We start from the raw sequence: 72089 nt of genomic DNA, 5'->3' as shown, positions 1-72089 counted from the left end.
AACAATAAACCTGGCTGTTCAAACCCAAAATTTCCACAGACATTTGGAGAAGAAGAACCACCACACAGGAACATGGAGGAGCAGGGGTCTGTCTACAAGGTAGAGACCCTGGGGGGGGGGGGGGCGCTGGTTTGGTCCTCAGACACCTGAGACAGTTGTACTCTCCTCCCCATCTACTGTTTCCACCTCAGCAATTCCTGTCTCCTGAGAGCTCCTCAGCACGTTTCCTGTGCTGGAGAAAGAGGCCCGCCCTCACAGGGACCCAGGGACAGGCCTGAGTGCTCTGAGCTACTCTCAGCACCTCTTCCCAGGGACCACACACACCAGCCTCCCCCAAGTCCCCTCCTTTCTCTACAGAGTCCTCTCCGTCCAAATCTGCACTCTGGACCCAGGGTTAAAACCACGCTCACACTCACCCCAACTTGGACTCCCTCTCCCCCTGACACGGTGTCTGAGATCATGGACCTCATGGGCAGGAATGTGCATCAGCGCTGGTTCCTCCTATTTTTGGTGGCAGCTCCCACATGTGAGTATCCCCTGGACAGAGGTTCCAAGGTGAGCATGGGGCATCTGAGCCCATGACTCACTGTGGGTCTCTGTCCCCAGGTGTCTTGTTCCAGGCACAGCTGCAGGAGTCGCGACCAAGCCTGGTGACGCCCTCGCAGATTCTGTCCCTCACCTGCTCAGTGTGTCTGGATTCTTTATAACCAGCAATCATATACACGGGGTCCGCCAGTTCCCTGGAAATTGGCTGCAATGCACTGGTGGTAACGGGAGTACTGGAGTCATATATTATAACCCAAGTCTTCAGTCCCGGCTCAGCATCTCCAGGGACACTTCCAAAAACCAAATTTAAGTAAAACTGAGCAACTCAGTAACTAACTATACAGCCGTGTATTATTGTGCAAGAGACACAGTGAGGGCAAGTACCTGTAAGCTCAGACACAAACCAGCTGAGGGAGATGCGAGAGATGCAAGGGTGAGCTTGACCACCAGGGGGTGCTCTACTCCCAGGACTCCAGGGCTGGGTTCCAGGAACATGTATGGGGTGGTTGTATTGGACTCGTTTCTTTTATTTTAAAATTAAAATATATAAAGAAAATATGACAAATCCAATTTGGTATACATCAATATCGTTTTTCCTCCTCAATTATAAATTTTTAATCCACTTCTGGAAGATTCCCAAGTACAAAAATATTGTTTTACAAAGCATGTTGTATGCTGTGTTACTGAATACATATTCTTTTCTAGAAATAAGTTTTGATTCTATTTGATTTTTCTGTAATTGGCATACATATTGTGGCATTTGTCTTACTGTCCATTTGTGGTTTTTGAGTTACAGCACTTTTCACCAGCATCATTGTAAAGGACCATCTAAACCGACTGTGTCATTTGTAGTCGGCCTCTTCTTACTTCTGGTAAACACAAAGTGTAGTTTTTGAAAAAAATAAATATTTTATGGCACTGTGGCTTATGTTATGAATATTCATTTTCTGGTCATTATCAAATGTGAAATCAAAAGAAATACAGAAACTTAGAATTGCTTGTTGGCAGCATGGTACTTACGACCTAGACTAATATGTAGATAATTACAATTGATGAAGGCAGAATAATTGTAAAACAAACCTTATCCACACTTTCAGACCTTTATATGATAGGAGGAAGTTCATTGCAAGAACTGAAAGGTTGAGGGACACATTCATAGCAAGTTCTGTTGAAAATTTACATTGATAAAGGAACAGTGAAACCATCTAGAGCAGAAGGCAATTCCCCATGCATGGAGCTCGAATCCTGAGCACAGTCGTGACTGAAGGTGGGAGAGCTCCTGGGGGTTTACTGGGCTCTCCGCCCTCTTGTTAGTTCTGCTGAGTGAGGTTACTCTGATCCTGAAACTAAGAGAAACAGCAGATCTGGGCTCAGCCCAGAGTGTCCAGGGCTGACAGGAGAGAGAGAAGCTGAGCAGGGGCCCAGGAGGGGGCTGGGACTCGGGCCGGGAGGGGAGAGGGAGAGGCTGCGCCACTGCAGGGTGAACTCGCACCCATGTCTGCAGAGTACTCATGGAGCGCCCTGGAAAGCATGAGTCCTGCTGTGCTGATGGCCACAGTCTCATGTCCTTCGATGCCCTGTCATAGCCTCTCCTCCTCTTGAGGAGACCCGTGGGGAGGAAACCCAGAACCCACATCCACCAGGACCCACCCAGTGCTTCCTCCCAGCAGAGCCCAGAGGGGGAGGGACCAGCTGTGGACACCTGCCCCTCCCTGCACACAGTGTGTCCACTACTGCTCACCTCTAGACCTCTGGGAAATGCAGCCCCTCTGCTCTCACAGCAGGACTCGCTCAGGGACAAAGTCTGAGAGTCAAAGCTCAACCTGACAGAAGCTGAATTTCTCTGTAGCTTCTCGTGATGATAGCTACAGTCTTTGGGCTTCAGGAAATTTTTACACGGGGGACAGTCTGAGGGGGTGTCCACTGTTCCTAGCTCACGGTTCCTGTGTCCTGCCTGAGGATCAGCCATTCAGAGGAATGAGTACTATACTATGGAAAATGGACACACTCAGGGAGGGTTTGCTCTGACTCTGGAGGGGGTGGGGTCAGGGGCCATCTACTGGCCAGAGAATTCCTGGTGATACTTCTTCAATACCCCTCAGATACCACAAAGACTTTGACACTTTGTCAGAGGCACTTGATGAAGGATTTTGGCGTTATGGAGGGTGAAAATTATGAGCACAGCTGGACACTCAGTCATGGATAATTCAGGGTAACATGACAGAATGAGAAGACCTTAATAGAAACAGACCAATTTCCAGTCAATGTTGCGATGTCTGAACTTTTTGTGTGATTAAGAAAATTACAGATCGTTCAAAATGCTGTGCTGGTCTTCTTCCCCACCCAAGTCAGTTTGTCCGGCAGTATTTGAACGCAGGACTTGGCTTTCACTGTGCAAAACCCCAGACGTCCTCTAGGACACTGGGACAAAAGCATCCCTGACTCTTCCTCTCCGTCCACAACGCTGTGCTGGTCTTCTTTCCCACGCACCCTTTATCCTCTCCACACACCAGGTTCCTGTGGGGGGTGTGATCTTTTCTGAAGTGGGCGTGGCTTCTTTAGGGTTTGACCTAATTTCGGGTCAGCAGACGCTCACACGGTCACAGGTACTTTTGTCATACCAAGAAATCTAGTGTAACATCTCAGTTCCCATACCTGCACACCAACATGAAGAAACATCGCAAATCCCCATCACATGGGAACGAAGATGAAGAGTCCAGAAGCCTCAGTAGGTTCTACTCACCTAAAGGACCTCTATGAGAAAGAATTCAGATAGGAAGTCATGAAGATGTTCAATCAACTCAATGAAACAGTCAGACAGATATCCAGTAACATGACAGAAACAATCGACAAATTACAGGAAGAAATTAGACCAGAAATGTCACAAATAATCGATTCCATAGATGAAATAAAAAACTCAGTCTGTGACCACAACATTAGAATGACCACAGCTGAAGACAGAATCAGTGAGCTGGAAGATCAGCTGCACCAAGCCAACACAACAACAAATAATGGCAGGAGACCTCAAAATAGCTCTAGAGCGAATCAGAGTCCTAGGAGATGATTCCAAGAGGAACAACATTAGAATCATTGGACTACCAGAAGCTCCAGGAAACAATCCCAATGAAAAAAAGCCACAGTTAAACAATTCATTGCTGAAAAATTCCCAGAGCTCAACAATGCAACCATTCAGATTCAAGGAGCCCGAAGGATGCCAGCTAAAAGAGACCCTAAGAAAAAAACTCCAAGACATATTATAGTTAGAATCAAGGATGCCACAGATTGTGACACAATACTGTAAGCAGAAAGATCAAAGAAGAAAATCACATACAAAGGAGCACGCCTTAGATTCACAGCAGACCTATAAGAGGAAACCCTCCAAGCCCAAAGGCAATGGTGAGATCACAATCAATCACAATCACAACCATCCTGTTATTCACCAACTGCCTCGAGCAGGCCCCAGTAACGTCTCCTTCGTCCTAGCCCTGAGACTTTTAAAAAAAGTTCCATATTCAAGGCTCTTTCAGAGTTAGGAGAATGAGACCCTTCATTGTTACTGGTATTTGGCATATTGGGTACGCCACGGGGAGTTTGCCAGACTCTGCCGTGTGGGGAGGTTACATTCGGTAGCCTGCCAGTTTGTCCAAAGTAGCTATGAGATAATAAAATGTCGCGCGGCCAGTTGGTGGGTGTGACACCCGCCTACTGGAATTTGTAGGATCTGGCTGGAGGATACTCAGCCCCAATCTGAGTAGACTTGGAGATCTCAGCCCCGGGACCCGCGTGCCTTTGTTCCTCTGCCAGTACCTTCATGTGTGCGGAGAGTGGTCTCAGTATGGTGGTGGCTGGTTCTGGAGGTCTTTGGCTGCCAGAGCCCTGGTCGGGCACCTGCCCCCATGCCTGGCTGTCCTTGCAGGGGCCCCTTGGAGGGGAGCGGGTTGAGTTTTGCTCCCCGCCCTGACCAGGGCTCCGGCAGCCGAAGACCTCCAGAATGGTGAGATATAGTGAAAAAACTCACTGAAATGAATGCTTCACCAAAAATACTCTACCCGACTAAACTTTCACTCAAAATTGAAGGAACGGTACACTATTTTCTAGATAAACACTAGCTCAAGAACTTCATATACTCAAAACCAAACCTAAAAGAAGGGCTGAAGGGGCTGCTATAAGATAAGACAAACCCTACAAGCACAACAGACCTTTACAGAAAAATGACACAAAACCTCATAACAGTAATCTCTCTCAACATTACTGGTCTAAATTCACCAAGTAAGAGACATAGAGGGGCAGAGTGGATTCAGAAACAGAACCCAACATTCCGCTGCCTAGAAGAAACTCATCTCAACAGTCAGAGCAAACACAGACTCAAAATTAAAGGATGGAAAACAATCCTGCAAGCAAACAGCTCCCTCATAAAAGCTGGGGTGGCCATATTAGTATCCGACAATATCAATTTCGGGTTGAAAAAGATTAGAAGGGAGAGCGAAGACTATTTTCTATACATCAAGGGATATGTACAACAGGAAGAAATCACGCCCTTAAATGTATACGGATCTAATGAGGAACAGCTGAATATTTAAAACAACTACTAACAGATCTTAAAGAGGACATTGCTAGCAACACAATAATAGCCGGAGATTTCAACATTGCCTTTTCACCTCTGTATATAGATCAACAAGAACAAAACTCAGCAAGGAAACATTGGCTTTGAAAGAAGAAATAGAAGAGAGAGGGCTTATAGACCTATACAGGGCTTTACACTCTCAAAAGAAAGAGTACTCATTCTTCTCCAGTGCACATGGAACATTTTCCAAAAAGACCATGAGCTAGGACACAAAACATTCCTCAATAGAATCAGGAAGATATCAATAGTATCAGCAATCTTTTCAGACCACGATGCACTGAGAATAGAAGTGAATCACACACAGACACGAAGAAAAAAATCAAACACCTGGAAATTGAACAACTCAATGCAGAACAAGTGGGTCAGGAAGGAAGTAAAGGACGAAATCAAAAGATACCTGGAAACAAATGAGAATGAAGACACGAGCTACCAGAACCGATAGGATGCAGCTAAAGACGTGTTAAGGAGAAAATGTATAGCTCTGCAAGCATTTCTGCGGAAGGAAGAAAGGGCCCACATGAACAAGATGACTTTACAGCTCAAGATCTTAGAAAAGGATCAAGAAAAGGAGCCCAAAACAGGCAGAAGGAAAGAGATCATAAATCTTAGAGCAGAAATCAATGAGATGGAAACCAAAGAAACAATCCAAAAGATCAGTGAAATCAAGAGCTAGTTCTTCAAGAAAATAAATAAATAGATAATCCACTATCAACATTCACAAAGAAAGAGAGAGAACCCTAATACACCGAATGAGAAGGGGGATATCACAACAGAAACCAAAGAAATTCAAAAGATTATCAGAGACTACTTTGAAAGTCTGTATGCCACAAAACAAGGGAAACTAGAAGTAATGAATAAATTCCTGGATTGCTATAATCTCCCAAGGCTGAATTAAGAAGATGTAGAATACCTAAATAATCTATTACTATCAAAGAAATTTAAACAGTAATCAAAAGTCTTCCCAAAAACAAAGGCCCAGGTCCAGATGGATTCACTAGTGAATTTTTCCAAACATTTATAGGAAATTTTGCCAGTTCTTCTCAAGCTTTTCCAGGAAATTGAAAACACAGAAATTCTCCCAGTTTCTATGAAGCCCATATCTCTCTCATACCAAAAGGAAACAAAGACACCACAAGAAAAAAAAAACTATATACCGATATCCCTGATGAACATGGATGCAAAGAATTTCAACAAAATACAAGCAAATAGAATTCAACAACTCATCAAAAAGATCATACACCATTACCAAGTGAGATTCAACCCGGGGATGCAAGGATGGTTTAACATTCAGAAATCAATCAACATAATCCATCATATCAACAAAAAAAAAACATGATAACATCAATAGATGCAGAGAAAGCATTTGACAAGATCCAGCATCATTTATGATGAAAACCCTTGCCAAAATGGGTATAGAGAGGACTTTCCTCAATATAGTTAAAGCCATCTACCACAAGCCTACAGCAAGCATCATCCTCATTGGGGAAAAACTGAGAGCCTTCCCCCTAAGATCAGGGACGAGGCAAGGATGCCCACTCTCTCCCCAGCTTTTCAATATAGTACTGGAAGTACTTGCATTAGCGATCAGACAAGAAAAAGATATTAAGGGCATTCAGGTAGGAAAGGAAGAAATCAAGCTCTCATTATTTGCAGATGATATGATACTATACTTAGAGAACCCTAAAATCTCTACCAAGAAACTTCTAGAAACAATAGACTTATATAGTAAAGTTGCAGGCTATAAAATCAATACCCAAAAATCAGCCCTTTTGGAAAACAGTATGGACGATTCTCAAAAAATTAGAAATTGAGCCCTCATTTGACCCAGCAATATATTTCACCCTGGGAATATATCCCAGAGAGGCAAAAAAAAAGTATAGTCGAAGTGACGTCTGCATTTGTTTGTTCATTGCAGCACTGTTTACAATAGCTGCAATGTGGAAAAAACCTGAGTGCCCAAGAACAGATGACTGGTTAAAGAAACTTTGGTAAATATACACAATGGAGTACTATGTAGCTGTTAGAAAAGATGAAGTCATGAAATTTACATACAAGTGGTACTACATGGAAAGTATCATGCTAAGCGAAATGAGTCAGAAAGTGAGGGGCAGACATAGAAAGATTGCACTAATCTGGGGAACAAAAAGTAAGTAAATAGGATACTAACACCCAAGAATAGCCGAGATAAGTACTAGGAAGTTTACTCCATGACTTGAGCCCAGCCTCACACACTAGGGGAAAAGGCAGCTCAGATAGAGAAGGGAGCACCAAACAAAGGGTGTTGGGAGATCCTCCCAGGATGGGAGATGCGTGCTGAGAGTAGACTGTAGACCGAATATGGTTGCCACTCAATGCCTCCTTTGCAAACCACAGCACCCAAAAGGGAGATAGAACAGAAGGGAATGCCCTGCCACAGAGGCTGGGTGGGACAGGGGGGATGTTGGGTGAAAGGGATACTGGGATCACTGGTGGTGGAGAATGGGCACTGGTGGAGGGAGAGTATTCGATCTTTGTATAACTGAAACCCAAGCACAAAAATTTGTAAATCTACAACTGTACCTCATGATGTTTCACTAATAAAAATTAAAAAAAATAGAATAACTTCAAAAAGTATGTAAATTTCATGACTTTAGAATAAAGGTGATGTTTTTCATAAAAAATAAAATCAAAGAGAAGGAGACACTGAAAAACGATTTTTAAATATATGCTGGAGGTAGTTGAAATATAATCTATAATGATTGTCTGCTCCAGAACAAAGCCCAGCAGGCCCCAACTCTAAATCATCAATCCTAGAGTCACGGTTTGAACCCCCTTCTCTTTGTCTTGTGGCTCATTGGAAGTTGCCCTCATTCTGTCCTAGAAAGCAGTGGGGGTTGAGAGGAACACATCTGTCCTTTAGGTTTGTCCTGGCATCTCAGACATGATGAGAGTTTCAATAACATCTTAGATATGCTGGAGCGATAGCACAGCGGGTAGGGCGTTTGCCTTCATGCAGCCAACATGCCCGACCCGAGTTCGATTCCTTCACCCTTCTCTGAGAGCCCGGCAAGCTACCGAGAGTATCTTGCCTGCACGGCAAAACCTGGCAAGCTACCTGTGACATATTCAATATGCCAAACACAGTAACAAGTGTCACAGTGGAGACGTTACTGGGCCCGCTCGAGGAAATCAATGAACAACGGGGGGACAGTTACAGTGATAGATATGCATATTAGGGCAGCCATGCCCACCACCACAGCTGCCTCATGCCCACTCACCCACCAGCCCTGCTCCTCAGATTACACCTAAATCTTGCAGGAGGTCCAACAGCTGGAATTCACAGACACACTGACCCCGGCTGAGCACTAGAGGGTGCTCTAGAGGGAGCAGAGGCCCTGTCCCTTCCCTGCTGAAGGCCCAGTAGCCTCATCCACCCCCACTGACCCACCACACCTACTGCCCAAGGCCTAACTCCAGGGCTGCACAGAGAGTCTCCTCATACTCATCCCAGTCCTACACATCCTAAAGTTTCTGGATGGACCAACACTTCCTCATTTCACAGAACTGAAGTTCCAGTGGAAGCTCACCAAACTAGATGAGAAAGCAGCATAGAAGCTAACTAAACTCAACATATCAAAAGAAAGATACCAAAGGCTCAATCAGCAACCAATAGCTATAAATCCTCAAACAAAGCATTCGACAAAGGATCAAAATTCTCTCAATATCACAGGTCTTTCATATGTACATAAAATAGTTCACGTTTTTCCCCCCGTCTCTTACCAACTGTAGAATTAACCCTTTTGCCTTTATTTAAACACCATGCTCTGCAAAGTTGTTCCTAATGCAGATGTAATGAGCTTTTGATGTTCCCACACCAATCCCACCTCCAAGTGACCTTCCTTCCTCAATGTCCCCATTTCCCCAACTAGCCCCGCTAGCCCCGCTAGTGGTGAGACGGAGCTATTTCACAGATGTTGTTTTAGTGAAGTAGCATTGTAGCACTGTCATCCCATTCTTCATCAATTTGCTCAAGCGGGCACTAGTACAAACGTCTCCACTGTGAGATTTGTTGTTTCTGTTTTTGGCATATTGAATATGTCACGTGGAGCTTTCCAGGCTCGGTTGTGCGTAAGGGATACTCTCAGTAGCTTGCCAGGCTCTCCGAGAGGGATGGAGGAATGAAACCTGGGTCGGCTGGTGGAAGGCAAAGGCCCTACCCACTGTACATAGCTCAAGCCCCTTTTACTGAAGCAATTTTTGTAATCCTTTGGTCAATTTATTGTAACAAGTAACATAGAAGTAAGCACTGTGTGCCCGCTGAATGGGCGGGCTAGCGGGGCTGGTTGGGAAAATGGGGACATTGAGGAAGGAAGGTCACTTGGAGGTGGGATTGGTGTGGGAACATCTAAAGCTCATTACATCTGCGTTAGGAACAACTTTGCAGAGCACGGTGTTTAAATAAAGGCAAAAGGGTTAATTCTAGAGTTGGTAAGAGACGGGGGAAACATCAACTATTTTATGTACATATGAAAGACCTGTGATATTGAGAGAATTTTGATCCTTTCATCTTCTCTGATTATGAAGATGAATAAGTCAGGACCCTCCTATGACCTCTTTCAATGTGCCCCATAGACCAGTGCTCAATCCACCAGATAGGGTGTGTGAGTTCAGTACCCAATGGAACAAACGGAACCCGAGTTCGGAGCTATAAACTAATGACAGAGTAGGTAACCTCATGCAAATTCCTCTCTAGCTCTGTGGTCAAATGCTCTCTGGGTTGTGGAGCTCACAGCTTTCTCCTCACTCAGGTCTGAGTCTGTGGAAGGCAGAGCTGTGGTCGAGAAGATGTTTCTGTGGGGTCTTCTCCTCTGCCTGGTGACAGCCCCCATGGGTGAGTGTCCCAGATGTGACAGGGTCAAGAGGAGGGAGTTACTGCAGGGACTGACAATTACTGATTCTCTTTGTCCCCAGGTGTCCTGTCCCAGGTGCAGCTGCAGGAGTTGGGCCCAGGCCTGGTGACTCCCTCCCAGACCCTCTCCCTCACGTGCTCTGTCTCTGGATTCTCCATCACAACCTATGGTTACTGCTGGGACTGGTTACGTCAGCCCCCAGGGAAGGGCCTGCTCTGGTTGGGGCGTATATGTTGGGATGGAAGCACCAGCTACGGCAAGAGCCGCGTCTCCATCACCAGAGACACGAACAAGAACCAGTTCTCCCTGCAGCTGAGCTCAGAGGACACAGCTGTTTATTACTGTGCAAGAGACACAGTGACACACAGTGAGGGGAAGTCAGGGGGAGCCCAGACACAAACCTGCTGAGACAGGCTGGGCTGCACCCTGGGCTCTCTAGGGCCACCAGAGGGCGCTCAGGACTGAGAGGGGCACAGAGACCAGGAGGAGTCAGGCCCACCAAGGGAATCCTAACAGCACAGTAACTAACCCACACTGTACTCAGAGTGACTGCGGGGTTGCACAGGGGCTCCTGTCCTGCCATCACTCACTCTCAGGACAGGCACATTCTCAAATCTCCCGCAAATCTCTGTACCAGCTTCCTCCAGCGTCTCACACTTCCTGCACCCCCTGTTTCCTACCAACCATATGGGGGTAAAGGTATCTGACCCTCCCCGCAGTGACCTCGCACACTCCCCTTCTGTCTGCTCCCTGGAGAGTCTCACTCCGGTGCTCAGGGACGCCCAGAGATGCGTTCAGCTGAATCTCCCGTCAGGGGGTGCCTGGTCACTTGAAGAACCACCTGTGACCCCTGAGCCTCCTCTTCTTTCTCACTCTGCCGTGTCCCTCTGTGCAGGGCTAAGGGAGGGGCTTCAGGAGGACTCGGGAGGGTTCCAGCCCACACCCCTCAGCTCACTCCTGGGCACTCGCCTGCACGGCCTTCAGGAAGGGGCCCTGTCACTCACTAGTGTCTAAGGTCAGGAAGCTGCTGTGGGCGTAACAACTGAACTGGATAAAATTAAACACTGGATAAAATTAACCTTTTAGCTAGAATGCTCATCAAATGCCAACAAAAATATCATTTGAAAAACTTGCGTCAATGATGATTAATTATTCTCGTGCTGTGCCCTCTGCATGCTGGAACCAGGAAATCAGGCGAACGACTCCTTCTCATTCTGCCCTCAGGGTGTGTCCCCCAGACAGCGGGTAGATGAGTTGAGATGCCCAGAAGGAGGCAGGAATAACAGTTCCTTCCTTCTGCATCTGATTTTAGTCCATTTGGAAACTGAATGGCCTGGATGGTGTCACATTTATAGAAAAAAATTCATTTTCTTGCGAAAAATATGTTCAGATATTCAAAGACAGTGAATACAAAGACACCAGAAGAAGGAGTACTTCTGTTCACAGACTTGTCATTCACATTTTCACAAGATGTCAAATTTCTTGTCTGTATTCCAAAATACTGATACTTACCTGGACTTAGCACAGTGGTAGGGCGTTTGCCTTGCACGCAGCCAACATGGCCGACCCGAGTTCTATTCCTCCGCCCCTCTTGGAGAGCCCGGCAAGCTACCGAGAGTATCTCGCCCGCACGGCAGAGCCTGGCAAGCTCACCGTGACGTATTCGATATGCCAAACACAGTAACAACAAAGTCTCCAATGGAGACGTTACTGGGCCCGCTCGAGCAAATCGATGATCAACGGGAGGGCCTTTACCTTACCTTTTATGAATTATACTGGTCTATGAATCAAACATCCATTGTAAACTACTGACAGTGACATTGATTTTCACAAGTCATTTTCTTTCTCAGCATCTTACGACTTACCCTCTCCTGCCCTTTCTCTGTAACCCAGGCTTACTCTAAGGTCTCTGTGAGCTGCGATGTGATTCAGGCATGAGTGACCCCCACGTGGGGGCAGGAAGTGTGAAGAGTCACACTCCATGCACCTTTTCCATGAAGAAGGGGCTGCAACCACCTGAGGGCACCCGGGAACCACCTCTGAAAAGGCCTCAGCCCACCAGGGAACAAAGAGGGTCACCATGTGCTAGAAGCCCACAGGGGCCAATAATCTGTCACAACGCAGAGACACTCAGCCCCATCACCCCCTCCCACTCCCATCCATGCCCAGTTCCAATGTCTTTCCTAGGACCCTTCCTCGTCGCTCCCAGAGCAGCTCCACTCTCAGTGACACCCTCACATTCCAAAACCCCTTCCTGTGATCTGTCCTCCCTGTCCCCCACACTCATCCCACAACGCCCCCAGTACTCCAACGCCTGGCAGGGTGAATATTAATCGGTGCTTTCCTGGTTTGTCATTACTTTTATAGTTTTCTCTTTGATACTCATGTAAGATACAGAACAGCATTTCCTCATTATTCTCCCTCCTTCTAGAAAGATCGTGTGACCTATTTTAAAGGTTTAAATAGTCCAAGGTTTAAATACTTGGACTGAGAGTAATCCAAGACGCCTTTAGTCATGAGTAAAAACCCATAATATATTGCTAGAGTGGAAGGCTATTGAGAGTGAGTCTCCATCATCAAACTCTACACACACTTACACAAACAGGAGTCACTGCAGAGAGCAAGAGGGAGGGGTGAGAAATGGGGGGAGGAATATCGTGGGCCAAGGGGAAACACTGGGGTGAGGGGTTCATCCACTGTTTTGGGTGTGATGATCATTGCACATCCATATATGTGAGTACTCAGAAAACATTAATGATCTATAATCAGTATTCTGTTTAGGTCATGGCCTGTTCTGAATTTTATTGCTAATCAATTGCTTACAGGGTAAGAAGGAAAGACGGAGCCAAAATTGATGTGAAGAGTCACACTCCATGCACCTCCATGCACCCTGGTTTCCAACATACTCCAGGTGAACACACAATTAAGACATCCTGTTCTCATTACAGGGAAAAATTCTTGACAGCTATCTAGCCCATATTTTATTTATGTTGCTGGTTTGGGCTTATTTTTCATTTGGTTTTGGTTTTGGGGCCAGACCCGCTCATCCTCAGAGGTTCTTCCTGGTTCTGTATTTGAGAATTGCTCTTAAAGGTGCTCAGAGACCTTGTGGAATATAGGGGATCGAACCTGGGTCAGCCGTGTGCAATTCAAGTGCCCTACCACTGTACTATCTCTCAGTTACTGCTGATTTGGTTGTGTTATTTCTGCATTTCTTGGTATACTTCTGACTCTGTGCTCAGGGATCACTCCTGGTAGGGGCATGGGAAACCATGTGAAGGGCAGGGAATCAACCTGAATAACCACATGCAGGGGAGGAACCTTACCCCTCTACATGCTCTGCATCTCTAGTTACAGGAACAATCCCTGTGAACAGGGACCACCGTGCGATTCTGTGAGTTTGAACAGACAGACAGACTGAAATGAGAAAGGGTGTTGCTCAGGGGATTAACTCCCAAGTGGATTGAGAACTCCAAATGCCCAACACATTGAGAATTACTTCTTAGAATCAGGAATCGTCAGGAGATGGCATTCTTAGGTCGTTTTTCTAACTTGGTCTGTCTGAGTTAAGCTCTTACTTATACATTCAAGGGACTTAGGACCTTCAATCACTGAGATGTTTCTCTGGCAGACACAGGAGCCTGCCTCACTGGCATTATAGATATCAGAGCCTGTTACCTGGTCATTCTGCCTTTCTACTGATTCTATATTAACACTTGGTTCCCAAAACATTGATAACTGTGAGTGACTCAGTGGATTACTTTTGTCGAAGTAGTGGGAACAACTCTTAAAATGTATTTTGAGTATATTGCACAAATCATTTTAGCTTTTATGTGTCATATTATATTATGAAATAGAGTTAATAGTATAAATACTGCGGGATTTATATAAAATAAATATTAAAGAACATCAATTAATTAGTTTCCATGTAATAATGTATACTGAAAAATGCATTTTTTCTGAATATTATCCTGGTTGCAGGCACCCCCAGAACCTCTCACCTGCTCTGGAGTCCTCCCTTCTCTCTACCAGTTCAAAGATGATTTTTTATAGAGAAGTAGGACATGCAAATAAGGCTCTCTCCTCAGTGATAAAAATATCCCGGCCAGCCTCAGGTCAAGGAGAGGAGTCAGTTCAGAAGTTCCAGGGGCTCCATCCTGACTCAGACAGAACCAACATGGTGTGTGGGCTGAGCTGGCTTCTCCTGGTGGCTGTGTTAGGAGGTAACTCATGGGCAACAGAGACACGGAGCATGGAAGAGATGGGAGAGGCAGATCCTCTGTGTGAGGAGAGTTTCCTGACCAGGATGTCTTTGTGTTTGCAGGGGTCCAGTGTGAGGTGCAGCTGGTGGAGTCTGGGAGAAACTTGGTGCAGTCCGGGGTGACCCTGACACTCTCCTGTGCAGCCTCTGGATTCAATTTTGGCAACTATTGGATGTACTGGGTCCGCCAGGCTCCAGGGAATGGCCTAGAGTGGGTCTCAAGCATAAGTAGTACAGGTAAATATGTATACTATGCCGACTGTGTGAAGAGCTGGTTCACCATCTTCAGAGACAACATCAAGAACAGGCTCTTTCTGCAAATGAGCCACTTGAGAGAGGAGGACACGGCCCTGTACTACTGTGCGAGAAACACAGTGAGGGGAAGGCCGTGTGGGCCCAGACATAAACCACCTGCCGGAGGAAGCAGGGTGAGCTTCAGGGATGCAGGCCCCAAGGAGGCTCTGAGGACTCTCCCCTGAGGAGACATTGCTGATGACCAGAAGAATCATCTTTCTGTGGAGATCAGGATTGACCTGCCTCTCAGCTCTCAGATAGCCCCATGGGCACCTTGTCCTGTGGGTTATGGCCTTGAGTCCTCCATCCCCGCTGTGGACAGTAATGACATATCACACTCTCTCCTGATGAAAAGTTTCCAGTGACAGGATCATGACTTCTCTGGGGCCTGAGGGACACATTATTCTCTTGTAGAAATTAAAATGACCCTGTAGAATTATCACTGTCTTTTGTAAGAGTCACTTGACAGAAAGATAAATTCTGGTGTCCACTCAGCTGTGTGCTGACTCCTTCCTTCTGCTCTCAGACAGACTCTGTGCCAATTGACCTACTGCCAGGTAGACTCTACATGGTCACCTTATACTTGGGCGTTCTGTTCTCCTGGACTGACTGACCTCTCACCCTCCATCCACTCACTAAGTGGACATTCAGATATCCTCAATCCTTCTCCACTTCTCACCCATTGTAGAGGAGAGACCAAGTCCTGTGACACGGGCACAGCTGGCCTCTTCACAGTGAGACAAGATGCAAGGCTGGAGCGATAGCACAGCGGTAGGGCGTTCGCCTTACAAGCGGCCAACATGGCCGACCCGAGTTTGGTTCCTCCGCCCTCTGGGAGAGCCCGGCAAGCTACCGAGAGTATCTCACCCACACGGCAGAGCCTGGCAAGTCACCCGTGACATATTCAATATGCCAGACACAGTAACAACAAAGTCTCCAATGGAGACGTTACTGGGCCCGCTCAAGCAAATATTTCTTATTAGAATCACATTATCAGCCCAGGTACAACACGACTAAATTGGGATAAAATGGACGGTTATCTAATAATTATGAAAACCTGTTCTTATCCAAATCCAGATGTGTTTTCTTTGGTTTGGGGCCACATCTGGCATCCTCCATGTTTCCTTCCTGTCTGTGTGCTGGTCCCCCCTATAGTGCTTAGGGTATCAGCTAGAGGTAATGGATAAAGTCTTGAGACACTCATGAGCTATCATGTGCAAATTCCATTGTACCTGCCCAAATTGCTGTCAAGAACAAAATCACGAAAGTATTTCTGTCATGCCAGTAATGTCTAATAATGAGAAATGCAAAATAAATGATTTATGGTTTTATTCGTTTCCTTCGTCTTTTAGTAAATTACTAATTATGATCCAGGATGACTTACTTTACATGTGTAAGGAAGAAAAAACACATAAAATGAGAATGGGAGGATTGATAAAAGATATATATCTCCCTTAATGTACTGAATATAGAGTAAAGCATGTTAATAAAATCTTTAGCTAAAGTGAGATTCCATCAGTTTAAGAACGTTTTCATCTCCTTCCCTCTGCCCCAGTGGGACTCAGAGGTGACACCCACATCGACCACTGTCTACTTAAAGTCCAGCATGGCCATGATCCAGAACATACACATGAATCTCGGACCTGAGCAACTTAATGCACAGATGTCTTTTGACTTTGCCATAGGCAACTTTCACTGGGCCACTCCAGATGGGGGCAAGTGTCGTTCCTCCACCTGCGCCCTACGAATCCAGGCTTCTGCCATCTTCTAGAACTCAGCAAAAAGAACCAGGTACAGGGTGGCAGTGATGGGAAACCCTAGGTCTCACAGGACAGGGGAGAAGTCAGCCCTTCTCCTTCCCCCCACCCCGATGGGACTCTGAGATGATGCCCACATATGGCCACTGTGTACTTACGCTCCCACACGGCCATGACCCAGAGACACACAAATGAAGCTCAGACCCCAGTAATTTGCTGCAGCGATCTCTCCAGACCCTAATTATTAAAATTTTAAAATTCCTAGGGCAAACAAAGAAATACAAAACATTGTCTAGCATGACCTTTTCAGCATGTATGAGTGGTGGTGGTACTGGTCTGAAATATCGAAGATAACCAGAGTAGAGAAAGAGAGTACTGTGCAATTTGTCTGCAACATAGGCAGGGGGAGGTGTGGAATAGCGGTGGTGGGGTGGGGGAATAATACTGGGGATTTGGGTAGTGGAAAGCATGCACTGGTGAAGAGATGGGTGTCTGATGATTGTGTGATTGAAACTCAAACCTGAAAACTTTATTACTGTGCCTCATGGTGAATCAATAATAAAGGGGGAGGGGAACAATGTTACCAGTGGTTTTTAGTGAAGTGGTTTAGGAAATGTTCCCATCATTGTGCATCTCCTGTTCACTCCATTCCTTCCTGATCTCTGGGTTCCAGCCTCCCTGGAAACTGCTGGTTTGCGTGAGCATGGGGAGACAGCACAGGTGAGGGCAGGGCTGTGAGGATTCTGGGCCTGCAGCTGTGCTGGGACAGGACCCCCAGGACAGAGCGACAGAGAGTTGTGTGCTTTGTACACCAGAGAGTCGGTCAATCGTCTCTGTATTATACCCTGTTTCGAAGAGACAGCTATAGTACCGAATTGGAAAACGAACTTCAGCCATACTGGGCACTGCTGTGTCAAACAGTGAATGTAAACATATCTTGGACCCCAAACATCTAGTCAGAATGTGAGGCAGTTGTCTCTTTTACTGTTTTTTTTAAATAAAAAACATAAGAGTTTATCTAGTCTGCTCTTAAATACATGCTGGGATGCAGTTTTGAAGTATAAATCCGATAGGAGTCTTGGGGTCCTTGATGAGGTAAGAGGCCCTGCACCAAAGTTCAGTGATTGAAAGACAAGTAACACTTCTTGTCCATGTCACCTATTTGGCTCCAAGGACTCTCACTGAGCTCAGGAGAACTCAGGGACCACATTAGAGCTACTGTGGACATGACGGGAAGACTCACCCATCCGCAATCCTCACACTGCCTCACTTGCCTGTGCATTTGTATTTATTTCGGTCCAATTTGGTTAAATTCTTGGGGTACGTTTCTCACTTTTGACTCTTAATTCTGAATTATTTTTAAATCATAAACCATTTTAGATCATATTTTCTAGCTTCTTGGATTTATCTCAATTCCTGCACTGCATAGAAATAGGAGGTATAATATGTGATACAGCCTGTGTCTAGGCTCTATTCATCTGGGGGGTGGGGTAGGTCATATCTGGCAGTGATCAGGAATTGTGTACTTGTACCCTTGTTGCTGTGTGAGTTTGAGTACTAATACCAGGCTTCCTGCCCAATAGATTGTGTGCTGAGGGTCTCCATGAGCTGTTTCTATGCTTCTGACAGGGTCAGGCATCCTCAGCAATGACCCTAGTATAGGGTTCTGAGGTTAATGCTGGTCTATGGACACTGAGTTATAGACAGAACAGAGCAAGGTCAGGCGCTGTTACCAGGACAACCACACCAGTCAGGTCACCTGATAGAGGCTTTTCCTTGCCCATATATAAACCCGAAAACAGTGACAATGATTATTCTAACAACCACCTTGGCTCTACTTCAGTCGAGGGTATTTTGATCTAAGAAAAGTGTGTGAAGAAACTATGCAAAATTTGATTGACTTTCGGTTGAAACAAACTGTCAGAATTCACTATAATAATAAATCTGACTGTTTGAAACCAATATTTGGATAGACAGTGGGAGAATAGGAGCAAAAACACAGGCATACGGAGGGGCAGGGGCTTCTGTACAGGGTAGAGGCCCTGGGAGGGCTGGGTTTGGTCATCAGGGACCTGAGACATGGGGACTCTCATCCCCAGCTGCCGTTGCCCCCTGAGCAATTCCTGTTTCCTGACAGCTCCTCAGCGTGTTTCCTGTGCTGGAGGAAGAGGGCCGTCTCTGACAGGACCCCAGGGAGAGGCCTGATCCTCCTGACTACCTCCTCGGAGAATAAGGGTCTGAGACACAGAATGGGGCTCACAGGGTCGGGCTTCATTTGAGAGAAAGGCTCAGGATCTCTCTCTGTCCTTCAGCAACAGCCCAGAGGAAGATGGCTTCTCTCGAGAACACCTGATGTCCCTCATATTTTCTTCCAGGATTTTGTTTGAAGTGACCAGATGGTACAGGAAGAACCACATGGAAGTTTGGGCTGGTGTCATTGCAGGTTCCTGAACAACCCATGGCAGACTCCCAATGTTACACACTAAGTTTGAAATTCTGTCTCTGCAAGAAATCCTTTTCTCTAAGATAAGTTCCTTGTGTGGCCAGACCCCATTCTGGAGTTTCTGTGCAGACCTGCCCCTTTGTACTTCTTCATATATTTATATTCCTGAGCTGGAATCCTGCCATTGGACAGGGGACAGTGGAGGAGATGACCCTCTATGAAAGGGACAAAGGTCACATTTCTCCAATCACGTGGTGTTAAGAAATGTTCAGGGTCAGGTTCTGTGAAGTCCTGATATTGAGGTCATATCAGCCCAGCTCTGGGGAAAGTCATGACTCAAGCACAGACACCCTATCTGGGGTGTGCCCAGGAGGGCTAGCAGTAGCATGGACCAATAGACAGGGTCTAGATCAAGGCCTCAGGTGCTGCTCTCTCGTCTCCATGGTCATGCATCCCAGCTGAGTTTACCTGAGTCTGACCTCATCAATTGACCAATATTTCTGGGAAATATATGTCATTGAGTGAGACAGAAATTTTGTGCATGCATTGAAATCTGGGAATAACTAATCACAATTTATCAATTTCTTTCAATTGATATTGAGGATATGTATTCATGGACATATATTTATGCACAAATGTATACAGTAGAGGAGTGAAATATATATATATAATATATATATATATATATGTCTCCAGGAGAGCCTGGCAAACTATTCTTTGTGTATTAGATATGCCAAAACCAATAATTACATACAATGGGTCTCATTCCCCGACCCTGAAAGAGATACCAACACGGCAGCATTAAGAAGGATGAAGAAGGAGAGACTGATAAAATCTCAAGGCCGAACTAGGCTGTCAAAATGAAGAAAGACAAAAATGATTGTCTGTACTTTCAATGCATGGACGCTGGCTTCGGATGCATCCATCAAGAACCTAATGGTACAAGCGCAAAAGATCAAGTATGACATCAATGGTCTGACTGAGACAATAAGGCATCAATCACATCAAACCATTTTCAACACTGGGGAAGAACTGTTCCTCAGAAAATGCAACAAAAGAGGCATCGGAGTGTTGATGTCCTTGTTAACACAAACTTGGCCATGAGCATTGATTCATTCAAATTCCTAACAACCCGAATCGGAAGATTACACTTGAATAGATGTGGCTCACTGCCTGCAGTTTCTATCTTGTTGTCTATGCACCAACATCCAATTATGATAAAGGAGAAATTGAGAAGTTCTACATGGAGCTGGAGAAGTTCTATAAAGAAGACCACACCATCTACAAGATCATTGTTAGTGATTTTGATGCCAAGATAGGACTGAGAACTCCACATCAGGACCCACGGCCTAGAATGGAACAAACAGGGTGAGAGACCATCTGAGTTCATCATGTCGACCAAAACCATCCATGGTAACTCACGGTTCCAGAAGGCCGAATCTAAATTTGGACATGGAAGTCCCCCAGTGGATGGTTCCACAATTAAATTGACCACATCATATTCAATAGACGGTTTTCCTGACAAATATCGCTGTTGTCCCAAAATTCCAAGTGGGATCGGACCACCGACTCCTTCGTGCAAAATTCAACTTCACAGAGAGGGGAGAAAGGGCTGCAAAGTTTAAGAAGAGAACTCCCAGAACGACCACCAACTGGGAGCTCTTTAGCACTATTGTGGCAACATGGGAAGATGCTGGCATTGACAACATTGACGAGGAATAGATCGAGTGGTTCAGCACCTCCATGATTGTGCGAAGAACGCCAAGAGAGAGATAGCCACAAAAAAATACCTGTTTTTGAAAACTCTTGAACTTATTCACCAACATGGCTTGGCGCAAGCCTCAGGCAACCGCAAGTGAACGTCCAAGCTCACAAAGCAGTGCAGAGAATCGATAAAGGAAGACCTCAAAGAGAGAATAGCATCAGTTCTGGTAGATGTGGCAGAAGCCATGGAAAGCATTCGTAATGCCCGCCTGTCTTTCGTCAACTACAAGACCAAGATGACTGCCCTCTGACATCCTGATGGATCTATCACATCTTCCAGAAGGTCAGTGGAGAAGATTATCCATGACTTCTACTCAGATCTCTTTGATAGTCATGTACACCTGCCCACATACCAAATTCCGCAGGATGAAAATGTCATTCACAATATTCTCCCTTCCGAAATCCGATAGGCAATTTCGTTGATAAAGAAATGAACAACAACTGACCCAGACAATGTCAGACCTGAACATCTGAAGAACCTGTCAGCAGTACTCCTCAATACACTGTCTTGGCTCTTCACAGACTACCTGTCTGAATGCAAAGTTCTGTCCCAATGGAAAACCATCAGGACTGTATTACTGTACAAGAAGGGAGACATCCACAACATTGGTAACTATCGCCTAGTCTGCCTATTGTCTGTCATCTAGAAGCTGTTCATTTGAGTCATCCTGAACAGGATTGGCAGATCACTAGATGAAAGACTACCTTGCGAGCAAGTCGGGTACCACAAAGTATTCAGCACGATCGACCATATCCACACGATAACCAAGCTCATTGAGTTTTCTCGGGAGTTCAAGGTGTCGCTCTGTATACTGTTCATTGATTTAAAAAAAAGGCCTTTGATTCTTTTGAGATGGAAGCAGTCAGCGAAGCCATAGGCAATCAGGGAATTAAAACTCAATACATCAGTATCCTCCATGAGCTGTATTACGGATTTGCTACCAGGATCTCACCATCCTGCAAAGAAGTGATCATCCATGTCAAGAGAGGGGTTCAATGGGGTGATAGTATTTCACCGAAACTCTTCAGTGCCACCATCGAGAACATCACGTGATGACTAGAATGGAAAGGAATGGAAGTGAAGATAGACAGTCGGCAACTACACCAACTCTGCTTTGCTGATGACATTGTTCTAATAACACCAAACATTAGCCAAGCGGTACAAATGCTGGCCGACTTCGACCGTGAGTGTGGAAAGATCGGACTACAGCTGAATATCACGAAGACAATATTCATGACAAACAGCTTCACTCCTGAAGCTCCATTCTCTCTCAATGGAACGATCATCTCCGAATGCAACAGTTACGTGTACCTAGGTCGAGAATTCAACATGATGAATGACCTGGCACCTGAGTTGCACAGGAGGAAGAGAGTGGCTTGGAATGCCTTCAAGAGCGTCGAAGAAATAGCTAGGAGGACGAAGAACCTTGGCTCTGGGCACATCTCTTTGACTTCACTGTTCTTCCTGCATTAAAATATGCCTCAGAGACCTGGGCCTTAAGAAAACAGGATGAGAACTCTATTGGGGCCTCCCAAAGAGGAATCGAAAGAGCTATGCTTGGCGTATCATGTTTCACTCAAATGAGAGAAAGAATCCGGAAGTCGAATCTACATCGACAATCAAGAATAAACGAAGCAGTCTCGTTTGCCAAGGCATCAAAAATCAGATGGGCTGGACACGTAATGAGATTTGAAGATGACCTCTGGACTAGAGCTGTTACCAACTGAATTCCACCGGACCTCAAAAGATCACATGGCCGCCCATCTACCAGATGGTCAGACTTCTTCATCAAGATCCTGAATGATAGGTTTGAGGCTCTTCGTATTCCTGGAACGAACAGACGCCTTTGGGCTACACTAGCAGGCGACAGGGACAAATGGAGACGTTATTGGTGCCCGCTCCAGCAAATCAACGATTAATGGGAAGTCAAGTGATCAAGTGATCAAAGAACGCATGGCCGCCCACCTACGGGATGGTCACACGTTTTTGTCAAGACTCTGACTGTATGGTTTGAGGCTCTTCTTGTCCCTGGAGTGAGCCCACACCATTGGGCAACACTAGCACGCAATAAGGATAAATGGAGATTTTACTGGTGCCTGCTCGAGCAAACCAATGAATAAAGGGATGCCAAGTGATCAAGTGATCAAGAATGTTTTCATGTTGCATGAAGGTTGCAAAAATAGAATCACTTTTAACGTGAAAATTTATTTTCACTTTTTAGACAAATCTAATAGTGTTTTCCATAGATAAGTTATCACATCGATTTGGAGCGATAGCACAGCGGTAGGGCATTTGCCTTGCACGCAGCCAACATGGCCGACCCGAGTTCGATTCCTCCACCCCTCTCGGAGAGCCCGGCAAGCTACCGAGAGTATCTAGCCCACACGGCAGAACCTGGCAATCTCTCAGTGACATATCGATATGCCAAACACAGTAACAGTAACAAGTTATCACAAACATAGAAACAGTATTCCCTTTGAAAAAGTTCCAACAACGGTTGTTTCCATTATATTTGTTATAAGCCACTCTCACTGAAGAGAGATGATCTTCCTTATCCTTTGTATTAATATTTCACTGATACTAAATGTTGATCAGCACCTTTTTATATGCTTACAGCCCATAGGAACGTTGCTTTAGGAAAGTATCTGTTTATTTTCCACACCCGTTTATGGGGGATGATTTTTTCCAACGTTGAGCTTGGTGAGTGCTATGAATATATTAGATACTAGTTTGGATCTGATGTTTGTTGGGTACACATTTTCTCTGAAGCAGTAGGGTATCTGAATTTTAATGTCATTTATATTGTCCTTTTCATTTCATTTCATTTCATCATCCTGTTATTCATCGATTGCCTCGAGCAGGCCACAGTAACGTCTCTTTCATCCTAACCCTGAGATTATATTCAAGGCTCTTTAGGAGAATGAGACCCATCATTGTTACTGGTATTTGGCATATTGGGTACGCCACGGGGAGTTTGCCAGACTCTGCCCTGTGGGCAGGCTACATTCGAAAGCCTGCAAGTTTGTCCAAAGTAGGAATGAGATAATAAGATGTCATAAAAAGATGTCCTGATAAGACGGGGCAGGACGAAAGCTCAACCCGCTCCCCTCCAAGGGACCCCGGCGAGAAACAGCCAGGCACGGGGGCAGAAGACTGCACCATTCTCGTCCGGGAGCTGGATTTTATAATCTCTGAGTCTTGGCCGTTGATGGGATTACACGGCGCCAGGGGGCCAGATGGTGGGTGTGACCCCCGCCTACTGGAATTTGGAGTATCTGGGTGGAAGATGCTCGACTCCAATCTGAGTAGGCTGGGAGATCTCGGCCCCGGAACCCGCGTGGATTTGTCCCTCTGCCAGTACCTTCAGTACCTTGTCCTTAAAATCTTTTAATTGATTTAGTCCCATTTATTTATATTAATTTCTCTTATCTCTACAATATAGTGAAATGAGCCTTCTAAGATTGGTTTCATGGAGAGAACTTCTGAGGTTTTTCCTCTGTGTATGTTAAAGATTCTGCTGTCAAAGCTGGACCATAAGTCCACTTTCAATTAAATTCTGTATCTGGTGTTAGGTATGGATTCAATTCTGTCTTCTATGGGTTTTTTTTTTTGTATGTGGTTTTGTTTTCCCAGCACCATTTGTTGAAGAGATTTTCCTGGCTTCACTCCTTGGGATGGAATCCTTTCCTAAAGTTTCACCATAAAAGATCTAAAGATTTATTTGGGCTCTCAATTCTATACACTTGGACTTAGAGTTTATATTTCTGAAACTCATGGGTTTAATTTCTATAATTTCATGATATTGTTCCCTGGAGAATGTCACAGGCCTCAGTGAGGCCCTGTCAGCACCAGAACCCACAGTTATTTCTGCCACCCGACCTCTGGCCCTCTCAGGTCCACTGAGAAAACACCACAGGCTTTGTGGCTTCCAGAAATTCCTAGAGTCACAGCCTTAGCTGAGTAGAGTGAGGAACTTCACCCACTCCATGCCCAGACCACCGGGCACTTACACCCTTATCTCCCACATAGCACCAGAAACAATGAAAAAATTCAATTGTTTAATGAATATGGACTGAATCCAGGTAAGAACATCAAAACATCCGATGCTCTGTGGGTGTGCGGACAGCAACAATCCTCTCAGTGCTCTCTGACTTGAAGAAAACACTAATAGGGAGACTCAGGACTCTCAGGGAGAGAAGGAAGGAAACAATAACCACTGTCCCTCAATCGGAACTGAAGGAGAGAAAGAACGTACTCCACAGCTGAGTGAGGAAACTCAGACAGAACTGAGCGCTGCAGTTGTGTATTGTGTGTACATCTTGGCTACTGTACTGCAGTGAACACGACTGTGATCATCTCCACTAGCTAATGCTTTTGGGTTTCCAGGAGGCACATAAAGTACCCAATGCTTATCTTGTCTGATGGGGAAGTGCTGAGCCCTGGCGACTCTCTGAGAAGGCAGTGGGGAGTGAGTCCAGAGCTGATCTTGTTTCGTTTGTGCTTGTGGAAGGAGGAACCACATCCTAGCACTTCACTGTTTGCACAGAGGCTGAGTGAGGCCCTTCTCTGTGAAGACATGTGAGGTGTGTCCCAACTCTGGATCTGCAATGATTCACCCACACTGATCACAATTCCACCTGAGGATTCACCAACACCCTAGGCTGTTTGTTCACCCAACATTGAAGGTGACTTTGTGTTTGTGATTATGGTCAGCCGGTGACAAAAACGTTCTGTGTTGCCAACAAGCAGTTACTCTCTGCTGAGTTCAAACATTATGGTCTCTGAATTCTTGTTTCATTTTTCTTCATGTAACCTAATAATTTTGTAATCAACGTGGAGCCAAAGTTTTCACCCATTTCATACTTTTTGGGTTCTGAGTATCTAATTTTTAAATAACACAATCAATGTAAATGAAATGATTATAAGAATCAAAAGTTAACCAAAAACCTGGGGGAAAATATCTGCCCATGCCTCATCTGATGTAAGATTAATAAAATATATATAAAGCACTTATAGGAATTATCAAGAAAAAAATCAACCCCTTCAAAAATGGAAGTTTTAAACAGATAACATACTTATAGTAGACTTTGAGGCAGATAATTGAGTGAACAAATTCTCCACAGCTCTTATCAGAGAAATGCAAATTAAAACAATAATGAGATATAACTTCATACCAGGGAGAAGGGCATACATCACAAAGGACCCTAACATTCTGTGTTGGCATAGATATGGGGGAAATGCAATCCTTATTCTCTGCTGGTTGGAATTTATCAAAGGGATAGACCTCTTTGGAAAAATCTTGGATATTTTCCAATACATGTAGAATTGACCTTCCATAGGACCTAGAAATTACAGTGTTTGTATCGACCCAAAGGACCCAAAACACTAATTTGGAAATATATTTGCATGTCTATGTTTACTGCATCGCAATAGCCAAATATGAAACAAACACAGTGTTTGAGAAGAGACACCTGGATGAAATACTGTAAATCTACAAAACGGAATACTATATGGCCACCAGGGAAAATAAAATCATGAAATTCACTTATAAATGGGTGGACCTGGAGATTTCAGGCTGAGTGAAATGAGTCAGAAGGAAAGGGATAGATATAGAGTAATTGCACTCTTCCGTGGGATTTATACTTTTCTAAGAGATTAATATTCAGTTCCAGGAAACACAGGGGCCTTAATGACAAGTCAAGGGTTGGAAGCTTGCTTTAAGTGTGTGGGGGGTGAAGGACAGAGAAGGACCAGTATGACAGGAATATGTAGATATGGTCACTCTGGACAAGAACTGAGCATTGAAAGTAGGAAAAGAGATATACATGATAACCTTTCAGTGTGTGTATTGCAATCCATACCAGAGAGAGTGAGCGAGCAAGAAAGAGAGAGACAGAGAGAGAGAGAGAGAGAAAGAGAGAAACCATACAGGATCCTAGAGATCAATAAAGGAGAATGATGGCTCACATGATGGCTTTCAGAGTCTGTGTTTAGACTGTCCTTCCTGTCACAATCCTGTGCCATCTCTGTCTCTCTGTCTTTCTCTCCCTTTCTCTCTCCCCCCATCCCCACTCTCTCTCACCCTCCTTGCCTTTTTTAACACTGTAGCACTGTTCTCCCATTGTTCATAAATTTGCTGGAACAGACACCAGTAACATCTCCATTGTGAGACTTGTTGTTACTGTTTTTGGCATACCGATCATGCCACGAGGAGCTTGCCAGACTCTGCTGTGTGGGAAGGATACTCTCGATAGCTTGCTGGGCTCTCTGAGAGGGGCAAAGGAATCGAACCCAGGCCACATGCAAGGCAAACGCCCTACCTGCTGTGCTATCGCTACAGCTCATTTTGTAAGTAAATTTATTTAGATAATACATTTACTTATCTCTCTATCTTCCTTTTCCTAGTATCACAGAGAGACAGAAAGTGAATCTCACTTGTTCAGGTTTTCACTTGTTCATGTTTTCATGTGTGCTGGGTGGAAAGATGTTTTCAAGACTTCTAACATGTCTGACCATCAGGACTCAAGGATTTTTCCCATTTGGAGAAGACTATGTTCTCTCATGAACACGGCTCTCTCTTTCTCTCCCCTTGTATTCTTCTAAGTAAATTTCTTTAAATAATACTATTCTTTATCACTGAAAAAGTCAGAGTTCAAGTCATATGTTCCATAAAACTTTATTAATTTTATCCTAATCATTTTTTATTTACTTAAATTTGCTCTACAAATGCTGCTATAGAATAAACTTGTTGGGAGCTTTGTTAGACTCATGCTTGCTTTTTGGAAAAGTCTTCTTAGCTAAGCAAATTTAATATAAATTTTGTTTATCTTAAAGTCTCTACTTAAATATTTAACTCCTCATTTATATTGTGTTTTTTATCATTTTTATTTGAGTGAATTAAATATGTATTGTATCACTTTTACATAATCTCAGCAAAGAAAATTCAATGTCACCTTTTAATTTATATATATATATACACACACATATAGATACACGTATATGCTAGTGTAGCTCAGTGGAGTATTGGGGCTATTTGATGGTCAGGGGAATGAGGACCGTACACTAGCACGTGACATGGAGGAATGGAGGTGTTACTGGCACCTGCTCAAGCAAATCGATGAACAACAGGATGAGTGACACAGTAATATATATATATATATATATATATATATATATATATACACATATATATACTTGATTTGCCAATAATTTTCGAGGATACATCGACCTGAGCGATTCCGAGGTTCAAGCCAGGGGTAATCCCTCAGAACATCCTGTGTGGCTCAATACCAAACCAAAAGGTCCATAAAAGAATATGATTCGTGAATTAGGCTTCTGAAGTGAACAGCCAGGATTCAATCCTGTGTTAGAGACATGACCTGTGAGCCCAGAGTCTCTCCCTGCATGGAGGGACTGGGCTGCAGGGGTCGCCAAGTCCCTAGAGCACAGAGTTGCAGGCTAGAAGGTTTGGAAGAAATGGGTGCAGATATGCAGAAATCTCTCAGAAACGGGATTTCCTTCTTCAATAAAACTAAATTTTGCTTTCTCAAGAAAACCGAAATTAAAATCAGTATAGGACACAGACGGTGGAATTGTGCATATTTGTCTTGAGGATAGAACACTTAACATATTGATAAGGCAGTACAACCCGCATGCAGGTGGTGTTTCTGGACTTCTTAATATCTCCAGTGGAAACCACTGGAGCATTAGGATGATTTTGTAGTCTCATTGTAGTATCCCTTGGGCAGTTACAGGATCCCAGAAATATTCTCAAAGCTAAATTGTGTCCCGATGTGTCCAGGCCATACAGATATGGGTCCCTGAGGGGAAGGTCCTGAAAAGGGCTTGGCCCCCTGAGAGGGAGTTTTGTGGGCAGAGTCCTGGGACAGGGCAGGGTGTCATCTCCTCAAACAAGGATCAGAACATGGACCACTTGATTCCCCTTGAGGATGCACTTGATGACTTCCACCAGCCCCTACTCAGCTTGGGTCAAGCCTTCAGCTATGAATTTTCCCTCTTCATGAATATGCAAATTACACAAGGAACACTGAGTTAAATACAGATGTGTCTGTGTCCTGACAACCTCTCACTGCTAGCAGGCACACCCACACCTTCAGAAGCCCCTCAGTGCACGGTCCTCACCATGGACTGGACCTGGAGAATTCTCTTCCTGGTGGCAGTGGCTGCAGGTAAGCGTCCACATGCCTTGGGCTGAGGGAACGGGGCCAGTCATGTGGAGTCCACCCGCTCCTGTCTGCTGTCCACAGGTGTGAATTCCCAGGTGCAGCTGGTGCAGTCAGGGGCTGAGTTGGGAAAACCTGGGACATCAGTGAAGATCTCCTGCAAGGCATCCGGATACACCTTCACCAACTACTATATGCACTGGGTGCGGCAGGCCCCGGGACAAGGGCTCGAGTGGATGGGAAGGATATATCCTAGCAATGGTGGTACAATCTACGCACAGAAGTTCCAGGGCAGACTCACACTCACTGCAGACAAGTCCAAGGGCACAGCCTACATGGAACTGAGCAGGCTGAGCACTGAGGACACGGCCGTGTATTACTGTGCAAGATACACAGTGTGACAACCACATCCTGAGAGTGTCAGAAAACCGAGGTGGAGGCAGCTGTGCTGGGTGAGGAGATGACAGGAACGCGGATCCTCCTGACTTCCTCCTCAGAGAGTCAGGGTCTGAGACACAGAATGGGGCTCACAGGGCCAGGCTTCATATGAGGGAAAGGCTCAGGCTCTCTTTCTGTCCTTCAGCAACAGCTCAGAGGAAGATGGCTTCTGTCTAGAATACCTGGTGTCACTCGTATTTTCTTTTAGAATTTTGCAGTGGATAACCCCTGATGGCACAGGAAGAACCATATAAAAGTTTAGACTGGTGTCACTGCGCATTCATAAACTGTAGATCTACCAATGGCAGACTACTATTGTCACACATTTTATTTTAAATTCTGTGTCTAAGGGACTGGAGCAATAGCACAGTGGTTAAGGCGTTTGCCTTGCACACGGCCAAATCTGGTTTGATTTCCAGCCTCCCATATGGTCCCCAAAGCACCGCCAGGAGTGATTCCACAGTGCATGAGACAGGAGTAAGCCCCATGCAACCCTGGGTGTGAACTAAAAAGCAAACAAAAAATCTGTATCTAAGCAAAAAATATTATTTTTCTCTAAAATGAAATTTGACATTGGCGTGACCCTCATATGCAGTTTCTGTGAAGCCCTGCCTCTCTGTGCATGTTTGTATCTCCATTTTTCTGAGCTGAATCCAGCCTTGGATAAGGAACAGTGGAGGAGATGACCCTATATTAAAGGGACTATAGTCACATTTCTACTTTACGTGGTAATAAGGAAATGGTCAGTGTCTATGAAGTCCTGATCTTGGGACACCTAAGCCCACCTCAGGGGAAGGTCGTCACCCAAGCACAGACACACGGTCTGGGGTGTGCCCAGGAAGGCTGGCAGTAGCATGGACCATCAGACAGAATATAGAGAGAGACCTCAGGGGCTGTTCCCTCTACCCCTGGGTCACGCATCCCAGCTGAGCTTACCTGCGTCTGACATCACCAATTGACCACTATTCCTGGGAAATATATGATATTGAGTGAGACATTAATTTTGTGCATGCCTTGAAATCTGGGAATAAATAATCACAATTTATCACTTTCTCTCAATTGATATCGAGGACATAAATCCATGCACAAATGCACACTCTAGAGAAGCCTGAAACAGCATGACTACCTGACGGGCTATCAGTCATGCAGACCACAGTATTGCTGGGAATATAGGTGCTTCTGTAGTTGGACTATGGCCATTTCTTCTTATGCAGATCCAAAATTCATAGCTGCACATTGAAAAATGTTACAAAAATTATTAAAATGGTCAATTTACAAAAAGGGAACAAAACCTTCCAAATGACAGGGAAAATGTTAATATCTGATTGAGAGTTTTCATTCCCTCCTCTAGGAGAACATTGAACATACATGAAACCGGACAACCCTTCAATTTCTGAAGGCACAATAAGCACAATATGGGCGAAAGTTCCAACTGAGGTCAATGCAGAGCACAGAAGCAGGGACACGACCTGAAGGCCAGTCTGGATTGTCAATGTGGTAGAGCAGAAAGGCACAGACAGATTCCTGGGACAGGGAAGTCCAGAAATCAGACCTGGAGGATTGTTCTCAATGCAACATTTCTGCCTCTGCACAGAGCAGGCGCCTGGATGGGCCTCCTTGGTGATTGAACTGCTACGTACAGTTCTGGAGTGTCAGACTGTTCTACGGTCTCCCCACTGTGCTCTTTGTGAATTGACAATAGAATCAAGTCTCAACAGTATGAAAGGCCTTCTTTAGACCAATGAACGCTAGGCAGAGCAGCATCTTGAACTCCTGAGAGACCTCAATGAGCTTGAGGTTTTTTTTTTTTTAATAGTATGAGCTAATATCTAAGTCTCCTGCCCCTGCGCCTGGATGTTCCTTGCCGGGGTCCCTTGGAGGGGAGCGGGTTGAGCTTTCCTCCCCGCCCCGACCAGGGCTCCGGCAGCCGAAGACCTCCAGGACCAGCCACCACCATGCTGAGACCACTCTCCGCACACATGAAGGTACTGGCAGAGGGACAAAGCCACACGGGTTCCGGGGATGAGATCTCCAAGCCTACTCGGATTGGAGTCGAGCATCCTCCACCCAGATCCTCCAAATCCAGTAGGCAGGGGTCACACCCACCACCTGGCCCCCTGGCACCGTGTAATCCCATCAACGGCCAAGACTCAGAGACTACAAAATCCAGCTCCCGATACTGCGCGGCCGCATTTGCGGCCCCGCGACATCTTATCAGGACATCTTTTTTATGACATCTTATTATCTCATTCCTACTCTGGACAAACTTGCAGGCTATCGAATGTAGCCTGCCCACAGGGCAGAGTCTGGCAAACTCCCTGTGGCGTACCAAATATGCCAAATACCAGTAACAATGATGGGTCTCATTCTCCTAAAGAGCCTTGAATATAATCTCAGGGCTAGGATGAAAGAGACGTTACTGGCGCCTGCTTGAGGCAATTGACGATTAACACGATGATGAATGAATGAATGAATGATGAATATCTAAGTCTAGGAAAAAGAGAATCCATAAGAACTAACACACGGCTTGAAGCCAGCCAAAAGTGTGTGTTGGGCAAAGGGCAGTTAGGATAGAGAAGGGACCAACATGACAATAGTTGGAATTGATCACTTTAGGCACGAACTGAGTATTGAAAGTAGGTAAAAGAATATACCTATAACCTTTCAGTATCTGTCTTGCAAACCATAATTCCACAATGAGACATACCAGACACAGAGAGAGAGAGACAGAGAGAGAGAGGGATGGAGAGAGAGAGAGAGAGAATAGTGCCTGCCTGCCATAGAGGCAGCTGGGGTGAGGAAGGGCAAGAGAAAAACTTGGCACATTGGTGGTGGTTATTATACAAATGCTGACCGACTTTGACCGTGAGTGTGGAAAGGTAGGACTACAGCTGAATCTTACGAAGACAATGTTTATGAGAAACAGCCTTGTTCCTGACGCCCCATTCGCTCTCAATGGAACGACCATCTCCGAATGCAACAGCTATGTGTACCTAGGTCGAGAGGTCAACATGAGAAATGACCTGGCACCTGAGCTGCGCAGGAGGAAGAGAGCGGCTTGGAACGCCTTCAAGAACGTCGAAGAAATAGCTAAGAGGACGAAGAACCTCCGGCTCCGGGCACATCTCTTTGATTCCACTGTTCTTCCTGCATTAACATATGCCTCAGAGACCTGGGCCCTACGCAAACAAGATGAGAACGCCATTCAGGTCTCCCAAAGAAGAATAGAAAGAGCTATGCTTGGAATATCACGTTTCACTCAAATGAGAGAACGAATCCGGAGTTCTGACATCCATCAACGATCAAGGATCAGGGACGCTGTCTCATATGCCAAGGTGTCGAAAATCAGATGGGCTGGTCACGTAATGAGATTTAAAGACGACCGTTGGACTAGAGCTGTTACTGATTGGATTCCACGGGATATCAAGAGACCGCGTGGCCGCCCACCTACCAGATGGTCAGACTTCTTTGTCAAGATCATGAACGATCGGTTTGAGGCCCTCCATGTTCCCGGAGCGAAGAGATGCCATTGGGCTACACTAGCACGCGACAGGGACAAATGGAGACGTTACTGGCGCCCGCTCGAGCAAATCGACGACTAACGGGAAGTTAAGTGATTAAGTGAAGTGATTGGTGGTGGTAAATGTATGCTGGTGAAGGGTTGGGTGTTGGAACATTATATGTTTGAAACTTAGTCATGAACAACCTTGTAATTGTGTATCTCACTGTGGTTCAGTTCAAAATAAATAAGTTTAATTTTCTTAAAATGATGGATATCTAGTCATTATGTAAAAATAATATTATCCAAATATGGAAAATCTATATTGAAAGAGCTATGCTTGGAATATCACGTTTCACTCAAATGAGAGAAAGAATCCGGAATTCCGACCTCCATCGAAGATCAAGAATCAGGGACGCTGTCTCGTTTGCCAAGATGACAAAAATCAGATGGGCTGGTCATGTAATGAGATTTAGAGAAGACCACTGGACTAGAGCTGTTACCAACTGGATTCCACGGGATGGCAAAAGACCGCGTGGCCACCCACCTACCAGATAGTCAGACTTCTGCATCAAGATCACGAACGATCGGATTGAGGCTCTTCGTGTTCCTAGAATGAACAGAAGACATTGGGCTACACTAGCACGCAACAGGGACAAATGGAGACGTTATTTGTGCCCGCTCAAGCAAATCGACGATTAAAGGGGAAGTCAAGTGATCAAGTGATGAAAAATCTATATTTTTCTTTTACTTGGGGAGCACAGCTGAAGTACTATGTGTTTATTTCCTATATGTGTCCTGGTTCCACCTGTAGTGCTCAGGTATCAATTCGTGGTCCTGGAATATGATCTTGGGACATTTACATGGAGAGCATGTCACTGAATCTGTCCAATTGCTATTCACTTAAAATCACTTAACTTCCCGTTAGTCGTCGATTTGCTCGAGCGGGCGCCAGTAATGTCGCCATTTGTCCCTGTCGCGTGCTAGTGTAGCCCAATGGCATCTCTTCGCTCCAGGAACATGAAGGGCCTCAAACCGATCGTTCATGATCTTGACGAAGAAGTCTGACCATCTGGTAGGTGGGCGGCCACGCGGTCTTTTGACATCCCGTGGAATCCAATCAGTAACAGCTCTAGTCCAACGGTCGTCTTTAAATCTCATTACGTGACCAGTCCATCTGATTTTCGACACCTTGGCAAATGAGACAGCATCCCTGATCCTTGATCGTCGACGGATGTCAGAACTCCGGATTCGTTCTCTCATTTGAGTGAAACGTGATATTCCAAGCATAGCTCTTTCTATTCTTCTTTGGGAGACCTGAATAGCATAGGGCCCAGGTCTCTGAGGCATATGTTAATGCAGGAAGAACAGTGGAATCAAAGAGATGTGCCCGGAGCCGGAGGTTCTTCGTCCACTTAGCTATTTCTTCGACGTTCTTGAAGGTGTTCCAAGCCGCTCTCTTCCTCCTGCGCAGCTCGGGTGCCAGATCATTTGTCATGTTGACCTCTCGACCTAGGTACACATAGCTGTTGCATTCGGTGATGCTCGCTCCGTTGAGAGCGAATGGGGAAACAGGAAGGAGGCTGTTTCTCATAAACATTGTCTTCGTAAGATTCAGCTGTAGTCAGACATTTCCACGCTCATGGTCGAAGTCGGCCAGCATTTGTGCCGATTGGCTGATGTTTGGTGTTATTAAAACAATGTCATCAGCAAAGCGGAGGTGGTGTAGTTGCCGACCATCTAACTTCACTCCCATTCCTTCCCATTCCAGTTGTCGCATGATGTTCTCGAGGGTGGCATTGAAGAGTTTTGGTGAAATGGTATCACCCTGCCGAACCACTCTCTTGGCATCAATGATCACTTCTTGTAGAATGGTCAGATCCTGGTATTAAATCCCCACTACAGCTCACAGAGGATCTTGATGTATTGGGTTTGAATGCCCTGATTGGCTAGGGATTCAATGACCGCTTCCAACTCAACAGAATAGAAGGCCTTCTTTAAATCAATGAACATTAAACAGAGCAGCATCTTGAACTCCTGAGAAACCTCAATGACCTTGGTTATTGTGTGGATATGGTCAATGGTGCTGAATCCTTTGAGGATCCCAGCTTGCTCGCATGGTTGTCCTTAATCCAGTGTTCTGCCAATCCTATTTAGGATGACTTGAGTGAACAACTTGTAGATGACAGACAATAGGCAGATCGGGCGATAGTTGCCAATGTCATGGATGTCTCCCTTCTTGAACAGTAGTACGGTCCTGCTGGTTTTCCATTGGGACGGAACCTTGCATTCAGACAGGTAGCGAGTGAAGAGCCAAGCCAGTGTATTGATGAGTACTGACGGTAGGTTCTTCAAGTGTTCAGGTCTGACCTTGTCTGGACCGGGTGCTGTTTGTTTCTTTACCGACGAAATGGCGTGTCGGATTTCAGAAGGGAGAATGTTGGGAACGACCTATCCATCCTGTGCATTTGGTATGTCGGCAAGTGCACATAGCTATCGAAGAGATTTGAGTAGAAGTCATGGATAATCTTCTCCATTGCCGTTCTGGAGGATGTGATGGATCCATCAGGACGTCGGAGGGCACACATCTTGGTCTTGTAGTTGGGGAAGGACAGGCGGGCGTTACGAATACTTTTCCCAGCTTCTGCCGCATCTACCAGTACCTCTGCTCTTCTCTCTTTGAGGTCTTCCTTGATCGCATCTCTGCACTACTTTGCAAGCTCGGATGTTAGCTTACGGTTCCCTGAGGCATGCGCCAAACAACGCTGGTGAATAAGCTCAAGAGTTTTCGAAGACTGGCGTTTTTTTATGGCTATCTCTCTCTTGGCGTTCCTCACACATTCATGGAGGTGCTGAACCAGTTGATCATATTCCTCGTCAATGTTGTCAACAACGGCATCTTCCCATGTTGCGGCAATAGTGCCAAAGAGTTCCCAGTTGATGGTCGTTCTGGGAGTTCTCTTTTTGAACTTTGCAGCCCTTTCTCCCCACTCTGAGAAGTAGAATTTTGCATGAATGAGACGGTGGTCCGATCCCGCTTGGAATTTTGGGACAGCAGCGACATCGGTCAGGCAAAACCGTCGATTGAATATGATGTGGTCTAATTCGTTGTGGAATCGTCCACCGAGAGACTCCCATGTCCAACGCTTAGATTCTGCCTTCTGGAACTGTGAGGTACCATGGATGATCCTGGTCGACATGATGAACTCAGACAGTCTCTCACCCTGTTCGTTCCATTCTAGGCCATGGGTCCTGATGAGAAGTTCTTCAGCTGATCTTCTCGGTCCTATCTTGGCATTAAAATCACCCACAATGATCTTATAGAAGGTGTGGTCTTCTTTATAGAACTTCTCTAGCTCCATGTAGAACTTCTCAATTTCTCTTTCATCATAATGAGATGTTGGTGCGTAGACAACGATGATACAAACTGCAGGCAGTGAGTCACATCTATTCAAATGTAAACTTCCGATTTCGGTTGTTAGGCATTCGAATGAATCAATGCTCTTGGCCAAGTTTGTGTTGACAAGGACACCGACGCCTCTGACACCTCTTTTATCGCATGTTCCGAGGAACAATTATTCTCCAGTGTCGAAAACGGCATGGTGAGATTCGTGCCTTCTTGTCTCGATCAGACCAATGATGTCGTATTTGATCATTCGCGCTTGTACCATCAGATCCTCGATGGATGCATCTGACGCTAGCGTATGTGCATTGAAAGTACAGACGATCATTTTTGTCTTTCTTCGTTGTGGCAGCCTAGTTCGGCCTTTAGATTTTGTCGGCCTCTCCTTTCTCATCCTCTCAGTGCTGCCATGTCGGTGAAGCCTTCAGGGTCAGGTGAATGAGACCAGTTGTAGTTGCTGCTTTTGTCATATCGAATACACAACGGATAGCTTGCCAGGCTCTTCCATGCGGGCGGAATACTCTCGGTAGCTTGCCAGTCTTTCCGAGAGGGATAGAGGCTTTGGGGGCGACCTCTAATCACCCTTGTAGGTATTACCATATTTGAACCCTATCAATTATGGTATGACAATTCTGGAAGATGAGTATTTATTTTCTCATGATGTGTCTCACGGCAGAGGCTTTGCGGTAGTGTCCATTAGGGCTGGAGCGATAGCACAGCGGGTAGGGCATTTGCCTTTCATGCGGCCAACATGGCCGACCCGAGTTCGATTCCTCCACCCCTCTCGGAGAGCCCGGCAACTACGGAGAGTATTGGATATGCCAGACACAGTAACAACAAAGTCTCCAATGGAGACATTACTGGGCCCGCTCGAGCAAATCGATGATCAACGGGAGGGCCTTTACCTTTACCTTAGTGTCCACTACCCAGCCGTCGCCACACTCCAGGATGCTTTCCGGACCCGTGTGGCAGCTCCGGGCAAGACACACGCACGACTGAAGACCCACAGAATAAGATAAGCGGAAGTCTCTGAGACCTTGGACTCCAGCTTGGCGGACCCAGGAACAGAGTTTCTCTGCTTACTCCCACCAACCACAGGTGACAAAGGGATTCTAATCAGGAGCCCCACCCTACCCAGACCTGTCTGTTTCCATCAACCACCCAGGGATCAGATCGCACACAGAAGACCCGCCCTACACAGAAAAATACCCCACTGGCAGACTTCCACTATCGACACAACGAAATAGACCACATCATATTCAATCGACGGTTTTGCCTGACCGATGTCGCTACTGTCCCAAAATTCCAAACGGGATCAGACCACCATCTCCTTCATGCAAAATTCTACTTCACAGAGCAGGGAGAAAGGGCTACAAAGTTCAAAAAGAGAACTCCCAGAACGACCACCAACTGGGAATTCTTTGGCACTATTGCGGCAACATGGGAAGATGCCATTGTTGACAACACTGACGAGGAATACAATCGATTGGTTCAGCATCTCCATGATTGTGCGAGGAATGCCAAGAGAGAGATAGCAACAAAAAAACGCCTGTCTTCGAAAACTCTTGAGCTTATTCTCCAACGTGGTTTTGCGCATGCCTTGGGCAACCGCAAGCTATCGTCCGAGCTCGCAAAGCAGTGCAGAGATGCGATCAAGGAAGACCTCAAAGAGAGAAGAGCAGAAGTGCTGGTAGATGCGGCAGAAGCTGGGAAAAGTATTTATAACGCCTGCCTGTCCTTCTCCAACTACAAGACCAAGATGACTACCCTCCGATGTCCTGATGGATCTATCACATTCTCCATAATGGCAATGGAGAAGATTATCAATGACTTCTACTCAAATCTCTTCGATAGCCATGTCCACTTGCTGACATACCAAATTCCACAGGATGGATATGTCATTCCCAATGTTCTCCCTTCTGAAATCCGACACGCCATTTTGTCAGTAAAGAAACGAACAGCATCCCGCCCAGACAAGGTCAAACCTGAACACCTGAAGAACCTTCCATCAGTATTCATCAATACACTGTCTCGGATCTTCAAACGGTACCTGTCTGAATGCAAGGTTCCATCCCAATGGAAAACCAGCAGGACTGTACTACTGTTCAAGAAGGGAGACATCCATGACATTGGCAACTATTACCCGATCTGCCAATTGTCTGTCATCTACAAGTTGTTCACTCGAGTCTTCCTAAATAGTATTGGCAGAACACTAGATGAAGCACAACCATGCGAGCTAGCCGTGTTCCGCGAAGGATTCAGCACAATTGACCATATCCACACGATAACCAAGCTCATTGAGGTTTCTCGGGTGTTCTAGATAGCGCTTTGTTTGACGTTCCTTGATTTAAAGAAGACCTTTGATTCTGTTGAGACGGAAGCGGTCATTGAAACCATAGACAATCAGGGAATTCAAGCCCAATACATCAAGATCCTCTGTGAGCTGTATTGTGGATTCACTACCATGATCTCACCATTATACAAAGAAGTAATGATTGATGTCAAGAGAGGGGTTCAGCAGGGTGATACCATTTCACTGAAACTCTTCAGTGCCACCCTGAGAATATCATGCGGCGACTGGAATGGGAAGGAATGGGAGTGATGATAGATGGTCGGCAACTACACCACCTCCGCTTTGCTGATGACATTGTTTTAATAACAATAAACATCAGCCAAGTGGCACAAATGCTGGCCGACGTTGACCGTGAGCGTGAAAAAGTAGGACTACAGCTGAATCTTATGAAGACAATGTTTATGAGAAACAGTCTCGTTCCTGATGCCCCATTCGCTCTGAACGGAATGACCTTCTCCAAATTCAACAGCTATATGTACCTAGGTCGAGAAGACAACATGACAAATGACCTGGCACCCGAGCTGCGTAGGAGGAAGAGAGCAGCTTGAAACGCCTTTAAGAATGTCGAAGAAATAGCTAAGAGGAAGAAGAACCTCCGGCTCCGGCCACATCTCTTTGATTCCACTGTTCTTCCTGCATTAACATATGCCTCAGAGACCTCGGCCCTACGAAAACAGAATGAGAACGCTATTCAGGTCTCCCACAGAGGAATTGAAAGAGCTATGCTTGGAATATCACGTTTCACTCAAATGAGAGAAAGAATCCGGAGTTCCAATATCTGTCGACGATCAAGAATCAGGGATGCTGTATCATTTACTAAGGTGTCAAAAATCAGATTGGCTGGTCACGTAATGAGATTTAAAGACGACCGCTGGACTAGAGCTGTTACCGACTGGATTCCACGGGATGTCAAAAGAGGCATGGCCACCCACCTACCAGATGGTCAGACTTCTTCATCAAGATCATTGAACGATCAGTTTGAGACTCTTCATGTTCCTAGATCGAACAGATGCCATTGGGCTACACTAGTACGCGACAGGGACAAATGGAGACATTCCTGGTGCCCGCTCGAGCAAATTGACAACGAACGGGAAGTTTAGTGATTAAGTGAAGTGACTGAGTCTTGGACGTTGATGGGATTACACGGCGCCAGGGGGCCAGTTGGTGGGTGTGACCCCCGCCTACTGGAATTTGAATGATCTGGGTGAAGGATGCTCCACCAGTGAAGTAAAGACCCTGAATTCAATCCTGTGTTAAAGATAACAAGAGGTTGAAGCGCCTGAGAGCCCAGAGGCTGCAGGGTGGGGACCAGGCTGCAGAGGGCGCCAAATCCCAAGAGCACCGAGTTGCAGGCTAGAAGGTGTGATGGGAGAAATGGGAGCAGAGGGGCAGAAATCTTCTCAGAATGGATTTCTTCACTAAAACTAAATTTGCCTTTCTCAAGATAGCAGAAATTAAGATACGTATAAGACACAGAAGATAAAATTTTACACACCTATCATTTTGGAAGGCACATTTATCATATTGATGAGGCAGTAAAAATCCACATGCAGGTGGTGTTTCTGAACTTCTTAATATCTCCAATGGAAACCTCTGGAGCATTAGAATGGTTTTGTAGTCTCATTGTAGTATCTCTTGTGGAGTCACAGGATCCCAGAAATAACCTCAAAGCCCAGGTGTATCCAGATGTCTCCAAGCCATACAGATGTGGATGGTCCTGAAGGGAAGGTCCTGAAAGGGCTTGACCCTCCAGAGGGGGAGCTCTCTGTGTACAGAATCCTGGGACAGGGCAGGGTTTCATCTCCTCAAACAAGGGTCAGAACGTGGACCTCTTCACTCCTCTTGAGGATGGACCTGGTTGCTTCCAGCAGCATCTTCGAAGGTTGGACCAAGTGTTTAGCTATGAATTCTCCCTCCTCATTAATATGCAAATCATATGTGGGACACTGAGTTGAATACAGATGCGTCTATGTCCTGACAACCTCACATAGCAGGCACACCCACACTCAGAAGCCCCTGAGTGCACGTTCCCCGACCATGGACTGGACCTGGAGAATTCTCTTCCTGGTGGCAGTGACTGCAGGTAAGCGTCCCCGTGCCTTGGACTGCGGGAACGGGGCCAGTTATGTGGAGTCCACCCACTCCTGTCTGCTGTCCACAGGTGTGAACTCCCAGGTACAGCTGGTGCAGTCGGGGGCTGAGGTGGGAAAACCTGGGAGTGAAGATCTCCTGTGAGGCGTCCGGTTACACCTTCACCGACCACGGGATGCACTGGGTGCTGCAGGCCCCAGGACAAGGGCTCGAGTGGATGGGATGGCTAAACACTAAAAGTGGTGGTACAGGCTACGCACAGAAGTTCCAGGGCAGACTAACCTTCACTGTCGACAAGTCCAAGAACACAGCCTACATGGAATTGAGCAGGCTGAGCACTGAGGACACGGCTGTGTATTACTGTGCGAGAGACACAGTGTTACAACCACATCCTGAGTGTGTCAGAAACCTGAGGGGGATGCAGCTGTGCCGAGCGAGGAGATGACAGGGACGCTGATCCTCCTTCCTTCCTCCCCAGAGAGTCAGGATCTGAGACACAGAATGGGGTTCACAGGGTCAGGCTTCATCTGCGGGAAAGGCTCAGGATCTCTCTCTGTCCTTCGGCAATAGCCAACAGGAAGATGGCTTCTCTCTAGAACATTTGGTGTCACTCATATTTTCTTTAAGAATTTTTGAGTGGAGGGGCTGGAGCAATAGCACAGCAGGTACAGTGTTAGCCTTGCACGTAGCCAACCCGGGTTCGATTCCAAGCATCTAATACGGTCCCTCGAGCACCTCCAGGAGCAATTCCTGAATGCATGATCCAGGAGTAAGCCCTGTGCATCGCTTGGTGTGACCCAAAAAGCAAAAAAAAAATAAAAGAATTTTTCAGTGGAGTGCCTCAGATGGTACAGGACGAACCATGTGGAAGTTTGGGTTAGTGTCACTACACATTCGTGGGCTGTAGATCTACCCATGGCAGACTTATTGTCACACTTTCTTTTTAATTCTGTGGTTCAGCAAAAATTTCTTTTCCTCTAAAATGAAATTTGAGTGTTGGTCTTAGGATCCACTTCTGGAGTTTCTGTGGAGTTTCCCGGACGAGACCAGTGCAGTCTCCTGCCCCTGCATCTGGCTGTTCCTCGCTGGGGTCCCTTGGAGGGGAGCGGGTTGAGCTTTCCTCCCCGCCCCGACCAGGGCTCCAGCAGCCGATGACCTCCAGGACCAGCCACCACCATGCTGAGATCACTCTGCACACATGAAGGTACTGGCAGAGGGACAAAGCCACGCGGGTTCCGGGGCCGAGATCTCCAAGCCTACTCGGATTGGAGTCGAGCATCCTCCACCCAGATCCTCCAAATTCCAGTAGGTGGGGGTCACACCCACCACCTGGCCCCCTGGCGCCGTGTAATCCCATCAGCGGCCAAGACTCAGAGACTATAAAATCAAGCTCCCAGAACGTCTTATCAGGACATCTTTTTATGACATCTTATTATCTCATTCCTACTTTGGACAAACTTGCAGGCTATCGAATGTAGCCTGCCCACAGGGCAGAGTCTGGCAAACTCCCCGTGGCGTACCAAATATGCCAAATACCAGTAACAATTATGGGTCTCATTCTCCTAAAGAGCCTTGAATATAATCTCAGGGCTAGGATGAAAGAGACGTTACTGGGGCCTGCTCGAGGCAATCGACGAATAACAGGCCTTAGGATCCTCTTCTGGAGTTTCTGTGGAGCCCTGTCCCTCTGTGCATGTTTGTATTTTCATATTCCTGAGCTGGAATCCTGCCATGGACAAAGACAGTGGAGGAGATGACCCTACATGAAAAGGACCATTGTCACATTTCTCCTAACACGTGGTGGTAAGGAAAAGGTCAGGGTCAGGGACTGCGAAGTCCTGATGTTGGGGGCATCTCAGCCCAGCTCAGGGGAAGGTCATTACCCAAGCACAGACACAAGGTCTGGAATGTGCCCAGAAATGCTGGAAGTAGCATGGACCAGCAGACAGGATCTAGAGCAAGTCCTCAGGGTCTGCTCCCTCACCCCAGGACTCATTAATCCAAGCTGAGTTCACCTCTTGTCTTATCTCACCAATTGATCAATATTCCTGGGAAGTATATGCTATTGGGTGAGACATTAATTTTCTGCATAAATTAGGATTGTTTTGTAATCTCATTGACTGTACCACCACTGTTAGTGTTCAGCCACTTAGCTATTGAGTGAGACATTAATTTTCTGTAATCTGAGAATAAATAATCACAATTTATTACTTTATCTCAATTGACATTGATGACATATGTCCATGGATATATATACATGCCCAAAAACATAGACTAGATGAGCAGAAAACAGCAATATATACATACATGTACATATATGTGTGTGTGTCTTCTATTAGTGTCCACAGGGAAGCCTCAGACAGCATGACTATTTGATGGGCTATCAGTCATGAAGACCACAGTATTCCTGGGTATATACGTGCTTTCAGAGTTGGACTATGAGGTTTACTTTTTATGCAGAATCCAAGATTCATATCTGCACTTTCAAAAATGTTACCAAATTTATTAAAATGGTCAATTTACAAAAAGTGAACAAAACTCTTCCCAATGACAGGGAAAATGCTCATATCTGATATGAGAATATCTTCATTCCCTCCTCTAGGAGAACATTTAACATACATGTATCAGGACAACCCTTCAATTCCTGAAGGCACAATGAGCACAATATGGGCTAAAGTTCCAACCGAGGTCAATGCAGAGCACAGAAGCAGGGACCTGACATGAAGGCCAGCCTGGACTGTCAGTGTGAGTAGAGCAGAAAGGCACAGATTCCTAGGACAGGATAGTCCAGAAGTCAGACCTCGAGGATTGTTCTCAATGCAACCTTCCTGCCTCTGCACAGAGTAGACACCTAGAGGGACCTCTTGGGGACTGAACTGCTACCTACTGTTCTAGAGTGGTCAGACTGATCTCTGTCTCCCCACTGTCCTCTGTTTGCAGTGACACCTCCAAGTGACAACTGGGAATGCCACGTTTTCAAATCACCAATCACTCTCCTAGTGCTACACACTTCCAACTGAATTCAGAAGTCTGGATCATTGCCCTGAAGACATTTAACTCATAAATATCACATACATGAGAAACACCTGGAAAGAGTCCTGTCTACCCTCTGTGAACCTTACCATGCTTACTGAGTTGAAAATCACTCAACTTTCTGTAATCTAGGAAAAACTAGAGGATATCATGCTAAGTAAATCAGTCAGAGGAAAGGGAGAGATGCAGAATGATCTTTCTCATAATATAGAGCTTAAAGGATCCACGGCATGGTAGCAACAGTCGCTAAGAGCAGCTAGATAGATGAACTGACCCACACAGTTGAGTGTTTTGGGGTAAGGGGCTTTTACCCTGACTTTAATCTCTGAATCCTCACAAAAACACCCGGTTCCCTGAACTCCAAGACTTAAATCTGTTTCAATCTCCCAGGCCCCATACCAAGTGCTAGGGCCACAGAACAGTTGTCCCAGTTGCAAACAGACAGGATCTTGGGACAGAAATTGCTCCCTGGTGAGCAGAAGTGTCGGGAAGTCTCCTAGCCTGACCTAGGTCTAACTATCCACCCGTGTCCTGGTACAGACAGGATCCTCAGTTCGCTTTACTCAGTCCCTGGAGGAGACTTTCAGTTTCCTGTTCTGGGGAGGCCCAAGGCACACAGGCTCCTGTGTTTAACATTTTGGCAGGGGACGCTCAGCTCACATTTGAAATGATAGGAATAAAGAAAATGTTTTGGTTGACACTAGGGGCATGTTATTTGCCCGTTGTAGATACTCAGGAAAATACTCTCCTCTCAAAAGTGTTAAATTCAAAATTGGTATAGTCCGATCCATAACCTGTCTTCCCTGATGAGGTCTCAGCATGAAGTAAGGAGCAGCTCCGTGGGTTTGGGAAAATGTCCCCCTTGCAGAGACCATTGATCAAATGCTTAAACTCCAGCTCCCTGCATGTACTTATCTCGTAATTACAGGGATTTTGGGAACAAGGAGATGGTCCATCTGTCTTGTACAGTAGATGCTTAAAAGTTTATGAGTGCAGCATAGCCAGGACATCGACACCCACACGTGCTCTAGACCTTAGTCATATGAAAGAGATTATTGGGAGAACAATGGGTCTATAGAGGCTGAGAGAAGATGCCTGTGTGCACTAAGGAGCAGGTGGCAGAGAGAAGTAGGGGATTGTTAAAACTGGAAGAAGCTGCTAGAGCACTGGCCTTGATGCTCTAAGGCAGAGGCAAGGTTGAAGTATTGCTGACGCCAAAGTTTTCTGTTTCCCAGCATGGTACTGGAACAAAGGCAGAGCTGCAGACCAATGGAACAGGGTTGAATATACTGACATCTCCCCAAAAACATATGATCATCTAGTCTTTGACAAGGGAGCAAGAAATGTGAAGTGGAGCAAGGAAAGCCTCTTTAACAAATTGTGCTGGCAAAACTGGACAGCTACATGGAAAAAATGGGCTCAGATCTCTGCCTAACACCATGTACAAAAGTAAGATCAAAATGGATGAAAGACCTCACCATCAGACTGGAATCCATAAGGTACATTGAAGACAAAGTTGGCAAAACCCTCCATGACATTGAAGCTAATGGTATCTTCAAAGATGGCACGCCACTGGCCAAGCAAGTGAAAACAGAGATAGACAAATGGGACTATCTTAAACTAAGAAGCTTCTGCACCTCAAAAGAAACAGTGACCAAAATAAAAAGACAATCTACAGAATGGGAAAGGATATTCGCCCAATACACATCTGACAAGGGGTTGATATCAAGGATATACAAAGTACAGGTTGAACTCCACAAGAAGAAAACATCCAACCTCATAAAAAAATCGGGCGACAAAATGAACAGAAGCTTTCTCAAAGAAGAAATCTGAATGGCTAAAAGGCACATGAGAAAATGCTCTACATCATTAATCATCAGGGAGATGCAGATCAAACCACAATGAGATATCATCTCACACCACAGATACTGGCCCACATCCAAAAGAACAAAAGCAACTGGTGCTGGCACGGATGTGGCGAGAAAGGGACCCTCCTTCACTGATGGTGGGAATGCCAACTGCTTCAGCCCTTTTGGAAAACAGTATAGACTATTCTCAAAAAATTAGAAATTGAGTTCCCATTTGACCCAGCAATACCACTCCTGTGAATATATCCCAGAGAGGCAAAAAAGTATAGTCGAAGTGACATCTGCAATTGTTTGTTCATTACAGCACACTTTACAATAGACAGAATCTGGAAAATACCTAAGTGCCCGAGAACAGATGACTGGTTAAAGAAACTTTGGTACATATATGCAATGAACTACTATGCAGCTGTTAGAAAAGATGAAGTCATGAAATTTACATACAAGTGGTATTACATGGAAAGTATCATGCTAAGCAAAATGAGAAAGAGAGGGACAAACATAAAAAATTGCATTCATCTGGGGAACATAAAGTAAAAAATTAGAAGATTAACACCCAAGAATAGACAAGATAAGTACCAGGAGTTTTATTCCATGGCTCGGAGGCCAGCCGCACATGCTAGCAGATAAGGCAGCTCACATAGAGAAGGGAGCACCAAATAAAGGGTGTTGGGAGAATCCTCCCAGGATGGGAGATGCATGCTGAAAGTAGACTATAGACCGAACATGATTGCCACTCAATGCCTCTTTTGCAAACCACAGCACCCAAAAGGAGAGAGAGAACAAAAGGGAATGCCCTGCCCCAGAGGCGTGGTGGGATGAGGGAGATGGGGCATGGTAGGAATACTGGGATCATTGGTGGTGGAGAATGGGCACTGATGGAGGTATAGGTACTCGATCATTGTATAACTGAAACCCAAGCACAAAAGTTTGTAAATCTACAACTGTACCTCATGGTGTTTCACTAATAAAAAATTTTAAAAAAATAATAAATGAATGAAAAGAATTGTATTTCTGTTCACAGATATTTAGCAATCAAATTTTCACAAGATATCAAATACCCATACTATACTCAAGGATATTGATCGTTAGTGGGACTTGGAAATTCTACTGGCCTATGAATCAAAGACGCCAAGTAATCTACTGACAGTGACATTAATTTTTTTTAAATGTAGGAGTACTGCTATTTATTTAGCCACTGATTAGCTGATTGAATTGGGCATGAACTCCACAGCGACAATAATTTTAGCAAGTTAAATTGTTTGTTCTTAGCATTTCTGTCTTTGTACTGTGACCCTTCGTTCTCCCGTTGCACGACTTCCCCTCTCCAGTCCTTTCTCTGTAACCCAGACTTACTCTAAGTTCTCTGTGAGCAGTGATGTGATTCAGGCATGAGTGATCCCCACGTGGGGGCAGGAAGGATTTCCTTCTCCTTGGGCTGTCTCTGAACACGTCCCTGGGGAAACTTGTGTGAATCAGGCTGGGCTCATTTCCCAGTGCTTACACTTCCTGTCCCGTCTAGGTGCTCAGGATGCTCTTCCTCTGTTCACACTGGGAATTGGGGAACTCTGAAGGACTCCCCAGACCACAGAAAGAGACGTCAGGGGCACTGCCCACCACCAGAGGACACTCGGGAGCCACCTGGGAAAAGGCCTCAGCTCCACCAGGGGCAAAGAGGGTCACCATGTGCTAGAAGCTCACAAGGGCCAATATTATGTCACAACGCAGAGACACTCAGCCCCCATCACCCCACCCACTCCCATTCATGACCCCCCACTCCCATTCATGCCCATTTCCAGCGTTTTTCCAGGGACCCTTCCCCGTGGCTCGCAGAGCAGCTCCACTCTCAGAGACACCCTCACACTCCCACACTCGTCTCTGTGATCTGTCCTTCCTGTCCCCAACACTCACCCCACTAGGCCCCCAGGACTCCAACGCCTTGAATAGTGAGTATTAATCGGTGCTTTTCTGTTTGTTATTATTTTTATAGCTTTCTCTTTGATATTCATGTAAGATGTAGAACAGCTTTTCCTAATTTTTCTCCCTCCTTCTAGAAATCTCCTGTGATCTATTTTAAAAGTCCAGGACTGAGAATAATCCAAGAAGACTTGAGTCATGAAGAGAAACCCATGATATATCCCTAGAGTGAAAGGCTATTGTGAGTCTCCTTCATAACACCCTACATACACTTACACAAATAGGAAGCACTGCAGAGACCATGAGGGAGGGCTGAGGTGTGGAAAGAGGAATACCATGGACCAATGGGAAACACTGGGGTAAGGGGTTCTTCTACTGTTTTGGGTGTGATTGTCACTACACAGGTGTTCATATATGTCAGTTCTCATGAAACATTAACGATCTATAATCACTTAATCACCTAATCACTTAACTTCCCGTTAGTCGTCGATTTGCTCGAGCGGGCACCAGGAACGTCTCCATTTGTCCCTGTCGCATGCTAGTGTAGTCCAATGACATCTGTTCGCTCCAGGAATATGAAGGGCCTCAAACCGATTGTTCATGATCTTGAGGAAGAAGTCTGACCAACTGGTAGGTGGGCGGCCACGCGGTCTTTTGACATCCCGTGGAATCCAGTGGGTAACAGCTCTAGTTCAGCGGTGGTCTTTAAATCTCATTACGAGACCAGCCCATCTGATTTTTGACACCTTGGCAAATGAGACAGCGTCCCTGATTCTTGATCGTCGATGGATGTCAGAACACCAGATTCTTTCTCTCATTTGAGTGAAACGTGATATTCCAAGCATAGCTCTTTCTATTCTTCTTTCGGAGACCTGGATACCGTTCTCATCTTGTTTGCGTAGGGCCCAGGTCTCTGAGGCATATGTTAATGCAGGAAGAACAGTGGAATCAAAGAGATGTGCCCCGAGCCGGAGGTTCTTCGTCCTCTTAGCTATTTCTTCGAAGTTCTTGAAGGCATTCCAAGCCACTCTCTTCCTCCTGTGCAGCTCGGGTGCCAGGTCATTTGTCATGTTGACCTCTCGACCTAGGTACACATAACTGTTGCATTCGGAGATGGTCATTCCGTTGAGAGCGAATGGGGCGTCAGGAACAAGGCTGTTTCTCATAAACATTGTCTTCGTAAGATTCAGCTGTAGTCCGATCTTTCTTTCCACACTCACGGTCAAAGTCGGCCAGCATTTGTGCCGCTTGGCTGATGTTTGGTGTTATTAAAACAATGTCATCAGCAAAGCGGAGGTGGTGTAGTTGCCAACCATCTATCTTCACTCCCATTTCTTCCCATTCCAGTTGTCGTATGATGTTCTCGAGGGTGGCACTGAAGAGTTTCGGTGAAATGGTATCACCCTGCCGCACCCCTCTCTTGACATCAACGATCACTTCTTTATAGAATGGTGAGATCCTGGTAGTGAATCCGCAATACAGCTCACGGAGGATCCTGATGTATTGGGCTTGAATGCGCTGATTGGCTAGGGCTTCAATGACCGCTTTCGTCTCAACAGAATCAAAGGCCTTCTTTAAATCAATGAACATTAAACAGAGCGGCATCTTGAACTCCCGAGAAACCTCAATGAGCTTGGTTATCGTGTGGATATGGTCGATGGTGCTGAATCCTTTGCGGAACCCGGCTTGCTCGCATGGTTTTCCTTCATCTAGTGTTCTGCCAATCCTATTTAGGATGACTCGAGTGAACAACTTGTAGATGACAGACAATAGGCAGATCGGGCAATAGTTGCCAATGTCATGGATGTCTCCCTTCTTGAATAGTAGTACGGTCCTGCTGGTTTTCCATTGGGATGGAACCTTGCATTCAGACAGGTAGCGAGTGAAGAGCCGAGCCAGTGTATTGATGAGTACTGACGGCAGGTTCTTCAGGTGTTCAGGTCTGACCTTGTCTGGGCCGGGTGCTGTTTGTTTCTTTACCGACGAAATGGCGTGTCGGATTTCAGAAGGATGAACGTTGGGAACGACATATCCATCCTGTGGAATTTGGTATGTCGGCAAGAGGACATGGCTATCGAAGAGATTTGAGTAGAAGTCATGGATAATCTTCTCCATTGCCGTTCTGGAGGATATGATGGATCCATCAGGATGTCGGAGGGCAGTCATCTTGGTCTTGTAGTTGGCGAAGGACAGGCGGGCGTTATGAATACTTTTCCCGGCTTCTGCCGCATCTACCAGTACTTCTGCTCTTCTCTCTTTGAGGTCTTCCTTGATCGCATCTCTGCACTGCTTTGCGAGCGCGGATGTTAGCTTGCTGTTGCCTGAGGCATGCGCCAAACCACGCTGGCGAATTAGCTCAAGAGTTTTCGAAGATAGGCGATATTTTGTGGCTATCTCTCTCTTGGCATTCCTCTCACATTCATGGAGATGCTGAACCAGTCGATCGTATTCCTCGTCGATGTTGTCAACAATGGCATCTTCCCATGTTGCCGCAATAGTACCAAAGAGTCCCCAGTTGGTGGTCATTCTGGGAGTTCTCTTTTTGAACTTTGTATTCTATTATAGATCATTAATAGGTCATGGCCTTTTGTGAATTTTATTGCTAATCAAATTCTTACATGGTAAGAATAGACAGAGTCAGAATTGATGTGAAGAGTCACACTCCACGTACCTCCATGCATCCAGGTCTCCAACATACTTCAGAAAATAGAATAAAGACAACTTTTTCTCAATAGAAAAAAACAAGTTCTTAACAGCTATCTAACCCGTATTTTGTTTATGTTGCTTGTTTTGACTTTGTGTTCATTTGTTTTGGCCAGACCCTGTGATGCTCAGGGATTTTTTTTCTGGATCTGTACTCAGGAAATACTCTTGACGGTACTTGGGGTATCACATAGAATATAGGGGATCGAACCTGGGTTGGCCATGTGCAACGCAAGTGCCCTACTACTGTACTATGCCTTGTCCCTTGTTGGTTTGGTTGTGTTTTTTGTGCCATTTATGGTATACTCCTGGCTCTGTGCTCAAGGATCACTCCTGGTGAAGGCATGGAAAATCATGTGAAGGGCAGGGAATCAACCTGATGAACCACATGCACGGGAGAAATCTTCCCCCTCTACTGTCTCAGTATCTCTAGTTACTGGGGACGATCCTGGAGAACAGGGACCAAGGTGGGATGCTCTGAGTATTAACAGACACACTGAAGAGAGAAATGATGTTGCTCAGGTACTAACATCCTAGTTGAGAGCTCCAAATGCCCAACACATTGAGAGTCATTACTTAGAACCAGGAATCGTCAGGAGACAACATTCTTAGGTTAATTTTCTAACTTAGTTTTTCTGAGTTTAGCTCTTACACATCCCAGGGCCTTAGGTGTCACTGTATCACTCTCATCCCATTGATCTTCAAATTACTCCAGTGGGCACCAGTAATGTCTCTATTCCTACCAGCCCTGAGATTTTATCAGCCTCTAGTTACTTGTTCTTTCCCAACGATTGGAGGCTCTTTCATGGTCAGGGGAATAAGGGGAATTAAGTAATTGGGCCTTAGGTAATCGGGACAAATACCTTTAAACCAAGAGACGTTTCTCTGGGACAAAGAAAGAGTCTGAGCAGAAACAGGAGCCTGCCTCACTGGTGTTACAGATATCAGGGCCCTTTTATCTGGGCATACTGCCTTTCTCCTGATTCTATCTTAACACTTCTGGTGCCCAAAACGTTGATAACTGTTAGTGACTATGTGGATTCCTTTTGTCTAAATAGTGCAACAACACTTAAACTCTATTTTGAGTACAATTTAAAAACCATTTAAGCTTTTGTGTGTGTATACTATACTATGTAACTTAGCACAGTGGGTAGGGCGTTTGCCTTGCATTAGGCTGACCCGGATTTGATTCCTCCATCCCTAGGAGAGCCCGGCAAGCTACCAATAGTATCCCTCCTGTACAGCAGAGCCTGGAAATCTCCCCCCGCATATTCGATATGCCAAAAGCAGTATCAAATCTCACAATAAAGATGTTATTGGGCCTGCTTGAGCAAATCGATGAACAACGGGAGAGCAGTACTATACTATACCATGATATAGAAGTAATACTGTACAATTACAGGATTTATGTAAAAATAAACAAATACATCAATTCAATTGTTTGTCATGTAATAATTGCATACTGGAATATGCAGAGTTTCTGAATATTTTCCTGGTCAAAAACAAACAAACCCAGAACCCCACACCTGCTCTGGAGTCCTCCCTTCTCTGTACAAACTGAAAGAGAGCTTTTTATAGAGAACGAGGACATGCAAATAAGACTCATTCCACAGTGATGAAAACAGCCCAGCACAGTCTCAGATCTAGGACAGGAGTCAGTTCAGGGGTTCCCAGGGGCTCCATACTGACTCACACAGAACCAACAAAGGTATTTGTCCCGATTACCTAAGGCCCAATTACTTAATTCCCCTCATTCCCCTAACCATGAAAGAGCCTCCAATCGTTGGGAAAGGACAAGTAACTAGAGGTTGATAAAATCTCAGGGCTTGTGGGCTCAGCTGGCTTCTCCTGGTGGCTGTGTTAGGAGGTAACTCATGGACGAGAGAGACATGGAACATGGGAGAGATGGGAGAGTCAAATCCTCTGTGTGAGGATAGTTTCCTGACCAGGATGTCTTTGTGTTTGCAGGGGTCCAGTGTGAGGTGCAGCTGGTGGAGTCTGGGGGAGACTTAGTGAAGTCCGGTTAGTATCTGACACTCTCCTGTGTAGCCTCTGGATTCACCTTTAGTGACTACTGGATGAGCTGGGTCCGCCAGGCTCCAGGGAAGGGCTTGGAATGGATTTCAGACATTAGTGGTAGTGGTGGTACTAAAAACTATGCCGACTCTGTGAAGGGTCGATTCACCATCTTCAGAGACAACAGCAAGGACACGCTCTCTCTGCAAATGAGCCGCCTGAGAAAGGAGGGCATGGCCCTATACGAGAGACACAGTGAGCCTGTGCGAGAGACACAGTGAGGGGAAGGCCGTGTGGGCCCAGAAACAAACCACCTGCAGGAGGAAGCAGGGTGAGCTTCAGGGGCGCAGGCCCCCAGGAGGCTCTTAGGACTCTCCCCTGAGGAAACGTTGCTCATGACCTGATGAATCATCTTTCTGTGGAGATCAAGACTGATCTGCCCCTCAGCTCTCAGATGACCCCATGGCCATCTTGTCCTGCAGGTTGTGGCTCTGTGTCCTCCGTGGAAAGGAGTTTGTCTCACTCTTTCTCATGTTGTAAGTTTTCACTAGTGAAACCATGACTTCCCTGGAGTCTGAGGGGTACATTATTCTCTTGTAGAAATTAAAATGACCCTGTAGGTATTATTATGGCCTCATGGTAAGGATAACTATGTCTCTCTCTGCCCCTCTGCCTTCATGGGGAGTTCTTTTCTCTGGCTTTCTGGAAGGCACCAGAACAGAACTGGGCCAGCATCTCTCAGTGACTGTCTGCCTTCCCAGGTCAGGCTCTTTTTTTCCATAAAAAGGAGAAAGTTTCCATGGTCTCTGCAAATATCTTCCTGCCTCGGTTTCCAGTTTCTGCCATCCTTGCTCTACAGGACTCTCCCCTGATGGATGGGCCTAGAGGAACAAGGTAATAATACTCAGAGTCACAGAGGGATAGAGGGGCAACGCCAGTGAGAGAGCAATAGTTAAAGACATCTTGGCTGAAAAGTCCCCAGAGATGGAGATCACAGGCACCCAGATCCAAGAAACCCAAAGGATACCAGCTAGAAGAGACCGTAATCAGAAGGACCAGCACCATAGAGATACAATTCTGAAAAGAACAAGAAAAAGAAGGAAATTATATTCAAAGGAATGTTTTTAGATTTACAGCAGACCTATCTATTGAATCTTCTGGGTCCTAGGAATATATTAGGGCACAGTTAAAAAATTTATCAAACTGAATCTTCACAAAAATTACTTTACCTAGTAACTCTCATTCACAATCAAAAGAAAGATACAATAATTCATGAATAAATAACAGTTCATAAATGTCATAGACTCAAAATCAATGTTGAAAGAAAACCTCAAGAAGCTTCTGTTAGGCAAACAAATGCAATCATCTTCTAAATAAAGATGGCACAAAACCCAAAGACAATAATCTTTCCCAATGTCAATGGTCTAATTAGAGTAAGTAAGTGACACAGGGTGGCAGAATGGATTTAAAACTTGAATCCAACATTTTGTCACCTAAAAGAAACACATTTGGATAGTCAGAGCGAAAAAGACTCAAAAGCAAAGGGTGAAGAACAATTATTTAAGAACATGTTTTAAAAGGCTGTGGTGGCCATACTAGTATCTGATGGCATGGATTGCAGGCTGAGAAAGGTTATAAGAGACAATAAAGGTCATTCCTTAACAATCAAGTGATATGTACATCAGGAAAAATTTATACTCTTAAACATATATGTACCCAATGTCAGCCAGCAAAATATATAAAACTGCTGATGCATTTAAACGAGGACATTGGAAGCAACACAATAGTAGTTGGAAATTTCAATGATGCTTTGTCACTCCTTGATAGATCAACCAGACTGAAACTAAGCAAGGAAATATTGGCTTTAAAGGAACAAATGGAAGAGAAGGGATTAGTAAATATATACAGTGCTTTTCATCCCCCAAATTCCAAATACATATTCTTTTCCAGTGCACAAGGGACATTTTCTGGATAGACCACATGCTGGGACACAAAACATTGCTCTATAAAATTAAGAGGATAGAAATTGTATCAACAATCTTTTCAGACCATGATGCACTGAAAATAAAAATAAATCACACACAGAAGAGGAGAATCAAACCAACCACCTGGAAATTGTGCAGCTCATTGCTAAATGACCAGTGGGATAGAGTGGGATAGAGAGGAAATCAAAGTGGAAATCTAAATATCTCTGGAAACAAATTAGAATGAGATACCAAAACTTGTAGGACACAACAAAAAAATATTAAGAGATAAGAGTATAGCTCTGCAAGCATGCATCAGGAAAGAAGAAAGGACCCACATAAATAATTTAATCCCATGACTTATGATCCTGGAAAATGACCAACAAAAGAAGCCCAAACCAGGCAGGAGGAAGGACACAATAAATGTTAGAGAATAAATCAAAGAGATGGAATCCAAGAAAGAATCCAAAAGATCAATGAAAATAAGAATTGTTTCTTTAAAAAAAAGATCAATAAATCACTAGCAAGTCTCTCAAAGAGATGGAATGGTAATAAACTGAATCAGAAATGAAAGAGGGAACATCAGAACAGAAATAACAGAAACTCAAAGGATAATCAGACATTACTTTGAGAATCTTTATGCCATGAAACAAGTGAACCTATAAGAGATGGATACACTCTTGGATAGCCTACCAATGTTGAACCAAGAGGATTTGGAAAGCATGAACAGATTTGCCATCATTGAGGAAATTGAAGTGGTAATTATAAGTATTTCCCAAAACAAAACCCAGGCCTGAATGCATTAACTAGTAAATTCTTTCAAGTGCTTTTCCAGAATTTCCAAGAAATTGAATAACATAAAAACTCCCATACAGAATCTACATGGCAACTATCAACCCTACATAAAAAGCAGACAGAAATCACACACACACACACACACACACACACACACACACACATGCACAAATTATAGACTGATATCCCTGATGAACACAGACGCAAAGATTCTAAACAAAATTCTATCAAAGGGAATCCAAACACTCCCCGAAGAGATCATATACTATTATCAAGTAGGATTCACCCAGAATGCAAAGAAGGTTTAATATTCACAAGGCAATCAATGTAATGTAACATATCAATAAAATAAAAATAAAAACCACATGATAATATCAATAGATGCAGAGAAAGCATTTGATAAGATCCAGCAAACATTCATAATAAAAACAACCTGTCATCAGTGTTGGAGTTGAAGGAACCTTCCTCAATATAGTCAAAGCCATCTATCACAGGCACACAGCAAGTATTATTATCAATTTGAAAAAATAAAGCCTTCCCTCTAAGATCAGGAACAAGATAAGTGTTACCTCTCTCGCCACTTCTATTCACTATAGTTCTAGAAGTTCTTGCCATAGTAGTTAGGGAAGAAAAGATACCAAGGGAATCCAAAGCGGGAAGGAAGAAGTCAATCTTTCGACATCTGCAGATAATACCATACTATACTCAGGATATACTAAGAGTACAAAAAAAGCTCCTAGTAAACTATTTGTACAGTAAAGTGGCAGTTTAAATAACCAATACCCAAAAGTTCACAGCTTTCATATATATATATATATATATATATATATATATATACATATATATATGTGTGTGTGTATAGAGAAAGAGATAAATAAGAATATTTTTAAAATCCCGTTCACAGTAGTGAATAGCAAAATCAAGTATCTCAAAATCAACTTTAGTATAGAGGTTCATGATCTATACAAAGAAAACTATACAAAGACTACATTAAGAAATATAAGAAGACACAAGGAAATAGAAACACATATCCTACTCATGGATCAGGAGAATTAACATTGTTAAAATGACAACACTCACCAAATCATTGTACATATTCAATACAGTCGCTATAAGGATACCATGATATTTTTTTAAAATAATACCTCAAAAAGTCCTGAAATTTGTATGGAACAATATATACTCATGAATAGCTAAAGATTTTCTAGACTAAAAGAAGAAGAGAGACCTTATCTTCCCCAGCTTCAAACTGTACTCAGAAGTGGTAGTAATAAAAGCAGCCTGGTAATGGAATAGAGACAGACTGGAACATCAATGGAATAGAGTTGAATATCCTGACACACATCCTCAAAAATACGATCATTTAGTCTTTGATAAAGGGAGAGAAGTATAATTTGAGTGAGGAATGCCTGTTCAACAGGTGGTGCTGGAAAAACTGGTCAGCTACATGTAAAACAACAACAAAAAAAAGAACTCAGAACTCTATCTAATGTCATGCATAAAAGTCATATCAAATGGATAAATGACTTCAACATTTAATCTGTATCCATAAGATTCATGGAGGAAAACATAGGCAAATCCATCCATGATATTGAAGCAAAAGTCATCTTCAAAGATGAACACTACTGACCAAGCATGTGGAAGCAAAGATAAACAAATGGAACTACATCAAATTAATACCCTTCTGCACCTCAAAACAAATGGTGGCCAAGATACAAAGACATCCCAAGAAATGGGAAAAATTATTTACCTAATACCTATCTGATAAGGGGTTATGGACAAAGATACATAAATCACTGGTAGAAATTTACAAGAAAAAATCCAACTCCAACAAAAATGTGAAGAGGAAATATATAGAGACTTCCTCAAAGAAGAAATTCAAAGGGCCAAAGGCTCATGAAATAATACTCAATCTTCCAAATCAGCATGGAGATGCAAATGAAAACAACCAAGAGATATCATCTCACAGCAGAGAGACTGGCACAAAGAACAGGAAGAATCAGTGCTAGCGTGGATGCGGGAGAAAGAGAATTTTCCTATTTTTTTGTGGAAATGCCTACTGGACAGCCTTTTGGGAAACATTATTCTAAAGACTAGAAATTGAACTCCCTTTTGACCTAGCAATTTTAGGAAATTGAACTCCCTTTTGACCTAGCCTTTTGGGAAACATTACTCTAAAGACTAGATATTGAACTCCCTTTTGACCTAGCAATGCCACTTCTTGGAATATACTCTGGGGACTCTACAACACACAGTAGAAATACCATCTGCACTTCTTTGTTCTTTTAAGCACTATTCACAGTGACCAGAGTCTGAAAACAACCCGAGTTCCTGAGAATACACACCTGGATAAAGAAACGATGGTACATCAACACAATGGAATACTGTGCAGCTGTTAAGAAAAATGAAGTCATTAAAATTGCCCATAAATGGATGGCATGGAGAGTATCATACTGAGACAAATGTGTCAGAAATAGAGAGACAGAGCCAAAAATGACTTCACTCAATTGTGGGATATAAAAACATATTATTGACTAATATCCAAGGCCAGAAAAAACAGGGGCAAAAGGATTTTTCAATGGTTGTAAACTAGCCACAAGTGTGTGGGGGCAAAGGTCAGTTAGGATAGAGACAGGCCCAATATGAAAATGAGTTAGAAATCGTCACTCTGGACAATCTCTGAGTGTTGTAAGTTATTAAAGCAATAAACATAATAACCTTTCAGTATTTGTATTGCAAACCATAATGCCCCAAATAAAAGACAGAGAGAGAGAGAGAGTGAAGAAAAGTGCCTGCTAATACTAGAAATTTGATCCATCATTACCATTTATGGGAATACACCCTGGGGACCCAAAAACAAAGAAGAAAGAAATTCCGAACTCTTTTCTATGTTCGATTTGCTCGAGCAGGCCCAGTAACATCTCCATCATGAGACTTGTTGTTACTGTGTTTGGCATATCAAGTACGTCAAGGTTAGTTTGCCAGGCTCTGCGGTGCAGGCGAGATACTCTTGGTAACTTGCCGGGCTCTGTGAGAGGGGCGGAGGAATTGAACTCGGGTCGGCCTATGTTCATCTATGTTCATTGAAGCACTATTCACCATAGCCAGAATATGGAAACATCCTGAGTGCCTAAGAACAGAAGAGTTGAGTAAAGAAACTATGGCACATCTACACAATGGAATATCTTACATCTGTCAGGAAAAATGAAGTCATGAAACTTTCCTAGAAAAGGATGGACATGGAGAGTATAATACTGAGTGAAATGAGTCAGAAGGCAAGGGACAGATAAAGAATGACTGCATTGATTTGTGCTATATAAATATACATATGTATATACCTATATTAGAAAAATTAAAAAAGAAGAAATCAGTGGCTGAGGAACTGGTTAGTGGTTGGAATTAACCAAAAGTGTGTGTAGGGCTGAGGGTAGGTAAGATAGAGAAGATACCACTACAAAAATAATAGCTGGGAATGATCACACTGGACAAGATCTGAGGGTTAAAAGTAGGTAACGGGTATTCTGGATAATCTTTTAGTATCAATATTGCAAACCACAACGTCTAAAAATAGAGAGATAGAGAGATAGGAAAAAAAGCGCGTGCCACAGAGACAGGCAGGGGGTGAGGGGTGGGGGGGTTTGGTAGGGAACCTGGGGACACCGGTTCTGGGAAATGTACACTGGTGGAGAGATGGGTGTTTGAATACTTTATGACTGCAATCAAATTATGAACAGCTTTGTAATGCAATCACAGTGATTCAATTAAAACGTTTTTTTTTTTAAAGTGCCTTCCATAGAGACAGGCAGGCAGCTAGAGAAATTAGTTGGGAGGGAAACTGGGACAATGGTGGTGGGAAATATACAATGGTGATGGTACGGTACGGTTGTTGAAACATTATATGAATGAACCCCAGTCATGAACAACTTTGTAACTGTGTTTCTCACTGTGGTTAAATTAAAAACTAATAAGATTAGTACAGTGGGTAGGGCGTTCGCCTTACAAGCGGCCAACATGGCCGACCCGAGTTCGATTCCTCCGCCCCTCTCGGAGAGCCCGGCAAGCTACCGAGAGAATTTGATATGCCAGACACAGTAACAACAAAGTCTCCAATGGAGACGTTACTGGGCCCGCTCGAGCAAATCAACGATCAACGAGAGGGCCTTATTAAGATTAATTTTTATAAATGATATATATAATTATTATGTAAAAATGATGTTATCTAAATATGGACAATCTATGTTTTTCTTTGGCTTGGGAAACACCTGAAGTACTCTGCGTTTACTTTCTATCTGTGTCCTGGTCTTATCTGTAGTTGTCAGGTATCGTTAGTGGTCCTGGAAAATTATCTTGGGACACACACGAGAAAAGAACTTAATTGAACCTACCCAAATTGCTATTATGAGCAATATTAAAATTCTTTTTTCCTGACAGGAGTGTCTAATAATGAGAAAACACAAAATGAATGATCTAGACTTTTTCTAACTGATTCTTACTTTCTTTCTAATACATTTTTAATGATAAGGATATCTCTAGTACTCATCTCTAAGACTGAAACACCCAGAAAATGGGTCAAGAAGTACTGAAAAAATAAATTCATCTTATTTATTATGCTGAAAGTAATTTTTAAAATATTTTGTAAAATCTACAGTTAAAGTTGGTGTTTGGAAACAAGTTTTCATAGACTCAAGATACCTGTTGTTTGGTGAAGTATCTTTAGGAAACGGTGCCATCATTGTGCATCTTCCTGTCCTCTCCAGATTGTATCTGAGGTCTGGGGTTCCAGATCCCGTGGAAATTGCTGTCAAGGGTGGAGTTCACAGAGACAGTGCAGGTGCGGTCGGATCTTTGAGGATTCACCGTACTGGGCTTGCAGGAGCTCTGGGACAGAGCCACAGAGAGTCATGTGTTTTCTATATGAGAATTTTTCTTAATCCAACTAGAGCCACCTTGTACAAGAGGTGCAATATCCATTCTTTTCAATAATCATGTAGCCTGAGTTTCTGTTCGTCTATCTCTGTTTTTTTTAGTAGAATTTTATTGAACTTATTAAGTGTTTTTTTTTAATCACTTTTGATGCTTAAGGGTGACTTTTTAAAACATCAATTGATATATTACAGCAGAATCTCGTGCCCCCGCGCCTGACTGTCCTCACCGGGGCCCCTTGGAGAGGGGCAGGTGGAGTTTCCCTCCCCACTCCGAGAGGAGCCCCACAGCTGAAGACCTCTGGAACCAGCCACAGCCGTTTAAGACCACTCTTCACATGTTCGGACGAGCCTTACACATGAAGGAACCAGCAGAGGAACCCAGGCATGCGGGACCCGGGGCTGACATCTTCAAGCCTGCTCAGATTGGGTCTGCGCCTCCTCCACCCAGATCCCCCATCTTCTAGTAGGTAGACATTACACCCACCAACTGTCCCCAGTGCTCTGTTTTTCTATCAACAGCCAAGAGCCAGAGACTATAAATCCCAGCTCCTGAAGAGCAGGCCGCATTTGTGGGCCACGCAATGTCTTCTTATCTAGTTTTTACTCTTGGAGAAATTGGCAGGCTACCAAGAGTATCCTGCCTACACAGCAGAGTCTGGCAAACTCCCCGTGGCATATACGATATGCCAAAACTCAGTAACAATGATCGGTCTCATTCCCCTGACCCTGAAATAGCCTTGAACGTGGCACTTTCTAAAATATCAGGGCTAGGATGAAGGAGACATTACTGGTGCCTGATCAAGGAAATCGATGAACAACAGGATGACAGTGATACAGTGATAAATCACACTTTCTGGTACCTTAGATTTAACTGAACCCACCGGTGCTCCATGGAATTAGGGCTACACTTATGTGACACTGACTGTGTCTAGGTTCCATGCATGTGAGGGCAGTGTAGGGCCTCACGTGTCACTGCTCAGGGCTTGCACATTGTACATCTGGAAAATTTGTGATCCTTTACACAAAGACCAAAACTCTGGCCTAATAGAGAGTGTGCTAACTACCCTTTCCTGGGTCTTTCTAAGCACCTGACAGTGTTGGAATTCTTCAGAGGTAACCCCCAAGAACAGGGTCCTTAGGTTCATGATCATCTTTTGGACATGGAGTTGTACACAGGACAGACCAGGTTGAAGTGCTGGTGGCGAGGCCAACCACACCAAGAAGGTCACCTAAGAAGAAACATCTTCTTTGTCCCAATACAAAAGAGAATAAAAAATCCAAACTAATAACTATCTTGGATATTAAGGAATGAAGCTTCTCCAGGTGAAGGAATGTTCATGCAGAATGAGAGAGAAAACAGACTGAAAATTGGTTGCCCATGAATTGGTCAGAAAATCAAGTCAGAATTTCCTACGACAGTTATATTGCCTGTTAGGCCCCAGGTTTTCCATCTGCAGTGAGAGAACAGGAGCCACTACACAGGGAAGTGGAGGGGCAGTGGACTGTCTACAGGGTAGAGGCCAGGGGACTTTGGGTTTGGTCCTCAGGGACCAGAGACACAGGGACTCTTCTCCCCAGCTGCCGTTTGCACCTCAGCAATTCCTATTTCCTGAGAACCCCTCAGCATGTTTCCTGTGCTGGAGGAAGAGGCCCGGCTCTGACAGGACCCCAGGGACAGGCCTGAGTGCTCCGAGCCACAGTCAGCACCTCTTTCTAGGGAGCCCACACACTAGCCTCACCCGGGTCCCCTCCTTTCTCTACAGAGGCTCCCCTATGCAAATCTGCACTCAGGACCCAGGATTAAAACCATGTTCACTCTCAGCCCAACTCGGGCTCCCTTTCCCCTGACACGGTGTCTAAGATCATGGACCTCATGGGCAGGAACGTGCATCAGTGCTGGTTCCTCCTCTTTCCGGTGGCAGCTCCAGGATGTGAGTATCCCCTGGACAGAGGCTCCAAGGTGGGCATGGAGCCTCTGAACCCTTGAGTCACTATGGGTCTCTGTCTCCAGATGTCCTGTCCCATGTACAGTTGCAGGAGTCGGGACCAAGCCTGGTGATGCCCTCGCAAACACTATCCCTTATTTGCTCTGTCTCTGCATTCTCTATAACCAATGATCCTGTACACTGGGTCCTCCATGACCCTGGAAAGGGGCTGGATTGGATTGGTGCTACGGGGAGTACTGGAAACATATACTATAACCCAAGTGTTCAGTCCCGTGTCAGCATCTCAAGAAACACCTCCAAGAACCAAGTATACCTATAACTGAGCAACTCAGTAACTGAGGATACAGCAGTGTATTTTTGTGCAAGACGCACAGTGAGAGTACAATGAGGGCAAGTCCCTGTGAGCCCAGACACAAACCTGCTTAGGAAATCTTGGGATCTGCAGAGATGCATGTGACCACCTGGAGGCGCTCTGCTCCTGGGACTCTAGTCATGGGGGAGGTTGTAAAGGGCTGGTTTCTGTTATTTTAAAGTTAAATAATCACGATCACGACCATCCTGTTGTTCGTCGATTGCCTTGAGCAGGCCCCAGTAACGTCTCCTTCGTCCTAGCCCTGAGATTTTTTTAAAAAGTGCCATATTCAAGGCTCTTTCAGGATTAGGAGAATGAGACCCATCATTGTTACTGGTATTTGGCATATTGGGTATACCACGGGGAGTTTGCTAGACTCTGCCGTGTAGGCAGGTTACATTCGGTAGCCTTCCAGTTTGTCCAAAGTAGGAATGAGATGATAAGATATCGCGGCCGCGCGCTTCCGGGAGCTGAGTGTGATAATCTCTGGATTCTGGCCGATGTTGGGGTTACACGGCAGTTGGTGGGTGTAACTGTCTAGCTACTGGCAGGTCCAGTCCCAAACCATACAGGCTTGGAGATCTCAGCCCCAGGTCCCACACACCTGGGTTCCTCTGCCAGTTCTTTTATGCGTGAGGCTCATCCAAGTGTGTGTAGAGTGGTCCCAGCATGACCTTGACTGGGGCCTGGATGTCTTCAGCTGTTGGGCCCTGGTGGGGACAGTCAGGCACAGGGTAGGAGACTCTGCCTTGTTTTCTCCCGGGAGCTGAGTGTGATAATCTTTGGATCCTGGCCGTTATTGGGGTTACATGGCAGTTGGTGAGTTAAATAATATAAAGTTAAATAATATAAAGGAAATATAATAAACTCAAGTAGACATACTTTAATATGTTCTTTCCTCCTCTAGTTTGAATTTTTAATCCACTTGTTGTGGAAGAGTCTACCAAATGCACTGTTAAATTCCATTTTACAAAGTATGTTGCATGTTCTGTTCCTGAACAAGTTATTTTAATAGAAATAGGTTTTTATTCTATTGTGATTTTTTGTAATTGGTGTACGTATAGTTGCATTTGTCTTACTGTCCATCTGTGGTTTACAAAGTTACTGCGGTGTCTACAGCAACTCATTGCCAGGGACTGTCCACATCTGTTGTGTCATTTGTCGTTAGCCTCTTCTTCCTCCTGGTAAACACAAACTGCAGTTTTTGAAAAAATAAATATTTTTAAATGGAACCGTGTCTTATATTATGAATACAAGTTTCCTGTTGATTATTGCATATGGAATCAAGAGAAAGAAGCCTAGAGTTACTTGCTAGCAGCATAGTCCTTGAGATCTAGACTAATATGCAGCTCATTAAAATTTATGAAGGCAGCATGATTGGAAACTTCATCCACACATTCCTACAATTACATGATAGTAGGAAGTTCACTAGAAATAACAGAAAGGTTTAGGAACACATTCATGGCAAAATCTGTTGAAATTTTACAGCTGATACATGAACAGTAAAACTATCTACAGCTAGAAGGCAATTCCCCATGCATGAACGCTCTAATCCTGAGCATAGTCGTGACTGAGGGTGGGAGAGCCCCTGAGGGTGGACTGAGCTCCCCGCCCTCCAGTCAGTCCTGCTGAGTGAGGGGACTTTGATCCTGGGACTAAGGGAAACAGCAGATCCGGGCTCAGCCCAGAGTGTTTAGGGCTGACAGGAGAGAGAGAAACTGAGCAGGGGCCCAGGAGGGACTGGTACTCGGGCCGGGAAGGGAGAGAGAGAGGCTACCCTGCTGCAGGAGAAACCGTGACAGGGCATCTGAGGACACGGGTCTGTGGCCATCAGCACAGCAGGACTCTTGTTCTCTAGGGCGCACTGCGAACACTCTGCAGACACGGGTGCGAGCTCACTCTGCAGCTCGAGGGGGAGCAGCAACGTCTCCATTGTGAGATTTATTGTTCCATTGTGAGATTTATTGTTACTGTTTTTGGCATATCGAATACATCACGGGTAGCTTGCCAGGCTCTCCGAGAGGGACGGAGGAATCAAACCCTGGTCAACCGTGTGCAAGGCAAAGGCCCTACCCACTGTGCTATCACTTCAACCCCTTTTACTGAAGTAATTTTGGTAATTCCTCTAGTCATTTGATTGTAACAAGTAACAGAAATAACCACTGTGTGCCCACTGAAAGGGCAGGCTAGCAGGAGTGGTTGGGGAAATGGGGACAATGAGAAAGGAAGGCCATTAGGAGGTGGAATTGGTGTGGGAATATCAAAAACCCGTTGCATCTGCATTAGGAATAACTTTGCAAAACACAGAGTTTAAATAAAGGCAAAAGGGTTAATTCTAGAGTTGGTAAGAGATGAGGGAAAACGTGAACTATTTTATGTATATATGAAAGACCTGTCATATTGAGGGAATTTTGATCTTTTCATCTTCTCTGATTATGAAGTTGAGTAAGTCAGGACCCTCCTATGACCTGTTTCAATGCGCCCCTTTGACCAGTGCTCAATCCATCAGACAGGTTGTTTGAATTCAGCGCCCCAATGGACAATGGGGACCTGAGGTCAGAGGTCTACACTAATAACCAAGGAGCTCATCTCATGCAAATCCCTATCAGTCTCTGGGGTCAAATGTTCTCTGGGCTATGAAGATCCTAGCTGTCTCCTCACTCAGGGCTGAGTCTCTGGGGAAGGCAGAGCTGTGGTCAAGAAGATGAATCTGTGGGGTCTTCTCCTCTGCTTGGGGACAGCCACCTTGGGTGAGTCTTCCAGATGTGACAGGGTCTAGGGGAGGGAGTGACTGCAGGGACTGACAGTGACTGATTCCCCGTGTACCCAGGTTCAGTGTCTGATATGACCCTGCAGGAGTCAGGCCCAGGACTGGTGGCTCCCTCCTAGACCCTCTCCCTCACCCACTCTGTCTCCTGATTCTCCATCACAACCAGTGGTTACTGCTGGGGCTGGATCCGCCAGCCCCCAGGGAAGCTCCTGCTCTTTTGGGGGCACATATGTAATGATGGAAACACTTACTACAGCCCATCTCTCAAGAGCTGTGTCTCCATCACCAGAGACATGAACAGGAACCAGTTCTCCCTGCAGCTGAGCTCGCTCAGTGACTCCCCCCCTCCCCACCAGGACACAGCTGTGTATTACAGTGAGGGGAAGTCAGGGTGAGCCCAGACACAAACATGCTGGGCTGCAGGGCTTTCCAGGGCCACCAGAGGGCGCTCAGGACTGAAAGGGGCACTGAGGCCAGCAGGGGGTAAGGTCCATCAGAGAATCAGAACACCATAATAACTAATCCGTCCTGTAGTCAAAGTGACCTCGGGTTCCTGCCCCGCCATCACTCACCCTTAGGACAGGTCCATTCTCAAATGTCCAGCACCACCAGGGTGTGTCCCCCCAGACAGGGGGCAGATGAGCTGAGGTTCCTAGAAGGAGGCAGTAATAACAGTTCATTTGTCCTGCATCTGATTTTGGTCCATTTGGAACCTGATTGGCATGGATATGACACACTTTAAAGAAAAAAATCTATTTACTAGAGAAAAAATGTTCAGAAAATATTCAAAGTCACTGAATTCAAAGACACTGCAAGAAGCTATATTTCTGTTCACAGGCATTCTTCAAATTTTCATAAAATATCAAATACCTAGCCTATATTCAAGGATACTGATCCTTAGTGGGACTTGGAAATTTTACTGGTCTGTGAATCAAACATCCAGAGTAATCTACTGACAGTGATATTGATTTTCACAAGTTCACGATCATGATCATCCTGTTGTTCATCGATTGCATCGAGCAGGCACCAGTAACGTCTCGACTTTGTCCTAGCCCTGAGATTTTAAAACGTGCCATATTCAATGCTCTTTCAGGATTAGGAGAATGAGACCCATCATTGTTACTATTCAAGGCCTTGAATTTCTGGGAGCTGGGTTTTATAGTCTCTGGGTCTTGGCAGTTGATGGGATTACCTGGTGCCAGGGGCAGTTGGTAGGTGTGACCCCTGCCTACTGGAAGATGGAGGATCTGGGTGGAGGAAGCTCAGCCCCAATCCGAGCAGGCTTGGAGAACTCAGCCCCGGGACCCACGTGCCTGTGTTCCTCGGGCAGTTCCTTCATGCGTGTGAAAAGTGGTCTCAGCATGGTTGTGGCTGGTTCTGGAGGTCTTTGGCTGCCGGGACTCTGCTCAGGGCAGGGAGGGAAACTCAACCCGCCCCCTGCAAGGTTGCCCTGGCGAGGACAGCCAGGCACGGGTTCAGGAGACTCTGCGCTGTTCTCTTCCGGGAGCTGGGTTTTATAGTGTCTGAACCGAGTCTCCTGGCCCCGTGCCTGACTGTCCTCGCCGGGGCCCCTTGGAGGGGGGCGGGTTAAGTTTCCCTCACCACCCCAAGCAGAGCCCCAGCAGCCGAAGACCTCCAGAACCAGCCACAACCATGCTGAGACCACTCTCCACACGCATGAAGGAACCGGCCGAGGAACACAGGCATGCGGGTCCCTGGGATGAGATCTCCATGCCTGCTAGGATCGGGGCTGAGCATCCTCCATCCAGATCCTCCATCTTCCAGCAGGCAGAGGTCACACCCACCAATTGCCCCCGGCACCAGGTAATCCCATCAATGGCCAAGACCCAGAGACTATTAAATTAACAAGTAAATTTTTTCTTTCTCAACATTTCTGTGACTGTAGGGGTGCTGATGACCACCAGAGGGCACTCAGGAGCCACCTGGGAAAGGGTCTCAGACCCACCAGGGGGCAAAAGAGGATCACCATGTGCTAGAAATCCACATGCGCCAATATTCTGTCACAACATAGAGACACTCAGCCCCATGAACCCACATACTTCCATCCACGCCCAGTTCCAGCGTCTTTCTTAGGACCCTTCCCCATCGCTCCCAGAGCAGCTCCACTCTCAGTGATACCCTCACACTCCCAATGCACTCCCTGTGATCTATCCTCCTGTCCCCAACACTCACCCCCATCAGGGCCCCCGGATTTCAATGCCTGGTATGGTGAGTATTAATCGGTACTTTGTTGGTTTGTTATTATTTTTACAGCATTCTCTTTGAAAGTCTCCTGCCCCTGCGTCTGGCTGTCCTCACAGGGACCCCTTGGAGAGAGGCGGGTTGAGTCCCCACTCAAGCAGAGCCCCAGCAGCCAAAGACCTCCAGAACCAGCCACAGCCATGCTGAGACCACTCTCCACACTTCCGGATAAGCCTCATGCATAAAGGAACTGGCAGAGGACCCCAGGCTTGTGGGTCTCAGGGCTGAGATCTCCAAGCCTGCTCGGATTGGGACTGGGCCTTCTCCACCCAGATCCCCCATCTTCCAGTAGGTAGGCGTCACAACTACCAGCTGTTGCCAGCGCCAGGGTGGTCCCATCAATGGCTAAGATGCAGAAAATATAAAACCCAGCTTCCGGAAGCTCGGCCACATTTCCGGCCACCTGACATCTTATTATCTCATTTTTCCATTGGAGAACCCGGCAGGTTACCAAAAGAATTCTGCCCACATGGCAGATTCTGGCAAACTTCCCGTGTCGTACTCAATATGCCAAATACCACTAACAATGATGGGTCTCATTCTCCTAACCCTGAAAGAGCATTGAATATGGCTTTATAAAATCTCAGGGCTAGGACGAAGGAGATGTTACTGAGGCCTGCTTGAGGCAATCGATAACAACAGGATGGTCGTGATCGTGATCGTGATAGCTTTTGATACTCATGTAAGATGTAGAACAGCTTTTCCTCATTTTTCTCCCTCCTTCCAGAAATCTCATGTGACCTATTTTAAAGGTCCAGTACTGAGAGGAATCCAAGATGCCTTTATTCATGAGTAAAAACACACAATATATCCTTAGAGTGTAAGCCTATTGAGAGAGAATCTCCATCATCACACCCTACACTCACTTACACAATCAGGAAGTACTGCAGAGAGCGTGAGGGAGGGGGGAGGTATGGGGAGAGGAATATCATGGGCCAAGGAGAAACTCTGGGGTAAAGGGTTCATCCACTGTTTTGGGTGTGATGATCACTGCACGGGTGTCCATATATGCCAACACTCATGAAATATTACTGATCTATAATCAGTATTCTGTGTAGGGCATGGCTTCCTGTGGTTTTTACTGTTAATCAAATATTGACATGGTAAGAAAGAGATGTGGGGTCGGGGTGATGTAAAGAGTCACACCCCATGCACTTCATGCACACTAGTCTCCAACATCCTCCAGGTAAAGGCAAAATTCAGAATAAATACAATTTGTTGTTCTTATTATAGGTAAGAAATTCTTGACAGCTGCTAGCCCATATTTTGTTTGGTAATATTTGTGAGTTTTTGTCTGGTTTTGGAGCTATACCTGGCATTTCTCAGGGATTTCTCCTAACTCTGCACTCAGTAATTACTCTTGAAATTGCCGGGTGAAGCATATGGGATACTAGAGTTCAAACCTAGGTCAGCTGTGTTGCAAGGCAAATGCCCTACCAGTGCTATCCTTCAGTCCCTGTTGGTTTTTATTTGTTGTGCCACTCTGTATAGACTGCTGGCTATGTACTCAGGGGTCACTCTTGGTAGGGGCATGTGAAACCATACGAAGTGCAAGAAATGAACCTTGGTCACCTAGTGCAAGGGAAGAAGTTTACACTTCTGCTTCATCTACATCTCTTGTTACTGGGGACCAATCCTGGTGAACAGGGACAAGCCATGGGATGAGTATTTTAAAGACATACTTAAGAGAGAAGGGCTGGAGGGTCAGGAGACTAACATGTTCATGAACCGAGAGCTCCTAGTGCTTAAAACAGTGAGAGTTTTCACTTAGAACCAGGAGTCATCAGAAGAACGACATTCTTAGGTCAGCTGCCTGACTTAGTCTATATGAGCTAAGCTTTTACACATCCGAGGTGCTTTGATATCAGGATAAACATCTTTAACCTCAGAAATGTTTCCTCTGGGAGAAACAGCAGAGACAGCAGACACAGGATCCTGCCTCAGGTTTCCCAGGTATCAGAGCTGTGCCATCTGGCCATTCTTCCTTACTCCTGATTCTGTTTTAATTCTGGGTTCCCAACTCATTTATAACTTGCTGTCATTCAGTATATTTCTTTTGTCTCAATAATAGGACCAACTCTTACAATGTGTTATGAGAAAATTCTATAAGATATTTAAGCTTCTCTGTGACAAATGATACATTAAACAGAAGTGTCACTGTAAATATTACAAGATAGTAATCAAAAATAAGGACAAAATATTACAAATTAAATTGGTCTTCATATAATAATTGCATGAGAGAATCTTTTCCGGGTCATAAGTCACCCCCAGAAACAGACAGTTGCTCTGGAGTCCTTCACTTGCTCTTTAGGTACAAATAGAATGTTTTATGTAGGAGGAGAATATGCAAATGAGCCTTTCTGTGCTATGATGAAAACAGGCCAGCCCAGCATCTGCTCCAGGAGAGGAGTCAGTTCAGGGGTTCCCAGGGGCTCCATCCTGACTCAGACAGAAACAAAATGGTGTGTTGGCTGAGCTGGCTTCTCCTGGTGGCTCTGTTAGGAGGTAAATCATGGGCGATAGAGACATGGAGCATGGGAGAGATGGGAGAGGCAGATCCTCTGTGTGAGGAGAGTTTCCTGACCAGGATGTCTTTGTGTTTGCAGGGGTCCAATGTGAGGTGCAGCTGGTGGAGTCTGGAGGAGACTTGGTGAAGCCCGCGGGGTCTCTGACACTCTCTTGTGCAGCCTCTGGATTCAATTTTGGCAGCTATGCAATGTCCTGGGTCCGCCAGGCTCCAGGGAAGGGCCTAGAGTGGGTCTCAAGCATAAGTAGTGGTGGTGGTGGTACATACTATGCTGAGTCTGTGAAGGGCCGATTCACCATCTCCAGAGACAACAGCAAGAACACGGTCTCTCTGCAAATGAGCCGCCTGAGGGAGGAGGACACGGCCCTGTACTACTGTGCGAAAGACACAGTGAGGGGAAGGCCCTGTGGGCTCAGACACAAACCACCTGCAGGAGGAAGCAGGCTGAGCTTCAGGGGCGCAGGCTCCCAGGAGGCTCTGAGGGCTCTCCCCTGAGGAAACGTTTCTCATGAACAGATGAATCATGTTTCTGTGGAGATCAGGACTGACCTGCCCCTCAGCTCTCAGATGACCCCATGGGCACCTTGTCCTGTGGGTTGTGGCCCTGAGCCTCCATCCCCGTTGTGGGTAGTAGTGACTTATCACATTCTCTCTTTCCTGATGAAAAGTTTCCAGTGACAGGATCATGACTTCTCTGGGGCCTGAGGAACACATTATTCTCTTGTAGAAATTAAAATGACCCTGTAGAATTATCACTGTCTTCTGTAAGAGTCACTTGATCAGAAAGAGAAATTCTGGTGTCCACTTAGCTGTGTGCTGGTTCCTTCCTTCTGCTCTCAGACAGACTCTGTGCCAATTGACCTGCTTCCAGATAGATTCTACGTGGTCACCTTACACCTGGGAGTTCTGTTCTCCTGAACTGCCTGACCTCTCCTCTTCCACCCACTCACTAAGAGGACATTCAGATTTCCCCAATCCTTCGCCACCCCTCACCCTTTGTAGAGGAGAGACCATCTCCCGTGACATGGGCAGCACTGACCCCTTCACAGTGAGACAAGATACAAGGACACAGAGTATCTCCCTGAGCCCCCAGTTTCCCGCCACCCCCAGATATGCCACACTCCAGAGCCCAGGGACCCTTTTTACAGTAAGGCTCATACAGAGACCATTGCAGGTGTGACTTTTAATGAATTTCTCATTGTGGACCAACCTCAACCTCCATTCACCCTCCTGAGACACTGGAACTTGGGGATTAGTATCTACATTCCCACCTCCCATCACATGGTGACACCACTGAGGCAGCTCTCCTGTTTGGCTGACCTTCCAAAGTCACCTGTTCAACATCACAAATGTGCAATTAAATCCTCTTCACTTTGAAAATAGAAACAGCTTTATAGATTCAATGTCAATAATAAAGTTAAACTGTGAAGGTACATTTCTTATTAGAATCACATTATCAGCCCAGGTACAACACGACTAAATTGGGATAAAATGGATGGGTATCTAATCGTTATCAAAACCTGTTCTTACCCAAATGCAGACAATATGTGTTTTCTTTGATTTTGGGGCCACACCTGGCATTCTCCACGTTTACTTCCTGTCTGTGTCCTGGTCCCCCCTGTAGTGCTCAGTGTATCAGCTAGTGGTAATGGATAAAGTCTTGAGACACTCATGAGCTATCATATGCAAATTCCATTGTACCTGCCCAAATTGCTGTCAAGAACAAAATCATAAAAGTGTTTCTGTCATGCCAGGAGTGTCTAATAATGAGAAATGCAAAATGAATGATTTATGGTTTTATTCATTTCTTTTATCTTTTAGTAAATTACTAATTATGATCCAGGATGACTTACTTTACATGTGTAAGGAAGAAAAAACATAAAATGAGAATGAGAGGATTGATAAAAAAGATGTATCTTCCTTAATGTTCTGAATATAGAGTAAAGCATGTTAATAAAATCTTTAGCTAAAGTGAGATTTCATCAGTTTAAGAACGTTTTCATCTCCTTCCCCCTGTCCCAATGGGACTCAGAGGTGACACCCACATCGACCACTGTCTACTTAAAGTCCAGCATGGCCATAATCCAGACACATACACATGAATCTCAGACCTGAGCAACTTACTGCATAGATGTCTCTTGACTTTGCCATAGGCCACTTTCATTGGGCCACTCCAGGCGGGGGCAGGTGTCTTTCCTCCACCTGCCCCCTACGAATCCAGGCTTCCACCATCTTCTAGAACTCAGCAAAAAGCACCAGGTACAGGGTGGCAGTGACAGGAAACACCAGGCCTCACAGGACAGGGGAGAAGTCAGCCTTTCTCCTTTCCCCCACCCAGATGAGACTCTGAGATGATGCCCATATATGGCCACTTTGTACTTGAAGCTCCCACACAGCCACAATCCAGAGACACACAAATGAATCTCAGACCCTCGTAATTTGCTGCAGCAATCTCTCCAGACCCTAAT

At 45.1% G+C, this 72089-nt stretch overlaps 1 pseudogene and 1 gene segment (V, D, J or C); both read left to right on the top strand.

The window, feature by feature from the left end:
- Positions 1 to 28722: 28722 nt before the first annotated feature.
- Positions 28723 to 30572, top strand: LOC130023165 (immunoglobulin heavy variable 1-2-like). The segment is given in 3 exon segments: positions 28723 to 28768; positions 28847 to 29145; positions 30552 to 30572. Coding segments are annotated over 3 exon segments (366 nt in total).
- A 9920-nt stretch (positions 30573 to 40492) lies between these two features.
- On the top strand, positions 40493 to 52361 carry LOC130023164 (immunoglobulin heavy variable 1-2-like; annotated as a pseudogene).
- Positions 52362 to 72089: the final 19728 nt, after the last annotated feature.

This window comes from Sorex fumeus, unplaced genomic scaffold (genome assembly GCF_029834395.1).
Source record: "Sorex fumeus unplaced genomic scaffold, SorFum_2.1 ptg000022l, whole genome shotgun sequence".
Taxonomy (NCBI): Eukaryota; Metazoa; Chordata; class Mammalia; order Eulipotyphla; family Soricidae; genus Sorex; species Sorex fumeus.
This window is presented reverse-complemented; position numbering and strand designations above follow the sequence as displayed.